At 39.1% G+C, this 70,850-nt stretch overlaps 3 protein-coding genes and 1 pseudogene across 3 annotated transcripts; 1 reads left to right on the forward strand and 3 right to left on the reverse strand.

Annotated features, from left to right (window-relative positions):
- Positions 1-20,288: 20,288 nt before the first annotated feature.
- Positions 20,289-24,073, reverse strand: LOC146713461 (ladderlectin-like; annotated as a pseudogene).
- Positions 24,074-35,706: 11,633 nt separating this feature from the next.
- On the reverse strand, positions 35,707-37,094 carry LOC146713462 (ladderlectin-like). The gene is made up of 5 exons (XM_085438172.1): positions 37,034-37,094; positions 36,573-36,681; positions 36,325-36,457; positions 36,062-36,173; positions 35,707-35,777 (listed from the first exon to the last, which is right to left on the reverse strand). The coding sequence occupies exons 1-5, from the start codon at positions 37,092-37,094 to the stop codon at positions 35,707-35,709; spliced, it is 486 nt and encodes a 161-aa protein (XP_085294298.1).
- Positions 37,095-47,497: 10,403 nt separating this feature from the next.
- tlr2 (toll-like receptor 2) lies at positions 47,498-60,721 on the forward strand. Its single transcript, XM_085448257.1, has 12 exons — positions 47,498-47,555; positions 50,832-51,112; positions 51,956-52,112; positions 52,241-52,390; positions 52,944-53,150; positions 53,243-53,365; positions 53,491-53,641; positions 57,923-58,087; positions 58,196-58,375; positions 58,453-58,593; positions 58,670-59,178; positions 59,782-60,721. Exons 2-12 carry the CDS (start codon positions 50,833-50,835, stop codon positions 60,182-60,184), a joined length of 2,466 nt encoding a protein of 821 aa, XP_085304383.1. The 5' UTR covers positions 47,498-47,555; position 50,832; the 3' UTR covers positions 60,185-60,721.
- Positions 60,722-66,841: 6,120 nt separating this feature from the next.
- On the reverse strand, positions 66,842-69,144 carry LOC146713464 (uncharacterized). The gene is made up of 3 exons (XM_085452672.1): positions 68,996-69,144; positions 68,376-68,410; positions 66,842-67,761 (listed from the first exon to the last, which is right to left on the reverse strand). Exons 2-3 carry the CDS (start codon positions 68,379-68,381, stop codon positions 67,012-67,014), a joined length of 756 nt encoding a protein of 251 aa, XP_085308798.1. The 5' UTR covers positions 68,382-68,410; positions 68,996-69,144; the 3' UTR covers positions 66,842-67,011.
- Between the last annotated feature and the right edge of the window lie 1,706 nt (positions 69,145-70,850).

The following is a 70,850-nucleotide window of genomic DNA, read 5'->3' on the forward strand; positions in this document are numbered from 1 at the left end:
CCTTTCCATTGACTTAACATGTAAACCTGATACTCTGGCCGCCTCTATCGCGTTCGGTGTGAACACACCGTAAGCCTGTAAAACCTGCAGATAGAGACAAAATACTGTTAATCTGACTATCATCCATTCTGCAATTCCTCTCATGTAAACAATAACGTGGCGCACAGCTGAGTTAAAAAAAGGCACATACCTTTAACGTTGCATGACGAACTCTGTATTCCTCGTCCACACGTAAAAGCAAAAAATGAGTTTTAAAAAATCTCAGTTTTCGGTGATCCGAAATGCCGTTTACGTGTAGACGAAACAGCTGCGTTTTCAAAAATACCCGTGTAGGTGCGGATGTAGCGTAAAAGAGTTAGTAGTTTACTTTCGTACTACCTGCAATTTATTGCAGATTACTTGTATTTGCTTAATTGTTTACTAAATGTTTGAGGTGTGAAATAAACTGCAATTGATCAAAATATGGGTGTGTGTGGTTGGAGGATGTGTTAGTGCGTGCGTGTGTGCACGCGAGGGTGTGCGGGGGGCGGCGCGTACATTTTTCTAAAACAAAGGGGGGCCCAGCGAAAAAAGTTTGGGAACCACTGCATTAGAGAAAGGATAACATAGATTTTATAGTAGACCTCTTGTAGAATTTCTTATCAGCACCGACTGGTAGCTTCAGCCTTCCAGTGAAAAGGTGCTGAACAGCTCTATGGTCGATGCTTATATACTGTTTCTTTGAAGCTTCAAAATTAGGAACTAACACTGAAAAAGTGACATGTGTAACATGTGATTCATGCTGGACATACTTTCACTGCACCTGATTCTTTCTCAACTAAAATAATGACACATTGACTAGTCCACAAAGAAGGTCCACAGAGTACAACCACAAAATATTTGATGTATTTATCCTTGTGGCACCCATAAAATTTACATCTGCTCTTTACCCTCGGGACCCAAACGGGTCCCAAGTCAACAGGTGATAGAGCAATATCATATATGAATTAATTTTTCTTTTTTTCACATCAGATCTTTTTAACAACTTCAGACCTAACCATAGATATAAAGTTTTTCATTATTTTTTAAATAATTTTTATGTTACTATGGCTTTATTGTTATAAAGACCCGTGTTTATTTTGGGGGTGGGAACCCATAATCTGCAATATTTTCCAAAAATTAATTGCAAAATATAATATTTGGCAAAAGGCTATTAGAGCTTTGAATAAGTCAATAATTGATAACAACATTGATTTGGATGCATTATTATTTTTGGAACAATGAAAATTTATTGCAAAAACAAACTGAACTGAGCTGAACAAACAAAACAAAACAACAAACTGAACAAAGATGTAATTTACATCTTATAACATGAACCACAAGGCATTTTGCAATGGACTTTGCAGACCGGTGCACCATATTTGCAGCAGCTAGTTTGGAATTCTTCTGCGCTGTTTACACGATGTGCACTGGTTTCGCATTGTGGAACGCTCCTCCTCCTGCTCCTGCTGCTGCTCTTTGCCCTGGGCCTGTAAGACCAGGCTGGCTGCAAACGGTGTTCTAGGCAGGTGGGTTCTCTTCATCATGGTCGAGGTGATAAGGGCTCTGCCAACCTGCTCTATGAACAGACGCCGCTTGTAGTGTTTTCGTCTGTTCCACTCTGGGTCCACAGCAGTGAAGAGGACAAAAGCATTGTAGCAGCTTACATCAATCATGTGATCGAGCAGACACATGGGCCACCTGCGCGTCTGCCGACGGCAGGAGTGGGTGCCACGAACCTGCAAAACAAAAAGAAATGATCAGATGACATAAATAGATTTATACAGCCATAGAAAATTGATTCTTTCTGCCTATGGGCATCAAACTAGACCCCCCCACCCCTTTCTGTAACTATCAAAACTATCATAATCACATGATCTGACTTTATCAGTTATAATAATGAGAAACCGTAAGCAATTTGGCAAATAATTGATGTATAATTGTGTTTACCTGGTCCAGATAATCCACAGCCCCTTTGCACTTGTTATAATCCAGGATGATCTGGAGCTTTTTCTTGCCAGAGTCCTGGACTTGTGGCTCATGGTGCCTGGTGCTCAACATGACAACATTTTTTCTTTTCTTTGGGATGTAGGATACCACAGCCCTGTTGCGGCAAGGCAAAGACAGAGGACAGAACTTCTCTGTGTTGAACGTTCAGCAGCTGTGGGGGCAACTCAGTCAACTGCAGAGTGCCCACCAGGGCCATCCTCCTCTTCCTCAATTCCTCTGCAAGAGGAAATGATGTACAAAAAATTGTCGGTTGTGACTGTGTGGCCCTGCAGCCCCTCTGTCAACTCAAGCACTACCTGCATGCCTTGGTTAACCTCCCTGTTTGCTGATGAGAACTTTCCTGTATACACTTAAAGCCTCCAGGCATAGGAGGTCTGCACATCACATAGGGCCCAGATCTTCAGCCCATATTTAGCAGGTTTGGAGGGCATATATTGTTTGAATGAACAGTGGCCCTTAAAAGGGATCAGCTGTTCATCCACACATATATCTCTCCCTGGATTGAAAGGTTTGGGCAGGCGGTCGCTCCATTTGCTCCATAAATCTTTTATAGGAGTCAGCTTGTCCCCCCTGTAGCGACCTGGACGGGAAAGACAATCATCAAATCTTACTGCCAGATTAATTTGCGCGAATCTTTTTTTTGACATTGTGGCATGAAAAAGAACACGTCCTGTCACCCCATCCCACAGGCTCGTTGTTGCTTCATGTTGAGACCTGTACAGGCCATCCAGGATCAGAAGCCCCATGTAAGCCTGCAGCTCCTCCTCATCTATGTTCTTCCAGTCTTTTACTGACCGCTTGCCCTGCAGGTTGGTAAAATGCAGGATTAGCTGCATAATGTCCTCCGCAAAAAAAATATTGAAAGTGCTCCCAGGGCTGCTGATTCTAACAATTGCATAATGGGTTGGTCCTGGGGTTAAAATGGGAGGAGGAAAAAATGGCAGGACCTCTTCATGTGTGGGTTGCCACATGATTTCTCCATTTTTAGATCTCCACTGATGGTCATCCTCCAGTCTTGTCTCTTCCTCCTCCTCCTCAGATGAGCTGCAAAGCTTCTCGGTGCCTGGCAAAAATTCCTCCCCTTCTTCGCCTTCTTCGCTGTCAGAAATATCTCCACTGCTCGTGATATCTTTTTCACTTTCTGAAGTAGTGATGGGATTTCCGGCTCTTTTTAGAGAACCGGCTCTTTTGGTTCGGCTCACTAAAAAGAGCCGGGTCTTTTGGCTCCGAACCAGCTCTTTTGGCTCCGAACCGGCTCTTTTGGCTCCGAACCGGCTCTTCGGGTTGTTTTGTTGCTTTCATTAATTTATTATTAACAATAATATAAAATTATGCACAAAAGGAATTACTAATGTAAAAAAAAGTGGTTTTATTTATATATGTTTATATATAAATATATGTGGTGGCCCCTAGAGACAAAACACGTAAAAACTCCAAAAAACATTTCTAGCATGAACTGAACTTCCAAAACAGAGCTAACCAGATGACTTAAATTACACAATTGAAAGCATGAAAGCACATGTGTATTGTTTGTGTATTTATACACAAGCATTCATATATATTCAAATAATTTTAAAAAAGTGTTCATTTACCTGTTACTACCACACACCAAATCCGGTCGTTGGTACTTGCTGGCTTGTAACAAAAGCTCAACACTGCACCTAGCATCCTGGAGCACTTCTGTTGTCTTTTGTACGTGTTTTGGAGTTTTTTACGTGTTTTGGAGTTTTTTACGTGTTTTGGAGTTTGTATGTGCTTCAGGGTTTGTACGTGCTTCAGAGTTCGTACGTGATTTGAAGTTTGTATGTGCTTTGTCTGTAGGGGCCACCGTAAATATACTTTTATTTATTCACTCCACATAAAATGTAATAAATAAATCATATTATACAAAAATCAACTATTCACATTTCAACTTTTAACTATTTAAATTTTCAGCTTTTTCCTTTTACAAATTTAAAGTGAAACAACACAAAACACTGCAAACCACAACACAATTAAATATAAATTAAAATATGAAAACAAAAAGAAGATGCATATTCTCTGTCATATGGGCCTGCATGAATAAACTTTCTGAATCCTTTATCATCTGCAACTGAAAATAGTTGTGGATGATTACTATACCTTTCTAATGTGACGTTGTTGTTCCTGGCTCTTTCTCTGTCTCCCCCTCCCAGTGTTGCCAACTTAGCGACTTTGTCGCTATATTTAGCGAGTTTTCAGACCCCTTAGCGACTTTTTCTCTAAAAAAAAGTCGCTAAAAAAAGACATGAAAGCGCGTATTGCTTTTACTCTCAACAAGCAGCGGGCGCTATAATGCAGTCAGTTCTTCTTTTACTCTTTTACTCTTATGCTGTTTTGTGGATCACAAGGTTTAAAACTACTTATAAACACACACAAATTAACTCCACCAGAGTGCCTATTTCGGGTCACTTTTGCCGGTCCAAGCCCGGGTAAAGGAGCAGGGTTGGAATTGTGACATTAAAAAAAAACAATAATTGCTAAAAGAAATTTAATTTGTAGTTCTAAATAAACTAAATGCATTTAGGACGTTTTTTACTCACTTTATGTCTCTTCCATGATGTTATTTCTCTCTCCAACAACATAGGTTACAGTAACATTAGCATGACCAATTATGCAAATTAGGCGATGACGTCATTCAGCACTGCCCCCTCCTGCCCTGTCCGCCCCTCCCCCCTCATCCCAACGCAAAAGAGAGGGTGAGAGAAAGGAAAAAAAAAAACAAAAAAAAAACCCACGGCTTGCGATATGGAGCCGGCTCGCGTCGTCAGTGTTGGGAAGGTTACTTTTAAAATGTATTCCATTACAGATTACAGAATACATGCCCCAAAATGTATTCTGTAACGTATTCCGTTACGTTACTCAATGACAGTAACGTATTCTGAATACTTTGGATTACTTAATATATTATCATGCTTTTTACAACTACGTGAATGTACTATTGCTGTGTGATTTATTACTATTACTGAAGGTCCGCGACTCCGAACTGTAGTAAAGGGACCTCTGACTAATACGGCGGGGTCCGTGTCGGCTCGTATCCGAAAAATAGCTTTACTTTGTTGTGTGGGTCAATTTTTCTTGCGAGAGACAGAGAGAGGCGTTGAAAGGCTGCTCCAACGGAACTTATTGTTTTCGGAGGAAAACACGAACACTGTGTACAGTCGAGTCTTAATAGCTTACTTACAACTGGGCTCGTCAGGCACTCTTCTTGGCTGCAGTGGTTATTATTATATTTACATGCTTCTAGCTCCCGTTTTTGCTCGATGACTGCTAGTACTTTTCCACTATCCTTTTTCTCCCTCCTCTTGCTCACAGACACATAACGGGTATGGCAGTCCATTCTCCCTGCAACACTGACTACACTGCCCATGATGCTACATTCTTTAGAGCTATGCTTGTAGCATTCTGCCTGTTAGCTTAGCACAATAACAACAAAAAGGCGCTCTCTCACCCAGGAAACACACAGTTGCAGAGAGAGAGAGAGAGAGCGTTGCCCTGTAACCATGGCAACCGTAACGCTGCCGCCTGGAGCAACAGAACGTAGCTGTCAAAGAAAACCCAAACTCCTGACCATTGACTGTTTTCTACAGTCAATGGTCCTGACCCGCCACAATATGAAACAGGAAAGTACCGCAGTGTAATCCATTTATTGCTTGTTTACATTATTGTATTTTGCACAACTCTGTTGCTTGTGAAGCTCGCACACAAGAATTTCACTCACATGTGCTGTACCAATGTACCTGCACATGTGATGTGACAATAAAAGTGATTTGATTTGATTATTTCAACAAAGTAACTGTATTCTAAATACCACCTTTTTAAACGGTAACTGTAACGGAATACAGTTACTCATATTTTGTATTTTAAATACGTAACGGCGGTACATGTATTCCGTTACTCCCCAACACTGCGCATCGTTCACGTCAAAGATCCGGTTCTAAGAGCCATTTCGTTCGCGACTGACACATCACTATTATATAGCATTTTTCAATTCTCCCAGATTACTCAAAGTATACAACATGCCACATTCACCCAACCACACACATTTTCTCTTAACTGAGTGCTTCCTAACTACATTCATACTCATGACATGCAGACTGGAGAAGAGAGGGATTTAACCACTAACCTTCCGATCAATAGGTGACCTGCTCTACCGCCTGAACTATATCCATCCACTCGCGCAGATGAGTAAACACTCACTAGGTTTTGGATAAAGTGTAAACTCACAAACCTGTTAAACCCGCATTTGAAATGTTGGCTACCATAGCAGTATAGTATTACAACATGGCATTAGGGTCTTCTAACTAAAATAGAAACATACAGTAAATCGTGCAACAATGCCATATCTGGCCTGCATCTGGTTGACATACACTCTGCCATCGCTTGATGCCAGATCTGGACCAGGCCTGTTTTCTTTTAGCCTGGGCAACATAAACCAAACCACAATTGGGCCAGATGTGGCATGCCATCACATAGACAGTGCCACCTATGCCAGGCCTGGCCCATATCTGGATGACATACGTCTTATCATGCCAGAAGTCAGCCAGAAGTGCCAGCTTTATACCAGATCCGGGCCAGACCTGCTTGCTATGTGGGATGTTAGGGGAAAAAAAAAAATCAAACATCCAGTTAAAGCAGGGGTGTCAAACTCCAGTCCCGAGGGCTGGTGTCCTAAAACTTTTAAATGTGTCCCTGCTGCAACACAACTTAATACATTTATTAGGTCATTAGCAGTGATGGGAATAAAAGCCAGTAACTAGTAATCTAACTAATTACTATTTTTATCATTACAACCCCGTTACTGAAGCTGTCTTCAGCTAACTGGGAGCTGGGGGGTGAGAAAGAAAAGCAGTCATGTCATATCAATCTCATTTAATTTAATTTAAGATGACATAGGTTGCTATGCTAAGTCTCCATTTTTGTGTTAAAAGCAGGGACTTCAAACTATATACCAGTTTTTATGATAAATAATATACTATTATTTATATACTAATATAATCACGTTTACTGTCTAAGGACAAAGATAGCGAGCACTCTCTGCTTACAACCAAAAAGAAAAGAAAAAACACCCCTTTCCCATTGCTGGCAAACTGTACCATGTCGATTAATAAAACAGTTATATGGCAACCTTTGGGCATTTGGTTGTTTAAGAAGAGGTCGAACTTTTAGGAGTGATGGTGATGAGCGAGAGAGCATAAGAAAGAGAGTGAGCGAATTTTGAGACGTGATGTTTACCGTGTTTGGAGTGTGTAGTTAGTGTGTAGTGTAGATGATGAGTTTTGTTTTGTGTGTCAGAACAGTGAGGCAACAGCTGAATCTCAGATGTGCTGCCAAAAAGCCACCAAAGACAGACTGCAGTGTAAACGCTGTCTCCAAGTGGAAAACAGGAGACGTGATAAACCTCCTGCTGTCAGGCCTGCATTTATCAGGCTTGTGATGTGCGGATCGATCCTGAAATATCGATTCCTCCGATACCAATCATTTATGTTCTAGAATCGATTCTCACATTAAAATATCGATATTTTAGTAATTTAGAGTAAATTTGTAGTTTGTCATTAACAAGAGCACAGTGGAAAGAAACTATAACATTCGGATTGTCTACATTCAAAGGAACAACATCAATGGCTGAGCATAATCAGAGTCACGTGCAGACTTATTTTACCTCCACAAACAGCTGAGACGTGCTCCAAGAGTGAGGTGTTGTGGCCATACTAGGGAGACATTCAAAAGGGCTGTTGGGGGGGGAGGTGTAAATACATTTTACAGTGTTTATTTATTGGATAAAATACGTTAAATGTCACCGTTATTATTGGCTGGCCCGGAAGCAGCGGGGGTGTCCAAATTCAGAGGCTGCTTCCACCTGAGGAACCGTCATTGTTGGAAACTGGAATTGGCTGGGCCCGCGCTATGAATTCTGCGATTTGTTTTTTTTTTAAATTTTGTTGTCTGGGTGGATAATTGGGAGAAATTTGGGAGAATCGTGGCTCCGGGAGATTTTCGGGAGGGGCACTAAAATTCGGTATTCTCCCGGAAAAATCGGGAGGGTTGGCATGTATGGTTGTGGCAACATCACTAACCTTGTCAAACACCTCAGAGTAAATCATATCACAGAATATGACGAGCATATGTTGAGGCGAACTGAAGAGGAGGAGAGGGACAGGTGCTGCTAGGGCGAGACAGACGTCTCTCACGGAGTCCTTTAGTGCTGCAGGCAGGCAAGGTGTTTAGATAGTGCACAACTTCAGTTTCTATATGATGAACCCTGCATTATTAAGTGATAAGAACAAGTAATCTGATGTCCTGTAATCATTATGATGCTATAATTGAGATAGAATAAATAAAATACGCTTTTGTACAAAGTATCGGTATCGGATCAGTATCGTCGATACCACCCTGAATATTACTTGGTATCGGATCGGAAAGGAAATCAGTGGTATCGCACATCACTACTCCTCTGTCTTATAGTGAATAGAAGTTATTTTTTGGAGTGGCACAAATAATTTTTGTGCTATCTTTTTTTATGTAGAACACCTGATTGTTCTGTAAATAGCTCAAAATAGTTATAAGAAATGCGTTGGCTGCATTTTTAGGTAAAGAGCTGCATATAACATCGTTGTTTGCAAAACTTGAGCATAGGTCTTTAAAATTTAAAGCTTACAATATTTGCATTTCAAGTTATGAAAATCCTGCATTAAACATGAATTTGTGGTTGTTACAGTAAAAAATTAACCATACTCTGATTTTATGTTTTTAGTCCTATTTTAGATCAGTGTGTTAATACAGTATGGCAAAATGAAAAAATAATAGTCAATTCAGACGTGAGGTTGTGCTGAAAAGAATGATACGAAACAAGGCAAGGTAAATAGTTTTTCATTGGGAAATGCAAAGTTAAAATCATAAGTATTCAAAAACAGCCAACTATACCCTGACCCGCAGTGACTAAACGTTTTTTTAAAGTAACGCACAAGTTACTTTTCCTAGTAATTAGTTACTTTTATAATATTGTAACTCAGTTACTTTTTTGAAGAAGTAACTAGTAACTATAACTTTTTACTTTTTCAAAGTAACTTCCCTAACACTGGTCATTAGCTAGACTATACTTGACTGCATGCTGCGGTGGCAATTCAGCCAGCTGATTCATGTTATAGCAGCTCATGAGCAGAGATGGGCAGTAGTGAGTTACTAGTAAAGCGTTACTGTAATCTGATTATCTCTATCTGTTCATTGTTGTGCAATCCCTCATGACTGTGTGAAGCCTGGCTCTGTGTATTCCTGTTCTGAGTTTCACTGTATTAAATATTTACTAGTGTTTTGCAGTGTTTTGGTAGCCTTGTTCATTATTCTGTTCAGTGTGACAGAAATGTAACTATCTGGGGGGGGGAAGCCTGAAAATGTTAACCAAGGTGGTTTAACTGATCCCTCTGACCCATCCTTGTCCCTTCATCTGGAAGATTAAAACATTAAATGTTAGCTTGGATAATAAATTATTCATTTCCTGTATTCATATACAAGATGTATATTGTATTTTTTTGCATAGGTATACACATAAATACACTATGTATATTATACTGCAATATTTACATGCAGCAGTGATCAGAGCCATCATTGCAAAAAGAAGTGCAGACACAGTCAGCAGCAAACAGAAGACCCAAAGCGAATGGCAGTTCATTGAAGAAAGGACAGAAGAATCTGAGTTTGCAGTAAATTGTAGAATATTTTGTCTTTTTTCTTTTCAACACCAGGGAGTACTTTCAGCCTTTGAGTGAGAAGGTGCTGAACAGCTCCACGTTCTGTATATAGTGTTTCTTTGTAGTCGCAAAATCAGGAACTGATAAAGAAAATAAAACATGCCAGCCAGGCTTTCCCTGTACTTCTTTCAAAATAATTGTCTTCTTCTCCTTTCGTTTACTCATTTAATTTTATAGATTCAGTACTCCAGAAAGAGGCTCCACAGAATGTAACCACAGAATGTTTAATTAAGATTTATTGTGTTTTTCAAAAAAGCATCATTAAATCTTGCAAAGTCTTAATTTCACAATAGAACACAGAATTAATAACAAATTAACTACTTTTTAAAGTGAAGAATTTTACTATTACTAAATAATCTTAATTTTGAATCAGATACCAGCATCACATTTGAAAAAGTTGTGGGCATGTGACAACAAAAAGCGTTATAAAGTAAGTGGTACTAAAAAGTTTAAAAATTGCATCAATCATTATTGCAGAGTAATTTCAGAATTTGTTCCTTAATGTAAAATTATGATGACTTAATTTTACTTATCATCAGCACCTGACCTATGAATCATCCAGCCATGAAAAAGCACCTAACTCAAATGGGTTGTCTGACCCTTCAGTTGATTCATCTGCAGTTCACTGAGGCTTCAGCAGAAATGGTGTCAGTGGAAGGGTGACCATTACGAGGCCATTCTCTACTAATGGAGCCAGGGAGTATGCCAAATTACACATGAACTGGACGGAAATCAGTTGTATCAGGTGTGAAGGAGTAATTAATCAAGATTTGAGATTTTTGCCAGAAGAAAAAAGTCGACAGGGAGGCACAGTGAGTGTCTACCCATACGGAAAAGAAATAGTAAAAACTTATATGTGATTACTCATGAAAGTGGCCACTTTCATGAGTAAATCATATAAGGCTTACATGATTTACTCATGAAAGTGGCCACTTTTGCATTACTTTCATACATTGTTTTAGTAAAACATACAAGTTTCATTATATAATTTTTCAAGGGATCTTATATCTGTTTTCACACTTATATGCTTTTCATACAAGTTTCACACAAGACAGATACAAACTTTATAAGATTTATATATATCTTTTCCATATGGGTATAGCCATATGTAAAACATGGTGTAGCCTCTGTCGTAGTTAGAGGCTGCATTTCAACCAAAGATGTTGAGGATCTTGTCAAAATGAATGGAATTCTAATATTATAAGCACCACCAGATTTTGATCCACCATGCAATACCATCTGGAAGTCACTGCAAATATTTCTAATTTTCTAATTTTTCCCAGCAAAGTCTAACATACTAAATGTATCTTTCTTGTAGAGCAGGAATGCTGCTATTGGAAGTTTCTTGGCATGGATGAGGCACAAAACAAAGTCACAGCTCACAAACATTTCTGTCGATACAGTTTACATTTAAAAATATTTTGGTAGCTATGAATCCATCTGTTGTGACACAACTTCAGAGTTAAAGGATGTTTTGAAAGCGGCTGCTTCTTCAGAATGTTATCAAGATGGTTGGCTAACCGATCATGCCACAATTATGGTCGGTTCACTTTAACGATCATATTAAAGCACAACAATATTATCAAATTTCAACCTTATTCGGGTGTCAGGTTGGCTTGTGCTTGGCTGGTTTATAGGACTCATAAAGCAGGCTGTGACTCAGTGAGGCCATGGAAAAAGACAGAAAAGTTAGAAGCTTTGTTTTTTTAATACTTCCTCTATGAGAATGACTTTCTAGGTCTGATATGCACACTTTATCATCCATTTCACCTCTGCGACTAGTTTTAGTACCCCTTTGTCTTCATGTTGAAATAAAAACTATACAATCACAAATCAATTTGGCTTTATATGGCATGAAGTACCCAGTGATCCAGAAGTTCAAATGCCTTCATGGATGAATGTATTATTCAGCAGAGATAACAAATGAAGTATTTTGTCCACATGGTGGAAACAGTACTTGTTCATCACTGAGCAATTTGTTAATATGTGTTTCGAGCCAAATGACAGCGAGAGAGAGACGTGAGATATCGCGGATAACAGTCTTGAGTACCTGCTGATCTTTGAAGCTCTGGATTCTGGGACTGTTGTATAACATTTTCATTAAAAACCTTTTTACTGTTTTGTTTTTGTTACTCATCATTGTAGCTTGTTGTTAATGCTGTGCTAACAGTAGCGATTAGCTGTGTTAGATACTTTAGCTGTTGACGTTAATGCAATTTAGTATCGGTATACAGAACTGTTCTCTTAAAAGAAAAAACCACTGTTATAATTAAGTGAAGATGCTCCCAACTAATTTTAACCTTTGGCTTCTAAAATATGTGGTTCAATTGCGTGCTGCGTACATAACGTAATGCCAGCTAGACCGATATTAAAATTTATAATATTGTTAAAGTCACTAAAATGGCGCCCGAAGCCTGTTGTGACGTGAGCTCTGTGTCTGCTCTAGAAACTCAGAAATTCAGTAGAGCTGAGCCGTACATTAATACTCACATGAACCTGTACTTTGAATTCTGTAAGAGCTGTATAAAATACAGCTATGCATAAGAGTTTTGAATGAATAGAAATGTGACATGAGAAGGTGTCTTTGACTGTTCCTGTATAACTTATTTTCGGACTAGTTGACAAGTTATGCTCCGATCATTTGATCTTACCAAGATAATGTCCTTTTGTAATATAGTTAAATTTTCTTTGTACATTTCATTTATCGACCATCATACATTAAGCCAAGAAGACGCTGTTAGATTTGTATTGTTGATTGTCATTTATGCTTAGAGATATTTAACCATATATGCTTAGAGGTGTATAATCAATTGTGTAGTGATAGGATGTGTGATCCTTAGGAGCCTGCAGTGACTTAGGAGTCTGCAAAGACTTCGTGTGCATTCCAGAGAGTTCTGGCATTCACACTCACAATCTTAGGGTCATGGGAAGAGGTCGTATCTTTTCTTGCTGATATATGGTATAGCAAACACATCTATATCTGTTTTACTCCAAGTGCCTTTTGTTTAGAATGAACTGCTGGATTTCCAGACCAGCAGGTTTAGGGAAGTCATGTATGGGGTCACACTCTGACCACACACACACACACACACACACACATGCTTACACAACGCACAGGCAAGGTACTCTTTGTATGTAGACGTCATATGTTAATGAACCTATGTATATTCATGTAACCTCAATAAAAGAGCAGTGTTACGAGGGAGCGGACGAGAGCGACTGGGGTCAAGCGAAGGAACAACGTTTGTCCAGTTGGTCTCCCTCGTATACGAAAATCATAAAGAGCTCTGCTTGGTGTCAATGCTTTTTGCTGTGTAACTGAATTGTCTTGAACGTTCCAGCGAATAGGTTTAAGCTACAAACCTATCAGACGCCATACTAACAAGAGGTATCAACACTGGCCCATAGTTCAGCACGTGGTTAAAGTTTGTAATCCAGCCAGGGTGTAAATATCACTCAGCAGCCAGAGCTGAAGCAGGTAGCATCAACACATAAATCTACTCTACCCGGCTTAAATCACAAGAGCACCTCTGACCAAAAAGCTGTAGATTTTTCTTGTTTGCACAAATTAATTCAGATTCACAGTAATTCTGTTCACAGCTCCAACAAAATGAGAAAGAGGAGGGAGAAACACAATTAGACTGAATTACAATTGAGTACAAGGAGAAGGAAGTTTAGGATGAGGAGGAAGAAAAGCAGCAGGAGCATCTTTAGGGATCTCTATGATGTCATTGAGGTTTGTTTCATTAATATGGTCCTCTCACAAATAAAGATGACCTGTTTTAGTTCACTTACTTCCTGTATTAAATAGTTTGCAAAACGTTGTGGAAAACCACGGAGCAGGCACATTTATGGCATCTGCAGGTAAATGAACATCAAATCTCTCAGACTAAAATCTGTATTATACTTTTAGTCTTAAGAACATATGTTGTATATTTATCACCGTTATGATAAAACCCATGTCAGCCATTGGTTTATGGACTTATTAGGATGAGGGATCAGAATCTGGAGTCGTGCACACTACTGTTTCATTTAGCGTGTATCCATAAGATTTGTACAGCAGATCCAAGTTGTGCCTTCAAAACAGGAAAGTCGTCTGCATAGAGGAGAACTTTAATAGCAGGCTTGTACAAAGTGAGGCTTTGTGCTCACATTTGCTGCAAACACTCGTTTTAATTCTGTCACCCTGTTTTGATGCAGAATTCAGTTGAAATCAGGCAAGAACTGAACTTGTTTTTTATAATGTGTTCTTGTGAATTGATTGTGTATCGCATACATTTGATATGACTTTCTGCGAGACAACAGTCGTCCGGTGGCCAAAAAGTTTTCCAAATACCTCCACGTGATCAAGAATGGATTTAGAAAAGAATAGCAAAAACAATCTGCACCTCCTGCTTCAGATGCAATTTGTGTTTGTGTGTTCAGAGGCTACGGCAAGAGGGGAGACCTCGGCTCATCCAGCTGGAGAGCCTGACCAGGAGGAGTCGAACAGTAACTCTGCTCTTCCAGGGCACCCTGCAGACTCGGCTGCTGGCATTGGCTAGGGAGTGCAGCCGCCGCTGGGATGGCGTGAACGCCAAACTGGAGTCCATCACAGGTCAACTGCAGGTATGCAAGTCAGACCTTCTGAGGAGGGTTTCACTTTTCTCTCTTCTTTATAATTGACCCTTGTTTTCTCTCTCTCAGCTCCTTGTCTCAGAGTGGGAGGGATTTGAAGGGAGGAACTTGTACGGTGTACATTTTAGGACAGCGTCAGGTCTTGGGAAAAAAGATGTCAGGTGTCAGTCTCAGACGAAAAAAATGTCAGGTCTCAGACTCAGACGAAAAAATGTCAGGTTTTACTTTACTTTAAATGAAGCTTAAAGTAAATCTATAGGTAAAGATGTCTTTCATAAATGTGCATTATTTTATTCCCTTGTGTTATCTTTAATTTCATTACCCAAACTGGACTTGCAAATAAAATTTGAATAAACTCGTGTTGGTTAAATGTAATTTTGGTCATAAAACATAAACACTGCCTTGGTAAAACTTAATATTTGACCACGACTGATGTTACTACAGTAAGTCAAAGCTAAAAGAACCTTAAATGTTTGCAAGAAAAAGTTAATTACCTTAACAGAATCCAGTCCAAACCTGTTCCCTCGTGTCCTTTGATTAAAGCAGTGAGATAATGGACAGAGCTACGGTGGCCCCTAGAGACAAAGCACATACAAAATCCAAAACACTATGGAAGTGCTCCAGGACGCTAGGGGCAGTGTTGAGCTCGATTTGCAAAATAAACAGCAAGTTTGTCTGTATGGGACAGTCTAGTCTCCGTCGCGCTTCCCAGGTTGCCTAGCAACCATGATACTAACCGCTGGAAACGTGTCATACAACTTTTTTTGACAAAAATGAAGGAGAACAAATTTTTTTTGTTGATTTGTTTGTTTGTTTCTACAAGAGCTTTGTGTGATTTGATAAGTATCTGAGGCTGAGACCACAGGACAGTAAAACATAATTTTTGGGCTTCATTTCTGTACTGAACAGTTATTTAAGATTAGTTAGTAAATAACAATTAGCTGATGTTGTTCATGAGACTAAAGTCATATCAATTTGGTAATGTAAATATAATATGGCCAATATTATAGTTATTATATTAATCATTATTAGCTATTACAGCAGTGAACATGAACTCTGTGTCAAATACTGAGCTTCAGTACAGATTCAAGTTGCAGTTATTTATGTCTTATCACCTTAAATCTTCACTCAAAGAAAAGTATCTTTGACAGTGTATACATAGGTGTATCATATATAAGAGACAAATTGTCATGTTTCGACTGTGTACAGGCAGGAGAAGGACCAAAACGCAAAACTCACGACAACAAAATTAAACTCAAAAAGCTGCTTTAGAATAGAATAGAATAGAATAGCCTTTATTGTCATTGTACAGAGTACAACGAAATTGGAGTGCCACTCCCTTGGTGCAAGATAAATAATAAATATAAATGTAAAATATAAAAAGTACAATAAAATAATCGCAAGTACTCAAACAATAGTAAGTACGATATATACAGGATAGCAGCATTAATATAATGACAGTATGAATAGCAGCATAATATAATGGCAGTGACAGTATGGTATAGCTAAGCAGGTTCAATTGTTTTTGTGCTTATTTACTACGGTGATAGCTCTGGGAAAGAAGCTATCCCTGAATCTGTTTGTCCTGGTTTTATGTGACCTGTACCGTCGGCCTGACGGTAATAGTTCAAACAGTTGGTTGCTGGGGTGAGAGTGGTCCTTGATGATATTGCCAGCTCTGCTGAGGTACTGAGAGTTTGCAGTGACCTCCAGGCTGGGCAGAGAGCAGCCAGTGATCTTCTGGGCTGTGTTGATGACCCTCTGCAGTACTTTCCTGTCTGCAGCTGAGCACCCTGCATACCATGTTGTTATGCCGTACGTTAGGATGCTCTCTATGGTGGCTCTGTAAAATGTCACCAGCAGCCTCTCCTCCAGGTTGTTCCTCCTGAGCACTCTCAGAAAGTGGAGACGCTGCTGGGCCTTTTTAACCACCGCTGTAGTATTTGCAGTCCAGGAGAGGTCATCAGATATCTGCACGCCCAGAAACCTCATGGAGCGTACCCTCTCCACACAGCTCCCGTGAATGTAAAGTGGGACCGGGTCTGCTCTGCCCCTCCTGAAGTCCAAGATAAGTTCTTTAGTTTTTGTGGTCTTCAGTTGGAGGTTGTTAACTGAACACCACTCAGTCAGTCTGTTGACCTCATCTCTGTAGTCCGACTCATCCCCCCTTGAGATGAGTCCAACCACTGTGGTGTCATCCGCGAACTTTATGATGGTGTTTGAGAGATGGGTAGGGGAGCAGTCGGATGTGTAGAGCGTAAACAGGAGGGGACTCAAAACACATCCTTGTGGAGACCCGGTGCTGAGTGTGATGGTGCTGGACAGGTGGGGGCCGAGTCTGACAGACTGTGGTCAACGTGGACATAACAACGCCAGAGGGAAAGAGTAAAACAAAACACAGAACCTCTTAGAGAATAAAATAGGAAACATAATGAAACGCAGACATGACTACATGAACTTGACAACATAACAGACATCTAACACATGAAGGGCAAGGGAGTCTTAACAGAGGTTGGAAGACACAAGGGGAAACTAATAACAAATGAACTAGAAAACCTAATGAGCTTAATCATATAAACATCCAAATAAACTAAACTCAAAACACTGGGTCATAAGACCCAGGATCGTGACACAAATGTTGTTCCTTCAGTATGTTGGCATTACTAAATTTGGCTCATTGCTTACATATATGTATAAAAAGAAAATGTACGAGCTGTGATAACTGTTTCTGATAGAATGAAGAGTAGACTGATATATGAAATATTCCTTTATTGGGTGAGAAACTCAGACCATGTCATCACTGCTTTAAGTCATACAGAATAGATATCAGAGCCTTAAACAGGCTGACTTCTGCTAAATGGGTCAAACTGGGCAGAAAGTATACAAACACATAACATCCTTATAGAATATGATGTAACACTATAGATCAACTTACCTCAGAATATATAAAGCATATAAACAATTACAGCAATATGATGCAACAAACACAGCAGTGCTACTAATCCAAAATACTCAAAGCTTCATAGAACTGGAACAAACATTTATTTTTAGGTCCATTCTGCTGCTGATACATACTTTATTATTCTGAACATTAAACTTGTTGCTGCCTTTCATAGTGTGTAACTTGAAGGCCCTGAGTACTTTCTCCCACACTGCAAACACTGGGATGATCAAATTATTTGAACATTACCTAATAAGACTGATTCAGGACAGACAATTAGTTATGTTAAACTTTCCTAGCAGTCCTTCACAAACAGGGAACAGTCCGTCTATTCTCTCCATCTGTCAGCTGCTGCTGGCTCTTCCTCCTCCTCTTCCTCACACACTGCTGAGTTTGTCCTGGTGGATCATCAGGGGTGCAAAGCCTCACAGATGATGTGAAGTAGTGAGTCCCTCAGTCTGTCCTCACTCTGGACACTTGCAGTTGTCACACATGGAAATCAAATGTGTGATAAGGTGCAGGATTCAAACACAAGTGTAACTTATAAACACATGTTCATACTTTTATTACACAATCAGAGAGAAAGAAAAAGAGAGAGAGTGCAGGACAGACAGACAGGTGACAGTCTCAGCTGTATACACTGCTACAAAACAGCACCAGAGAAGGAGGATTTAGTGTTTGTGTTATTACGAAACAAGAAGAGTTCCCAGATGGTACAGTGGACACATGTGTGACTCATGTGATTAAAGCATCTTTCTTTCGGCTTAACGAGTGAACCGTCAGCTCATTCAAACACACGTTAAAGTCCGTTTGGCTCGACACCAAAGTAAGGTCAGTACTTCCACGCTTTAAACGCTGCATGCTCATACTCTCTCCGCACTCAATATATTATACATTGTTGATCTGCACACAGCTGTTGTCACGAACGTCGCACTCGCTTACGTCACTGTCATGAGACATTCTCGCAAAAAAATCATGGTTTTAGTAACGCAGTAATGCAGCGTTCCTACGGGAAAGTAACGGTAATCTAATTACCGTTTTTGCAATAGTAATCCCTTACTTTACTCGTTACCTGACAAAAGTAATCAGATTACAGTAACGCGTTACTGCCCAGCTCTGGTGCTAATACATTATTTCACTTTTTAATATAAACTTGACTATGGAACACCAAAGTGTTAAAACGTGTCATTTAATTTTTATTTTACATTGTGTATTTTTATAATATTTAATTAAATATTTATTTCACTACGATTCTTTTTTGTAACAATAGAAACATTTTGAGACACTTTAATTTTAAGCACCTGTTTAAGCAGCAGCCAATGAGCGTTCAGGTCCCACCCACTGACCCTGATTGCCGGAATAAGAAATTCAGTTGTTAAATGACCTTCTGAAATAAATACACCATTATGAAAAACCCCATTATGAAACAAAAACGGACTTTGGGAAAAAGAGATTTTTGGAATATAAACTCATTGAATTTAATAAAATGTCTCAAAAAATGTTCTATAATTCATAAAAAAAAAATTAATGCTACTTTAGCTTCAAGTGACAACAGATTAAAACAGTCCTCTGGACAAATGCTTATATTGATCAAGATTTTGCCATTCTTATTGGACAGTGTTGTAGAGAAAAATCCCTTTATCCAGTTTATTTTGATTTAATTGAAATTGTTAAAATACTTTTTGCCCCAGTTGCGTCTTTACAAACTGTGTCCAAACTAAACAAATGATAGAAGATTACATGCTGCATCTTCCCTCTCAGATTATTGCCCTGGGACCTGTAATTTGTCATACGTGTATGAAATTTGAGTCTAAACACTGTTTGTTTGTTTTTTTTAAAACAATGGTCAGCCAAATTAAACTTTAAGGATGTGTGCAAGTCTCTTGTAAAGCACAATCAGCTGCTGGAGTGTTGTCAAAGTGAAGCAGGAACTGAGCATCCAATATCTGTAAATGAGAAAGGACTAGGTCCTGTATCAGAGGTTGCTAATATGGAGTTTTTGGTGATTGAAGATGCTATACATCATGCCGTTAGAGTAAAGTGGCTTATTTTACATGGTAACAAATACATCTGTGACAGGTCTCAGGTATAAATATACCTTCCAATGATTGACTTTCTTATTTCAAGGAAAAAGGTGAATGTTTCTTATTTTAAGATAATTTTTTGTTTTACACTCTATCTAAAAGCTATTTTTGCTTGAAATAAATGTGAAATGGTTCATTTTTGGATTTACAGACTAAATGAGAAAAAAAGCAATATATACTTGAAACAAGTCTAATCATCTAACACATGAGACTGGAAACTAGCTTGTAATGTTCAAAACAAGATGGACAAGATAATCTGGCTAAATTTAAGACAATAAATCTTGTTAAGCTACAAGAAATTTGCAGTGTGGCACCAAAAAAGGTTCTTCTATGGCATCAGTCTAAAGAATCACTTTTGGTTCCAGTTGGCACCTTTATTTTTCTGAGTGTATATGAAGCTAAAATTTCACAGCAATCATTATGCATGTTCACATTTTCTACCATAAAGCTTTCATGCACATAAGACGCAGATGAGCAGAGCCGAAGACGTGATTGCTCTTAAATGGAATGATGGAGGTGGATGTCTCAGACTTTAGTTATTAGACCCCAAAATATGTGAGATGTGGAACACACGCACAGACCAGTTGGATTCAATGCTTGAGATTTTAATCATGAAGACGAAAAAGAAAAGTTCATTCTGGAGAATAAAGATTTACTAAAAGCATTCTTTCCATTGCACATTCAGTTTGCTCCTGTTGAAAGAGAAAACCACTTTATGTCACTTGTCGTGTCGTTCCTTATATAGCGTTACAGCAAAGAAAAAGAAGTAAAGATGTAAAATGGGATTTTTCAAGGGGGATATATGAGATCATTTGCTTCTTTGTCCAGTGAACCATACCATCATGCCAGGAATTATCTTCTTTTCCAGACGCAGACATATGGGTATCGGTAGTGACAGTAGATATCGTTCATGCACTTGTGTCCTTTAAGCACCAAAAACCAACATTAAGTGAAATCATGATAACATGAACACATACTTATTTGTACTGAGGATAAGATTTCGTTTTTTATGACAGCAAACCACCTTTTGACTATAGTTTCACAACATATATAAATACATAAATATATAGATATCATTTGATATATACATATATATTCATATTTAATGAAATACCACAATGTTTTGTTATGTAATATTAACTGAAAGATACTGTTATTTTGAACTGAAACAACCAGTATAAGTATTTGACACACCAAACAAGTCTGGATACCCCCAACATCAGCATTACACTTTATTCATATACTTACTTGACCAGTTCATGTGCATGCAGTGCTCACTGCGGCGAGCATTGTTAGGCTCTCCGCGGCGAGCATTGTTAGGCTCTCTGCGACACCAGTACGTAAAACTGAAAGGAGTTCCATCGATCCAAAATCAATGATGCTCCTATAAAACAGAACAAAATGGACAATAATGCATTTAAAACTATGTACATAAATAGAAAATTATCAAAGTAAAATGCTTGATATGCAAGCCTTTGTTTCATGATCAGTAATATACCTTCTGAGCATCAGAGCCTCCAAGCCATGTAATTGGGTAACTGTGAGTGGCACGATATATGACCCTTTGAATCACCCGGTACTCTCTGAGGTTGCGTACAGATGCCAGGTTTGCATGCATAGACTGACAGTGTCTCTGTAGTGCAGATCAACAGACACCAGAAATTTCAAAGAAAAAAAAAGCGATTTAACCAAGCTGGACTTTATAAAATATTAAAGGGAATTAACAGAGATGGGACAAATGAAAAAATCCAAATCACTGTTTTTACCTGAGCATGAGCCCAATCCAAACGATAGGGAAAATAGCGGTAGTATCTGTTGCCATACTTATACCAACCCCGATACTTGTACCAATACCATCTCTTCTCAACAAGATGTTCTTCTGATGACAAGGAAATAATACTTGAGTAAAAGTAATTAAGGATTTTAAAGTGTACATATTTGTTGGTGTATTTTAACATATTGGTTATATGTAACATTTCTGGAAATATTTTCTCTCCAGGGCCTCAAAACAACTTTGTGCTGAAGATTTAACTGCACATAAGCAGGATATTGATGTGATGCTCTTCTGTTCAGCGTCACAGAAATGGGATTAATTTCAGTGAAAATCCCGAAAATGTTGACCAACCTGATGGCTTTGCCTCTGTCCCACCATCTTCTGGAAGAGCAGGACAAAGTAAAACATTTAACCGTCAAAGTTGACAATTATATTCATACTGTTATTTGTATGATTAGTTCACACATACAGTGGGGCAAAAAAGTATTTAGTCAGTCACCGATTGTGCAAGTTCCCCCACTTAAAATGATGACAGAGGTCAGTAATTTGCACCAGAGGTACACTTCAACTGTGAGAGACAGAATGTGAAAAAAAAATCCATGAATCCACATGGTAGGATTTGTAAAGAATTTATTCGTAAATCAGGGTGGAAAATAAGTATTTGGTCACCTCAAACAAGGAAAATCTCTGGCTCTCACAGATCTGTAACGTCTTCTGTAAGAAGCTTTTCTGTCCCCCACTCGTTACCTGTATGAATGGCACCTGTTTGAACTCATCATCTGTATAAAAGACACCTGTCCACAGCCTCAAACAGTCAGACTCCAAACCAGAGGCGGAGCCAGACATTTGAAACACCCGGGGCTTAGCCCTAAAGGGTAGTATGCATGTGGAATTATTATTTTAGAAATGACTGAAAGATTAATAGGCTCTGTTTTGAGTTTTGTTCAAAAAAAGAATGACTTCATATAGGAAAAAATATATCACATATGCAGGACACCATCAACTAGTTTTTTAATTAAGCAGCAAGGCAGAACAAAATCGGGGCTGTATCAAGACACGAGGACTAAACCCCAATTCAACCAGACCCAGAACTGATCTGGAATTAAAACAGGACTACAACAGTTCAAAATCAGGACTACTGAGGACTTAACCAAGACAGAACCAGAATCAGAACTAGATGATAGCACTAAAAATCATCATAGACCTGCACTACACTTATTTTTTAATTCTACCAAAGTACACTATTTAGATTGAGAAAAGTTTATATAACTATTTGGCCTTGTTGTGCAAACAAGCCTGCATAACTTAATAAATATAGAATTTGAAAAATAACAAACCTAAAAAGAAACACTAGGTACAAGATACATGAGTACCTATGATACGGTGATACTTTTGGTAAACGACCATTTGACTAACATGTGTGTCTCACCTGCTCTTGTTCCACCTCTGTTCTGTCCTCATTCTCCTCTCTCTCCCTCTCTGTTCCTCTCTCTCACCCTCTCTGTTCCTCTCTCTCCCTCTTTGTGCTGACAATCATCAAATATACAGATATTTACAAACTCTTCAGATAAAAACACAAACACTTTTTTAATTGTAACATCAAATCAGACTAAATGTTTATTTTTTTTAGATTGATAAATATAAAAAACACATTTGTTAACTTTAAGAGTAAAGAGAGAAACTATCTGTATTTCTTAATTGCAAATGGCACCAAATTGTATTCAAAATTGAGCCACACTTATGGAGCTCCACAGTTCTTTTCCTGGTGTTTTGGTTGACATCTCTTGATTTTCCCATGTCAAAGAAACAGGCTCTGTGTTTTGCCTTATATGCATCCACAGCTGTGCCACCAGTTTACTCACATGGACTCTACTAACCTATCAGAAGCTTCTTCAGCTCAGAATGGAATCGTCTGGAGTTTCTTATTAATTAACAATAAACTTAGTGTATATGTACTCCTACATTTGATGAAAGTGATAATAAATAGGCAGGTCTGTCTCTCTTTATTCTGACATTTAACTAATTCAAAATATATTTCAATATTTATCCAAAACAAAACAAGTTTACTCTAAATTGATGTTGTACAGTAAAAATGTTTTATGTTTTCTCCCTAAAGTGTATGTAAATATCTGGTTACAAATGTGAATATCCTGCTGTGTACTGAAATCCCTCTTGTTTTTCATAGAAATATACTGAACAACATACAAAGCATAATATATAAAATAACATTTACCTGAGTTTTTTCTTTGAAAGAGCCCTCTAATGTCCATTCTTATATTTCAGTACATAACTGAAACGGATTTAGTCGGGGAGGGTAAGAACTGAAAATATGAAATAAACACACGTAAGATAAGACTCTATAAAAAAAAAAAAAAAGCATTTGTTCAGCTTTTCATTTCGCCATTTGTTGATTCACTTGAAGAGCGAGTAACGTAATATGGGTCAAGTGATCAGTTTCATATCAATCTTTCGTGATAAACCGTCATATTTACATTATTTGTACGGTACGAATGATTTGCTTTGGTACCTGCTCAAACTTAAGCTCTCCTTAGTATGGCTGGCTCCGTTTCTCCAACAGCGCACTCACAGGCAGCAGCTGCCCCGCCCTCTCGCTCAGTCGCTTAGTGCCTGAGCTCAGATCATACCAATATCAGGGGGGATTCACGCACAGTCGTAAATTCCCACAGTGTGCACTATGTGCTTCGAATATTGTGTGTACTTTTTGTTTTATACAGTTGTCAGCCAGGCATCTAACTATGAAAAAAAATTACACTCCAAAAGACCCCGGGCTTCTGACAAAACAACCCGGGCTTAAGCCCAGTAAGCCACCCCCAGGCTCCGCCCCTGCTCCAAACTCCGCCATGGCCAAGACCAAAGAGCTTTCGAAGGACACCAGGAAAAGTATTGTAGACCTGCACCAGACTGGGAAGAGTGAATCTACAATAGGCAAGCAGCTTGGTGTGAAAAAATCAACTATGGGAGCAATCATCAGAAAATGGAAGACATACAAGACCACTGATAATCTCCCTCGATCTGGGGCTCCACGCAAGATCTCATCCCGTGGGGTCAAAATGATCATGAGAACGGTGAGCAAAGATCCCAGTACCACACGGGGGGACCTGGTGAATGACCTGCAGAGAGCTGGGACCAAAGTAACAAAGGTCACCATCAGTAACACACTACAACGGCAGGGAATCAAATCCCGCAGTGCCAGACGTGTTCCGCTGCTGAAGCCAGTGCATGTCCAGGCCCGTCTGAAGTTTGCCAGAGAGCACATGGATGATACAGCAGAGGATTGGGAGAATGTCATGTGGTCAGATGAAACCAAAGTAGAACTTTTTGGTATAAACTCAACTCGTCGTGTTTGGAGGAAGAAGAATACTGAGTTGCATCCCAAGAACACCATACCTACTGTGAAGCATGGGGGTGGAAACATCATGCTATGGGGCTGTTTTTCTGCCAAGGGGACAGGACGACTGATCCGTGTTAAGGACAGAATGAATGGGGCCATGTATCGTGAGATTTTGAGCCAAAACCTCCTTCCATCAGTGAGAACTTTGAAGATGAAACGAGGCTGGGTCTTCCAACATGACAATGATCCAAAACACACCGCCCGGGCAACAAAGGAGTGGCTCCGTAAGAAGCATTTGAAAGTCCTGGAGTGGCCTAGCCAGTCTCCAGACCTCAACCCCATAGAAAATCTGTGGCGGGAGTTGAAAGTCCGTGTTGCTCGGCGACAGCCCCAAAACATCAGTGCTCTCGAGAAGATCTGCATGGAGGAATGGGCCAAAATACCAGCTACTGTGTGTGCAAACCTGGTAAAGACCTATAGTAAACGTTTGACCTCTGTTATTGCCAACAAAGGTTATGTTACAAAGTATTGAGTTGTATTTTTGTTATTGACCGAATACTTATTTTCCACCCTGATTTACGAATAAATTCTTTACAAATCCTACCATGTGGATTCATGGATTTTTTTTTCACATTCTGTCTCTCACAGTTGAAGTGTACCTCTGGTGCAAATTACTGACCTCTGTCATCATTTTAGGTGGAGGAACTTGCACAATCGGTGGCTGACTAAATACTTTTTTGCCCCACTGTATGTTACATGTTGGGAATGGGAATGCTCCGGTCTTTCAGATTTGGGTCCACAATAATCAGCTCCCACAGCAACACTTGACAGATACTTGTTCATCAGTGTTATTTTCAGTCTTTCTTTAAGTTTTACTTTTATTTAAAAATAAACTCCATCAATACTTTGTACCTCAAGTTCTTATGAGAGAAATGTCATTAAATTTATTGCAGTATGAGACAGTTTTCTAACTAATGTAATTTAATTTAATTGGTTTATTTTTTTTAAAGCTGTACAATTATGTTTTTCATTTTTGCAGGGTTTTAACGATGAAGGAGAAATTAAAGTTAAATAATGATCAGGAATTCAAAAATATTGCACATGGTAGACACAATTGGGCATACTGGGTTAGGCAGTAAACCATACATCTTGTGAAATAATGTTTGAACTTCAGTTCTGAAAGATTTTCCTTCTTCAGAATATGAGTAAGGCTGTTGGCTAATTGATGATACCATGATAATATCTTTATCTGCCAGTCACAGGCTTAGATGTGCACTTTTTTTTTCAACCTAGTTTGACTTTTGAGAACAGTAAATACTTTAAATATAACCTGTTTACACAAAAGTTGATTACATATCCTTACGTGACCAAACTGTACACAAAACAACATGTTCTAAAAGAAAAAATGACCTTTAAATATTTTTAAATTTGATGCTTTCATAAATGTGTATGTATGTGTTTCATTTTATTTTTCTTTATTTATTTTCCCTTAGGTCTGGAAATGTAAGTATAGTTTGGTGCTTGTGTTTTCCTACATGAAATAGTTTGGGGATTTTGACCTAAAGGTCAAATGGAAGAAGAGCTGTAGAACGGTTTGAACAGAACCAGGAAATATTTATGTTTTAGCAAGGTTAGTGAGGTTTTAACAAACACTGATGTGTTTTGAAATTCACAAGGCTTGTGAAATAATCAGTGTTGGGACTAACGCGTTATTAAGTAACGCGTTACAGTAACTACGTTATTATTGTGGTAACGAGCACGGTAACTAGTTATTATGCCAAAATCAGGAACACGTTAGTCGTTACTGGGATTTAGATAGGGTCGTTACTCGTTACTTCGTGTGGTGGCTATCGCGGAGCTTCCACAGATTCAGTAACATTAGCAAGTGGTGGAGGCCAGCAGGTGGAGGAGGGAGGAGAGACCCGAGGCGGCCCCCGGTCCGAGTGTGAACTGAACTTCAGGTAAGAAGTTATGACCTGCAGTCTCTCTGGGTCAGATATGAACCAAGTTTAGGTGGAGTTTATTTTCGTTATTCTGACTTTTTCCGTACTGCGTGCTAGCTAGCATGACGGAGTTTCTATACAGCTGGGTGGTGCTATGAAGTTAATGATGTTGAACTTTATTTTGTTCATAAGTTATTAGAGTTGCCAACCGTCCCGTCTGGTATTCAGAGAAAATATTACGCGTTTCTTATTGAGGTGAAAAGGAACAGTTTGTCCCGTAATTCAGCTACAATGAAAAAGGCACAAAGCTGGAGTTATTCTGTGTCTTTGCTGCACAGCTGCCTCTTCTTCTCTCATTCTCCCCTCCCTCTCCCGTTTCTGCTTCAATCATGAAAACTGATCAATGATCAGCTGATCGGCTCTCTTGTTTGTTTATCGCTCACTTTGCGCCGAAAGAGGAAACCAGCTGGTGTCGCGCTAGACAACAGCAGCACGTTTAAGCTCGATCAGCTGTTGTTAGAATTTATTTAATATTAATTTCTAGTATCAGCTGATGTTTGCTGGAGCCACAGCTGTAAAGCTGCTGGTCATGATATGGTTTGGTTATCTGGTGAGAGGGAAACATGAAGATGAAACCAGGAGATGTCCTTACTGAATCATCAGAACTGAACAGGTGATGGAGAAACAGGTTTACCTTTTAGGTGACATGAATGAGTTGAAGTTATGAACTGTTTCTGAGAGACAAATAACACCAGGATCCTTTTTTAGGTAGCTGACAGCTGGTAACTGTGCAGGGGTGGAAGGAAAGGAAATGTTTTGTTGGTTTCAGGCTTTTAAGGATGAAGGACAAAGTAAAGTTCAGGGGCGATCGTGGTTCAAGAGTTGGGAGTTCACCTTGTAATCGGAAGGTTGCCGGTTCGAGCCCCGGCTTGGGCAGTCTCGGTTGTTGTGTCCTTGGGCAAGACACTTCACCCGTTGCCTACTGGTGGTGGTCGGAGGGCCCGGTGGCGCCAGTGTTCGGCAGCCTCGCCTCTGTCAGTGCGCCCCAGGGTGGCTGTGGCTACAATGTAGCTTGCCATCACCAGTGTGTGAATGGGTGGATGACTGGATATGTAAAGCGCTTTGGGGTCCTTAGGGACTAGTAAAGTGCTATATAAATACAGGCCGTTTACCATTTTAAAGTTCAGTGCTGATCAGGCACTCACATATGTTCACGTGGTGGACACAATTGAATATAGTGAGTTAAAGATTAAATTATACGTCTTGTGAAATAATGTTTGAACTTTATCTTTGAAAGACGTTCCTTCTTCAGAATTCTACTAAGGCTGCCGGCTAATTGATAATAGCATGATAAAGAGTTTATGTGCAGGTCACAGACTTAAATATGCTCTTCTAGTAAAAATACCTTAAATATAATTCTTTTCAATGAAATTATGTATCCTGACCCCAAAGTGACCCCAAATATACAAAATAATCAATATGGTCTAAAAAACAAAGCAAGGTTATTGAGGTTTTAGTAAACATTGATATGTCTTGAAATTCAGATAAAGCGAAATAATGTCTGAACTTCAAACACTGTTTCAAAAGCTGTGACTTCTGTAACAGCTAGGGCTGATGATTAATACTGATAATAACCGTGATAATGAGTTTATCTACAATTTAGACTTGGACATCCTCTTCTTGGTTATCTGTTTTCGTTGTATGGTTAAGAAAACATAAGACAAATGAAAGATCCACCAAGCATCAGACATTCATGGTCATTGTTTTCTGAACTGAAACAGGTGGTCCAGTCTTAAAAGATTACTTAAATGCCTATATGACCCATGTAGGATTTACTGATAGGGGACCACTCATAAGTAGCTGATTTTTACTGATCATCTCTGAATCTTGTTTTATTATTGTTTTTATTTCCAATACAACACTAAAAAAGAGACAGGACTGGCATATTAGGAATATTGTTGGTGGATACCCACATAGTGAGAGAGTTGAAGAGTGAGTTGTTTGGGACTATTGTCTATGGCATTAACTGCCCTACACTGAAAAAAAGGGATTGGCCAGCTCTTGGATTTACATAAGCATCTTGCGTGTATTTAACACAATTGCCTCATGCTTTAAAGTTAAGTGTAACTATATAGTGTAGAAACTACATGATATGCAGAGAGGGTAGATTAAATTGTTCATATCATGTTCAAGTGAAGTAAGTCAATAATATAGCAATGTTAAATCCTGCGACACTGCACGGGTTTCAGACTCGCGCTCTTTAGATCGTGGTTTCAGGAAGGCATCCATCTCAGTCAAGTCGAGCAGCCACCTCTACTTTTTTTGGTATACCAAAAAAAGTAAATTGGGTGGTTGTTACATTAAAAAAGTCTAACTTGTAATTTGAACACAATAATTTCATGTTTCTATGAACGTAATTAAATCATGTAGGATTTGCATGGAATTCAAACACTTAATTTGTTCTTGTTGAGACGACCTGATACAATCTAGTAAGAGTGGTTAGTTGCTGAACTCATGAAATTCACAAGATCGCACAAGATTTCAAACTGCAGGAATATCAGTGGAGTTATGAGAGGCAGAGAACTACACACGCACCACGTGCATGCTATTGCTATTTATTGTGGATTAACCTGTCAAGGACAAAAACAAAACAATTCTGCATCAAATACAGGAAATCTTAGTTTTCCTGTGTTTCCTAGATTGTTGGCATGGTGGTTAGTGCTGTTGCTTCACAGTAAGAAGGTCCTGGGTTCAAATCCACATTCTGGCTAGTTTGCAGCAGCTTCTCTCTGGGTATTCTGGTTTCCTCCCACAGTTAAAAGTCATGCAGTTATTAGAGTTAGGGTTAACTGGTGATTCTAAATTACCTGTGAATGTAAGTGTAAATGGTTGTTTGTTTCTATGTGATAGACTGGTGAGGTGTCCAGGGTGTACCCTGCCTCGTAACCTGTTATTTCCCAGCCCTCCTGAAACCCGGAGGATGGTAGTCATTGTAAATCCATTCAATTTTTATGGTAACAAGGATCTAGACTTTGTTGAACATTATGTAATATGAAGACAACATGTAGTATTTAAGTGAGCAAGTAGTATTGGGGTAAAAGTTATTGAATAGTGTTGAAATAAAATGACAAAATTGTGAAGGATTAAAATATTCCAAGAGCTCAACTTACTTCATCTGAACATGTTTCAATCGCATTTTAGGAACACAAAATGCACAGGTTTATTGAATATGAAAAAGTTGTGTTGATTTAACTCAGTTGTTTAATTTTCTGCCAAAGCAAAACATTTGTGTGCAACAAATGTCCATTATTGAATCAAGTAAATCCAACATGGCCTTTTTTTCAGTGTATTACAATACCTTCTCAATAAACCGTGGTAAGAGCAAAACGTCTGGCACTTAAGAGTCTATGCGAATCTTACACTGGTGTCAGATTTTTAAAAAAGCGAGAGAGCTATTGCTAGTGACATTACTTGCTGGTTGGAGACACAAGACCCAATGATGTTGCCGGACACGATTAAGAGAGAGGGTTCAGGAGACAGTCAGCCACGTTCACCTGCATAGAATGAAGGAAATGGTCTCTGAATTCTCTCCAGCTTTAACTAGATGTTAGAACTTCCAGCGGGATGGAGTTGATGTCACGTGGTACCCCGTCACATGGTACCCCGTCACGTGATGTAAACAAACATGGCAGTGCACTGGGCAGCTTGCTGTCCCGGTGACTGTCCTGGTAACTAGACCGGGACGTAACGCACACCGCCTGGTGGAGAGGTTTAATAGGACACTGGCCAAGCAGCTAGCCATCCTTACCTCAGAACACCAGTGGGGCTTCCATCTTTCCCTCACCCTCATGGCCTACAGGTCAGCAGTCTAAGACTCCACCAAATGCACACCTGCCCTGTTTAGGGAGAGAGCTGAGTATCCCTGCCAGGCTGGCTTTCGTCAAGCCCCCTGACACACTGGAGGCACCACCAGGCCTGGACTACTCGAGGAAGCTGCAGCTGGCAAAGGCAGGACTGCGCCAAAATAGAAATTCCAACAACACTACTAAGGGGAGGCCCTTCCATGATGGAGAGCTGGTGTGCGTCCAAAGAGAGGAAAAGGATGTTTTTTTTTTAAACTGGATAGCCACTCAATGGGGCCCTGCAGTGTCCTGGAATGAGTTGGGGAAGTGGTTTACAGGGTGCAGTTGCCTTCTAGAGGTGGAAAGTGGTGTTGCACAGAGACCGAATGGCCCCTTATAGAGGACATTCTCTTCCTCCTTTCCTTGAAGCATTTGTGCAAAGCCCCCATACCCCTCTACAGATGGACTTCCAGCAGGTGCTGCCTTCCCCTCCTTCAGGTTTTCCCCTCTAATCCATATAGCTATTTCTACCTCTCAGAGATTTAGGAGACCTAAGAGCCAACGCAGACTACACCCCCAGCTCAGAGAGTGTGTTTTCACTCGAGGACAAGAACTTATTGTTGGCGAGGCAGTGTAATGATCCTTAAGGTGATTTTATTGTGATGTGTTCACTATTTCTGTTGCACTGTCTCCACTGCATGAAAAAACATTGAGTTCATATATAGTTGTATATATGAACTTTGGCTGCTTATGTTTATAGGACCACCTTGTGTCTTCCTCTTATATATTATATTTTCCCTTGCTGTAAGAGCTCTGTAACACCGAAATTTCTCATCCATGGGATAATAAAGGATTATTCTATTCTATTCTAATGATAAAAACTCTTATGATGATTTGGAGAAAAAAAAACTGATATTGGCCTAAATTAATCTTAAACTGCTAAAACCCAAAGGTAACTTTTTAGAAAATAAACTTGGTGATCAGTCCTTCAGCAATCCAAAGGAAACATCCACTGACAAATGTGAACGGTTTAACTATTTCTTGAAAGCGGAAAAATGGAAGAAATACAAAAAAAAGAACGACAAATTCCTTTACCTGTACTGAACCCTGAGCTGTCTGTTTTTTGTTGTTTTTTTCAATTTTTATTTTAAGAGATCACAGTTAAAGAATTACACAAGATAACATACCACCTGAATTCCTCCACCTGTCAAATCAACACCACTTCCACTGATTTGTGAAAGATGTACCTCTGATTGTTGGTCTACAGTTACTGTAAAATTTTCATTGCCTACTGCCTCTGTCTCAGTGTTTTAAAAATGCAATACTTAAACCTTTTCTAAAGAAAACTGCACTGGTGTCAGATTTTATGATTGATATACTATTAGGGACCCTAAAGCTCCCCTAAAATAGGGTGAAATATATTTTTCCCCCAAAATTAAAAAGTCATGCAACATCAACGGCCCCATCATGTGCCCAAATACTGATACTGCAAGTTAGCATGCAGGTAAAGTAACAAACTATATATCTTCTACTTAATGGAACAGAAATCTAAGTGAAAATAATGTAGTAGAAATAGTGTTGCCAATGAGGCAATCAAACAGTTCATACTGTCTTGAACCTGCCTATGTAGTTGCAGACATGTCTATTCATTGTGATAGGTAAATATGCAGTTAAGCATTAAGCCAAATGCTTAATGCTTACTAATTTATTTCATAATTTGAATTAACACTAATTGGCCTTACTTCAGTCCTCTTTTGGGAGGACCCAGAAATAGTCATTATGTTGCCAGTCTAGATAGGAGCCAGGAACTGGAGCCATGATATTACATGTGCCTGGATAGTTAAAATATATATTTCAGAAACAGGAGCTCACAAGGAGCTGTATTGTACTATACTGGTATTTGGGATGAAAAAATGCCCCTGCAACATTTCAGGGGTTAATGACCACTGTCCTTGGTAATGTTCCAAACAGTAACACCAAACTGTACCTTAGGAAAGAGTCTTGTTGTGGCCAAGTTCGTCCAATTGATGCTTAGGTCTTTGAAAACATTGAGGACAGATGTGTGTGGAAAACCTAAGAGAAAATTAAAGAAATTAAAGTTCATTATAGTTACATAAATTCCAAGATTGCAAATTTATCTAAATGTGTTCAAATCTGAGGTTGAACTGTTTTATCGCTGTGGTGTATAAAAACCAATTGTTTATCTTAAACAAAGTTACTGTGACTCTCTGCATGGCCTGTAGGTAAACTTTAAATAAAAAACTGCAAATATCTGGTCAGGAGCCTTTTTGTCGGTTCCTGCTGCCAACATTTTGGCACTCAGCACCCTCCATACTATGACTCCAACATGATTTATTTTTAACTCTGTTACATAGCAGTACTTTTTTCCTGTGTTTGCAAAATATATTCAATATCATTTTTTTTTCAGTTTCCCCTCACCCAGTTATTTTTAGCACAAACAGACAACTACATGCAGATCATTTTATTATTCAGAATATATTTTCGTATTCATCATATTAGTTAGACTGATATACGAATTAAAGTATTGAGTGTGATTAGTATTATTATTACACATCATATTTAATTATACTTTTGATTAAAATCAGAGATAATTTAATTATGAGCAAAAACACATGTAGATAAACTCTGTTTTAACACTCAGCATCACATTACCCATAAAAAGTATGGATGGCATACTTTAATTTCATTTTTAGATAAAGATGAGTTAGGGCAGTGGTTCCCAAACTTTTTTTGCTAGGCCCCCTTTGTTTTACAAAGAAAAATGTCCGCCCCACCCCCCCCCCCCCCTCCCTCCCCCCAACGCGTGTCCAAGCGTTTTTTTGTTTTTTTTTTACCCTTTTCATACCGCGCCCCCCCCCCCCTGCAATAGCTGTGCTTCTCTAATTTAAAGTAAAGTAATTCAAAATAATACCACAGTTGTGGTACTAGGAGGATGAGGGGTAGCACTGGCAGCCGCCAGTATTTTTTATTGACTAGGGAGTTTAGAGAAATAGGGATTTTATATTGGTTGTTCTCTGTGTGCAGAGTAATTACTCAATATCATCCCCCATGCTAACGCTAACCTCAGAACTGTGGGATGATTCTTTATGTCCTCATGGGTAAAACCTTAGAATTGAAATAAGGAGTACATTCTGTTTCACATGATCGTATGGAAGGAATGGAGTCACCTTAGACAAGCTTACTTGCTTCTAGTCGCCACTATTTTATGCGCAGAATTAGAGTAAAATCCTTTATTCCCTCGACTATTGTTTCTTGATCTGTGCTTTGACAGGCAGCAGTGTTTTTGATTGGTGTTTAAAAATTGCAGGTTGTATAAGTTACCCCCTCTAACTGCATGTTTGTGAACTTTGGGAGGAAGCTGGAGTACCCAGACAGAACATGCAAACACCACACACGTTATCTGTGTCAGGTGGTGGATTTGAAAGTGGTGAGGCAACAGTGCCAAGCACTGCACCACCATAGTTAGTGAGATCAGGTTGATTGGTTAGTATCACATTCAATTCAAAATCCTGCTGCTCACCTTCCGAATTATTAACAATATATCTCCAAGCTACCTCATTGAGCTACTTATTAGAGGGAGTGCAGAATTATTAGGCAAGTTGTATTTTTGAGGAATGATTTTATTATTGAACAACAACCATGTTCTCAATGAATCCAAAAAACTCATTAATATCAAAGCTGAATGTTTTTGGAAGTAGTTTTTAGTTTGTTTTTAGTTTTAGCTATTTTAGGGGGATATCTGTGTGTGCAGGTGACTATTACTGTGCATAATTATTAGGCAACTTAACAAAAAACGAATATATACCCATTTCAATTATTTATTTTTACCAGTGAAACCAATATAACATCTCCACATTCACAAATATCCATTTCTGACATTCAAAAACAAAACAAAAACAAATCAGCGACCAATATAGCCACCTTTCTTTGCAAGGACACTCAAAAGCCTGCCATCCATGGATTCTGTCAGTGTTTTGATCTGTTCACCATCAACATTGCGTGCAGCAGCAACCACAGCCTCCCAGACACTGTTCAGAGAGGTGTACTGTTTTCCCTCCTTTAAATCTCACATTTGATGATGGACCACAGGTTCTCAATGGGGTTCAGATCAGGTGAACAAGGAGGCCATGTCATTAGTTTTTCTTCTTTTATACCCTTTCTTGCCAGCAGCGCTGTGGAGTACTTGGACGCGTGTGATGGAGCATTGTCCTGCATGGAAATCATGTTTTTCTTGAAGGATGCAGACTTCTTCCTGTACCACTGCTTGAAGATGGTGTCTTCCAGAAACTGGCAGTAGGACTGGGAGTTCAGCTTGACTCCATCCTCAACCCGAAAAGGCCCCACAAGCTCATCTTTGATGATACCAGCCCAAACCAGTACTCGAGCCTATACAGCTTGGAGTAAGACAACATGCATGAAGAGGATGATGTGGACAAAATACTCATTTGCCTAATAATTCTGCACTCCCTGTATACACCCCTACTAGAGCACTAAGATCATCTTCCCAGTCACTTTTGTTCTGTCTTTTTAATGCCATCTAACATGCTAGTATGTTGGTACTTTGCCATAGCCCTCATCCTTCCCTGCTACTTCATCTCACCCTGTTGTATGTTAAGCACTTTTGTACACCACTGGTTTTAAATGTGTTATATAAATAAAGTTTGTTGGTGGTGGAGATACTAAATTGCCAATAGGTGTGAATGTGAGTGTGAATGGTAGTCTGTCTCTATCCTTGCGTCAGACTAGCAATCTATCCAGGGTGTACCCTGCCTCTGGTAGTTGGGATAGGCTTCAGGCCACCCATGCTCCTGATAAGGATAGCTAATAAGAGAACAGACGGAAATAGGTTTTGTGTTGTTTGATTGTGTAAATAGGTTGCAAGCTGTAAGCTGCAAAGAAAGTCACCTAAATCTGAAAAAGGGGTGAATGTTGTTCCATTTAATGAAATATGCACATAAAAATATGCATTTATTTGAAAATCGGGATGTTTACGCATGGATTTCTTTCATGTTTAGCAGTAGACCAATGAAAATATAACATACAACAACGACTCACAGACCAATTTGATTCAATGCTTAAGAGTTTAATAATGGAGGCGAGAAAGAAGAGTTCATGCAGTCGAATGAAGTTTTGCTAAAAGCATTCTTTCCATTACACATTCATTTTGATGCTATTAAAAGAGACAATCCAGCTCCAGGTTACGGCGTTTGCCGATTCATTCCTTATGTAGCATTACAGCAAAATAAAAGGAGTAAAGATATAAAAAAGATTCTTCCGGGGTAATTGAGATTATTTGCTTCTTTGTTTGGTGAACTATAGCTTCACGTCAGACAAGGAGTTATCTTCTTTTCTTGATGCAGACAAATGGGTATCGATAGTTACAGGATTTGTCATTCATACACTTCAGTCCTGCAAGCAGCAAACATTGACATTAATTGAAACCATAATCATTTACACATATACAAATCTATACTAAAAGAAATTAAAATAAAAACATTAAATTTGTGGAAAACACAACACTGTGTAATTGTTGTTTAAAAAACAAGTTTGATTTGATAAAAAAAAAAAAAATACAACAGCTGTCTTGTTACTAGTTGTCATGCCAAATAAATGAGAATTATTTGGGAAATCGTGGATACTTTGACAACATTTTCCCCTCAATATTCATAGAATACTTTCATTTGAGGATTCACCTGTCCAGTTCATGTGTAGGCAGTGCTCTCTGCCCCCAATGTTGTTAGGCTCTCCACGACACCAGTATGCGTATGTAAAAGGAGTTCCATCAATCCAAAACCAATAACGCTCCTAGAAAAAGCAATAAAACCGACAATAAAACATTATTGAATATTCATAGCATGTAGCTTGTTTTTAGAGAGACTGTTTTTCAAAGCCCAATTCTCTATGGCTAGAGTAATCTTTCTAACTGTCAGACCATGCATAATTATGAGTAGTATACCTGTTGAGCATCAGAGCCTCCAATCCATGTAACTGGGTAACTGTGAGTGGAACGATATATGACCCTCTGAATCTTGCGGTACTCTCCAAGGCTGTGTACAGATGCCAGGTTTACATGCATGGACTGACAGTGTCTCTGTAGTGGAGATAAACAGACACCAGAAATTTCAAGATTTGCAATTTAACAAAGCAAGACTTCAGAAAACAAATTAGCAAACAGAGAAAGAGTAAATAGTGAATCCAAATAACTGTTTACCTGAGCTTCTATAGTGAAAGGGAAAGTAGCGGAAGTATCTGTTTCCGTACCTACTCCAACCAAAATACCAGTGCCGAAATCTCTTGATGACAAGATGCTGTCCTGAAGACGAGCAAAGAATACTTTAGTAAAAGCAATTTGTGTTTTTCTTGGGTTTTTTTTTTTTTTTTGTATAAATGTATTTATATGTACATGAAACTAATTTTATGAATGACTAACTCTTAAAAAAAAAAAACCACACTCTTTCTCCTACAAATGTAGCTAAAAAATATATATATAATATTGACATATCATTCTCCTCTTTAGCATGGCAGAAATGAGACAAGTTTGGGGGAAAATCAGTAATATTCTGACTGACGTGACTGAATTGATCCCTCTGCATTTTCCATCTGGAAAAGCAGGGCAGATTAAAACAGCAGAGGATGACTTTAATAAATAATACTGCAATTCTCACCAGCAACAGTGGTCACAACCATCACTGCACAAAGAAGTGCAGACACAGTCAGCAGCTTCATGTTGATATTCAGAATCTCTTTAAAAAACAGAAGACCCAAAGTGATTGACAGTTTATTAAAGAAAAGAAGATAAACTGTTTTTGCAGCAAACCTTTTGTTGAATGTCTTGTCTTATTTCTTGACAGCACCACCCAGTAGCTTCAGGTTTCCAGTGAGAAGATGCTTAACAGCTTTGACATCAGGGCTTTTATACTGTTCCCTTAGTTTAAATCAGGAACTACTTTTATCTGCTCCCTCGCCACAAGGTGTCGCCACAACGGGTAGCTCTGCAAGTGCATTTCATAATTTTTAACATGTACGTCATGTGACTCATTGCACTTCTTTGTTTCCTCACCAAAACCAAAATAACTGCCTCATGCTGACTTAATTTTACATTGACTGGTTAACTGATGATACCACGATAATGAGTTAATCTGTCGGTCACAGACTTGTCTCACATACAGCTTCTTGATTAGTTATGTGCGATGCATATTAAATAAAACAAAAACGGAGTTAAAATGCACGAGCAATGTGTAAAAAAAAAACAAAACAAAATGCACCCTTACTACTTAGAATAGAATGGCCCTTTATTGTCAATGTATATGTACAACAAAATTCTGAAAATTATTAAACATGTGCACTTGGTTAATTGATCACTAGCAACATTGGTATGGCCCACACCTGGGCCAGCACAAGGCCAGGTAGACACGCTTGTGGTCCTGTGAAAAAAGCTGAGGTTTTCTTGGTTGGATGGTCTAGAGCAGGGGTCTCAAACTCGCGGCCCGCGGGCCACTTGCGGCCCACATCACCTCTACTTGCGGCTCACATATTGACATGAAGAAATATTTTTTTTAATTATTATTCAAAAAATGATTTCATATGAAGGCAATAGGCAGAGTGTTACAGGCATAGCCCTAAAGAATGTAGCCTCATAGGCAGTGTAGTCTGTGCTGCAGGGAGAATGGATTCCCATACCCGTTATGTGTCTGTGAGCGCAAGGGAGGGAGAAAAACGAGAGTCGAAAAGTACAAGCTGTCACCAACCAGAAATGGGAGCTGGAAGCATGTAAATATAATAATAACCACTGCAGCCAAGAAGAGTGTCTGAAGAGCCCAGTTGTAAGTAAGCTATTAAGACTCGACTGTACACTGTGTTCATGTTTTCCTCCAAAACAATAAGTTCAGTTGGAGCAGCCTTTCAACGCCTCTCTCTGTCTCTCGCTAGCAAAGTTGACCCAGACAGTAAAGCTAGTTTTCGGCTATGAGCCTGACACGTAACCCAACATATTAGCCAGAGGTCCTTTTACTACGGTTCGGAGCCGCGGACCTGGCCGAGGTAACAAGAGAGTATAAACAAAAAGAAAACAATTTTCACTAACAGTCAAAAACGAATGTGTACACTTATGTCTGCATTTTTATTTAATTAAATACAAACAATCATAGCAGAAGTGCTGCCAGGTGTCTGGCCAGAAAGAGAGGACCAATTTGTTTATTTGGCAGTTCAATGAAAGGCTTCAGTTGGTTAAGAGTGAGAAAGAAAATTGCGTTAACATTTGCAGTTTTGTCTTGTTATTGTCATATGAAGGCTGTGTGCAGGCAGGGGTGGTGGACCCAAAGTGCAGACTCACGGAAACAAAAGGAGAACTTAAATACAGCTTTAATGCTGGATGGCAAAACTGAAAACTGGTTGCATAACAATACAAAACTAACCTAATCAGGCAGGCTAGCAGACAGACAGAACACACAGTAAAAGATGATGGTAGATCGTGACACTGACGCAGAGAAACACAGGGCTAAAATACACAGAGGGAGCAATCAGGGAATGGGTAACAGGAGGGAAACACAGCTGGCCTAACAAAAATCAGGCCTAACCAGATGGGGGAAGCAAAACCAAATACATTAACATAAAACAGGAAACATAACACAGAGACACAGACTTGACACGGGGATACAGCAGACAGGGGAGACAGTAACTATGGATCACAGTCAGAAAACCAGAACACTAAAACTCAAACAAAACCCACACAGAGAACCTAAACTAAGAATAATCCTATAACCCATAAGACAAAGCTAGAATATAATGAAATAAACAAAATCAAAGAACCAAAAACCCAAAACAGGGTCAACGACCCAGGCACCCTAACAATATTTGAAATTTGAAAAAGCAAACAAAACTGATTTTAGGAAATATTAGTGGGTGTTTTGTTTTTTTTCTGTACTACTTGAACACTAAAGTGGCCCTCCAATGAGATGACGGTGCCAGCAGTGGCCAGTGGCTCATTTTGAGTTTGAGACCCCTGGTCTAGAGCATCCAGGAGTGAAAGACATGAGCAATGATTTTAGAGAAGCAGCTTTGCTGCTCATCAATCGGGGGACAGTTTTAAGGCTATTTCCAAACAACCTAAAGTACAGAATTCTAAACTGAGAAATAAAAAATTGAAGATAGCGTGGACATCCCAAAAAATTCATCCAATATGAGACTGTGCAAAGATCAGAGACACTTCAAAAACGAACAAAACAAATAACTTGAAAGCTTCATCTTCGACACTGCAGGCCTCAGTTGGCAAATACACTGAATGGATTGTTTGGCAGAGTTGGCAGGAGAACAGTCCCTCTCTACAAAGGCTATAGCATCATGCCTTAGATTTGCAAAGTTGTATCTAAACGAACAATAAGATTTCTGGAACAATGTCCATTGGACAGAAAAGAAAAATAATTGCGGGTGTCTGGCCATACTGCACAGCATGGTTGGTGAAACCAGCTCCAGGTCTGGGCAACAGCTTTCAGTCTGTAGATCAGATGGAAGAAACTTAAAAAAAAAGAAAAAAAGAAAATGGAATAATTATGTTTTCTGTTGTTAATTTTACAGGAAAATAGTACATAACAGTAACAACTTCTGTTTAATCACCTGGCAAAATATTTATTACATTTACAGATCAAACGGGACCCACAACAATTCAGAAGAGCAATTACATAAAGTAGGCAGGCGATGTAAATGTTCTTTTATGTCTTTAAGCTTAACCTAGAATTTACTTACAGGTGCATCCTCATTGAGAATACTGTATTAAAAACATGGTTAGTGACAAGACTGACATATATTCAAATAATGTTTGTGGAAATGCACAAAACAGTAATAAAGTAAGTCCAAAATCTTGTCGCATACACTCTTAATCTGGCATATCACATCCAGAGCTTTGTGAACTGTGTGCTGGTTGAAGCCAGAAGCCTTGGCAGAACACAGGGACACAGGGAAGTGGTGAGCCTTCACTTCCACTTCCTCCTTAAGAATGACTTGGTGACTTTCTATATCTGACATGTGGCTCTAGTCTCAGCTGCAATGCATTTAAGCATCGCAGCTAATTTTGGGATGCTTTTGCATTTATGTTGAAAAAGGATCAACAACAAGAAATCAATTTTTCAAGTGTTATATGACATAAAGCAGCCATATCATACTTTCAAATATTGCCCAACTAAGTACTTTGGGTCTACCTAAAGTAAGGTTCTTTAATGTCCTCCGGAGAGGTTTTAGTTCTTTTCAAAGATTTGGTTCTTTTTGGTCTGCTCCCTTTGAAGAGCCAGCTGGCACAGCTCTCAAATGGCTCTTCATTTAGTATCTCTCAGCGCCTTCAAATACAAAGGATGCATGTGTGACATGTTTATTCAGTATTTTCATAAATGTCTTACTTTTTGCATTTGCTACTGCTGGTAAGAATAGATATGGTGTTTAAAGATTGGACAAATGTTGTTAGCCATTTTCCATTTTGGAGGAGTAATTGGCTCCTTACCCAGTTTCTCATTAACACTTATCCGTTTGCCTTGGGTCATTTGTTTTGGAATAAATGCACCCATTTTCCTAAATGTACAATTATTGAATTGCTGAAGGCCAGTGTATACCTGCAGTTTTCGGCAAGACAATGGATACTATAGAAGTACTCAAAATGGGAAACTGCTCTAGGGTCAGTGGCTGGAGGAAAAGGGCAGATCTCCTCCAGCTGTATGGACGAGTGAGTGTATATGTTTATTGTTGACCCTGCTCTGATTGATATTTTCAGTTTGTACATTTTGCACTCAGTTTTGCAGTCTTTTTCCTTTCTGCAACAACAGAAGGACAATGTTTTTGAATTGCAGCCAGTTGTTCCTACTTTCTATTCTCTTAACTTTCTCCTAACGTGGCTGAATTTAAATCCAGGTCCCCAGCTCTGTGCTTATCTGGCCTCTACCACTACACTACCTGCATGGATTCTCCACAGAGCTGGCTCACCTCAACGGGAGTCGGCTCTTCTCACACGCTGCAACAACAGAATGGCACATCACTATTTTATGAACCCACATTGAACTTGAACTTGAAGTAAAGAAGTGGGGAGAAAAAATAAGAAGAAAAAGTGGGAGCAACTGACACAGGCTGCATTCTGGTTGATGCACAAGCACTTACCAGAAAAGAAGAAAAGAAGACAGAGAAATGACACAATATTGGAAAGCACCAGAGTTTAAGAATAACTAATCATGGTAAGCCCATCAGCAGCCTATAGTAGCATAACTAAGGGTTGAACTATGATCCCACAATCAAACCTCCAACTGTAAGTTTTACCAAAACTTTGTATTTCAGACTTTGATTTTAAAATACCTTTCCTCGCATACATTGTTGGGTTTTGGATGGCAGGTAATATGGGAAAAATATTATGTCATTCTTTTGTTCCTGTTAACACGATGTTGTGGCTTTTTAGGGAGCTTTTAGTGACCTAATAATAATAATGACTTATAACAATCAAGCCTAGAAGTAATGAGTGCATGAAGTAGCTCTTTAGCATCACTGTAAGACAGGGGTGGTCCAGGCCTCAAGGGCCGATGTCCTGCAGGCTTCAAATATCACTCTGGGTCAAGACACCTGAATCAAATGAGTAGTTCATTACCAGGCCTCTGGAGAACATCAAGACATGGTGAGGAGGTAATTTAGTCATTTAAATCAGCTGTGTTGGATGAAAGACATCTAAAACCTGCAGGACACCGGCCCTCGAGGCCTGGAGTTCCCCCACCCCTGCTCTAAGATATTTCAGGATGTGTCTACTATTACTGATATTTCTCAAACGAAGCAGTCCTACATATTTAATGTGTGTGTTGAAGAACATATATTGGCCAGAAATGACTTCAGGACTTTTCACCCTGTTACTGAAAACCATGGTACTGTTATGTGTATGCAGCTAGATACCATTGCCTCTTTTTCACTCGTACCTACCCAGCTCGACTCGACTCTAATCAGTCATTATAGCAATGCGGCTGAAAGTCCTGTAACATCATTTGTGCGTGACACAAACACAACACAACCACAATGGACATTGACAATAAGTCCTAGAGTGAGCAGCAGGTACTATTGCGTCAGAGTTGTAACCACGATGTTTAAGAGGCACAAAAAGAGACACATATGAGTCATCATCTTATCATGGTGGAGGGGTTGAGTGTCCCAGTGATTCCGGGGTTATGTTGTCAGGGACGCTCGCCCTGGTCTCCCGAGGTGGATTTGTCCTGGGTGAGGAGTCAGAGTGATTCAGCTGACCTCTATTAGTCCAAGGGGCCTAGCCAAGTGCAGCCGTAAGATAAGGCACGGGCCTGCCCTCCTGAAGGTCAACCACCTGCAAAAGTACACACATCACATTTAGAATAAAATTATTAAAATAAAAAATTAATAAATGAAGCTTAAAGCCAACTCTCATCCTGTAGCAAATGAAAAGAGGTGGGTTTTAAGAAGTGACTTAAAGTGGACAGTTAGGAAGCCTGTGTAATATGCAGCTGCAGCAAATTCCCCAACTTAGGTGCTGCCACAGCAAAACCTCTGTCCCCTCTGAGCTTTTGTTGTGTCCTCGGCAAATTCAGGAGCAGCTGTTCAGTTGACCTGAAGGACTGGGAAAGTACATGCAAATGTAAGTGCTCAGAGAGATGGGATCGGGCAAGACATTTTAAAGACTTAAAAACAAAATAATTATAAATGAACTATAAAATGAACGGGCCAGGCCAGTGAGGCCAAAACAGAAGAAAACAGGCCAAAACTCTCTTCTGTGTATCAGTTAAAAGTACAGCTGCATTTTTGCACCAGCTGGAGACAAGACAGGGAAAATTGGGAGACACCAAAATAGAGCACAGAGGCACTAATCATGGCAGCACAGGAACAAACTGAGCACAAGCTCCATAGAGGCAATGATAATGACAAATTTCTGAACAATTTTGGTTAATCAGTCATGAAAAACACATGGTTGGAAAGACAAAGGATATTGCAGCTTCCTTAGCACCTCTGCAAACATTTGATAAACTTAACGTTGTGTGAGCCTTATAAAGAAAACCCAACAACAACAAATAAAAATTTCACCTTTCACACTCTGGAAGTGTTTTTACAAACATCTATTTCCTGTGGTTGAATCTTTTAAAGATGATATGTTAGACATGAAGCCACAACTCTTGTGACATAATGTTCGTACTTCAATTTTGAAGGATATTTCTTAAGAATACAACCGCAGCTGTTGGCTAATTGACAATACTATGATAGTGAGGTTATTTGCAAGTAAAAGACTTACATGCTTTCCTTGGGTATTTGTATGAATTTTACACGAACCCTGGCGTATAACACAGGCAGACCTCTAGATGCATTTTAGTGAACTATAGTTACAGTGGTTAGCATGATGCAAATCAACTGTACCAGCCAGCCTTCCCCAGCACTGATCCCTCAACCTACTGCTCCACCCCTCCCCTTCGGCTGAGCCACAAACCACAACCCGTCACATTCAACTTTTACATACGTGTTAAATGATATTTGACCCGTTTCATATTTTGATAGCATAAAAAATTACCATAATTATGATTACAGTATTTTACCATGAAATGTGATGCCTTTTCCTGAATTGACCCAAACTCCACCATGATAAGCATTTTTTGTAGCTGGTCACCAGGTCTGCACACATGTCGTGAGGCATTTTGGCTCAGTCCTCTTTACAGAAACTCTCTAAATCTTTTAGGTTTCTCGGCTGCTGCTTGGAAACTCCAAGCTTCAGCTCCCTCAACAGAAGTTCTACCAAGTCGAAAGATTAGCTATTCCACTCTATGAGCTTAATGTGGTTCATTTTTAGCTACTGCTTACCTTGCCAGTATGTTTTGAGTCATTTTTGTGCTGTTAAGCTGTTTCCATCTCTGTGTGACTGTGGGGATGGTCTTCTTTGGGTCACAGTCCACATTATGTTCCCTCCAAAGCTGTTTGGTATGAATTCAACCTGCATTTTTGTCTTCTTCTGACCACAGCATTTTTGATATTCTGTGTCTATCTTAAAATAAGAGAGAGAAATGAATCTACCATAAAATTAGAGACCATAATTATTTCCTCCATTTTAAGGAACTGGATTTTTGTTCATATTCTGGTTCTATCTTAAAAAGAGAGAGAGAGAGAACTGAAACTACCATAAAATTAGAGAGTTGAATTATTTTCCCCACTGTGAGGAACAGTGGTTACACACATTAGGAACAATTTACTGTCTGCTACCTGAGAGCTAACTGAGATTAAAACAATACTCAGAAGTGGGATTTGGTTGTGGTTGTTGTTTTGGTGGTGTTGCTGGTTTTCTACTATAGGTCTCGTCCCAAAAGCACACACATTCATGCAGCGCTTTTATCTATGTCTGAGTGCAATCTAGCATTCACACATGCTCTGATGTATGCATCAGAGGCGACTTTGGGTTCAGTAACTTGCCTGTGGATACGTAAAGCGTCATCCACCAACTTTCCAGTTGGCAGATGACCTGCTCTACCACCTTAGCCACAGCTGATCCAATTTTTTTTGGCCCAAATGTTTGCTGGTTGACCAAAAATTCTTTATTGTTAATGCGATAACATTTTATTTGTTTGTTTGTTTTCTATCATCTATATGTCTTAGAGTGGACAAAAACTTTTATTTTGGAGTGGCACAAATAATTTGTGTGCCTTCTGATATGATGCAGCACACCTGATTGTTCTGTAAATAGTTTTAAATGGTTATATAAAAAACGGCTGCATTTTATGCTCTGAGTCAATAAACTTAGCTAGCAAAGGGAGGCATCCACACTTAAGCCAAATCTGGTAGGAAGTGCCCTCACCTCTACTAAACCCTTAGCTGTCAGTGGGTTTCTTTTTTTGTTTGTTTTCCAAATAAGATCAAAACTCAAGAATGAAAATCTTTCATCTTGATTTTGCACCCTGGCAACTGGCAACGACTGCTAGCCGACATAAAGCTGTAGGTAGGCTTTAGGTTTTAAGTGAAACTGGTAATTGCTTTGCTTTGGTCACTAGATTGTTGCAGTTACTTGTTGTTTATTAAATATGTCCACTGACTTGAAAACACTGCAACTACAACCACGAGATCCAGCATTAGAGAAACTGTGAGGCAAACCAGGCTACAGTCCCATCATGTGGTAAGATACCTGTATTGCAAACTACCATGCAGGTATAGTCACAATTTGGATTTTTTAGGAAAATTTAGGGGCGTGTGTCATGGTTCCTCAAATGTTGATTCTGTGTCTGTCTCAATGTTGTTTCCTGTTTTATTCTTTATGTACTTTGTAGTGAATTTAAATTTCGTTGTGTTGTTATTTCTGATGTGTTCCCATTGCATTTCCCACCTTTTCCCTCTGCCCTCATTACCTGGTGTATATTTATTGCCTCCACTTGTCCTTTGTTGCAGTCTCCTTCAGTTCTGTGTGCTCCATTGCTCTGTTTCCCTGGATTCTTAGTTTTGTATTATGAAAGACTCCAGCATGAAAGCTGCTTTGAGTTCATTTTTTGACTCATGAGTCCTGGTCCTAATCCTCCCTGCCACACAGTTGTTTCATGGCATTGTGATTGACACGTGCTGATATGGGCAACTGTAGCTGGTCCTCACCTCCAGTAATTGGAGTTACTGTACTGGAATTGTGCCTTTTTATTGTCTTGTGATTTTTCATTTAAATGTGTTAAGCGACCATTTACATCACTCTGGTTAAAAAAAACAGGTTGTTTCCTGTAATTTTGCAAAACAACATGGAGGATTTCACCAAAATCATGCCAACAAAAAAGAAAGTTTTGAACCCAATCTTAAAAGTAGAGAGGGTGTCTGTCTCAAACTGGGAGCTGGTTGAAAGCAGACATGAAAACTGAAGGCTCTGCCTCCCATTCTACTTTTAAATACACTAGGAACAACAAGTAAGCGCCTGCAGTCTGAGAGGGAAGTGCTCTAATAGGGTGATATGGTACTAAAAGGTCATTAAGGATGACCTTATATTACCTGTTTATTCAAGAGGAGAAGGAGTATACATTCATCTCTGGATTTAGCAGGGAGCCAGAGAAGAAAAGCCAATATAGGAGACTAACAGGGACTAAATACATATTAGTCCCTGTTAGTATTCTTGCTGCAGCAAATTGGATCAACTGAAGTCTTTTACAGTAGTTCAGCCAAGAAGTAATAAATGCATCCCGAGCCATAAGAGAAAAAAAAATGATATAAATAAATGGTGAATGACCCTGTGTACTGTCATCATCAGTCTCTCAAATTTTTTGAGAAACTGATGATCCCCCACCCGACATGGACTGGTGTCAGTTTGAAACGTTGAAACAGATCGCTATGTCTGTTTCCCTACAAGTATGACACAGTACCCTAGGTTATTTATTAATAAGTAAGCCAAAATGCAGAAGAAGTCTGCGTGAAAAACTAAGTACACCCTTACTGCTGACTGATGATGATGTACAACAGAGCCGCCTGTATCCCGTTTTTCAGTTTTAGTCAGTTTAACTATCATCAGCACTGTGTGAAATCAAAAAATATTTATGCTCGTCTGGCCATTTTAGCAGCGAGCGGTTCGGGTTGAGGGGAGGAAGACAGGACACTGTACACTATAAATATAAAATTTTATTTATTATTTATATGATTACAATTAACTTTATCCAGTAACATCATATTAAAACATAGACAAGTGCAATTTTAATGTATATATAAATACATATGCTCGCCTACAAACTCGGCATGGTAGTTGTTTATGTGTGCCAAAAGGAAACAGGAAATCATTGTGGTCATGGTACTGTGCACACAGCGGTTGAAGCATGTTCTGGAACTGAAACCATGTGCATGATAATAATTTTATAATACTGGTTCTTCTCCAGCCAGTTTTTTTTTCCTGATAACAAATAGTATATGTGATTAAATTTAACAAAGTGTAACACAGTTTATTTTTCTCTGGATATAACTTAGCCTAATATAATTTTCAAATTTTAGTTTAGAAAGTCTGAAAATAGTTAAATAGTACATTTGAAATATATTTTTAAACTTTTGCACTCACAAGGTTTCCTCCCAAAGTTCACGTCACGCTCACTACCTCTTTTCACACTTGGTTCCAGCTGTCACCCCTGAGATTTATACTTCCTCTTTATGAAGTCATAAAACACTTCAACTCATCCTGTTGTCTTTAACGAGTTTCAGCAGTCAGCTCGGCAAAAATATAAGGTAAGACTTTGACAAACTTCTGACAGAATCCTAAAACAAACCATGAAAAAAACTTTATGCTGTAAAGTTTTGCTGATTTTTACAAGATTGTTTCAGTTTTTATTTTTAATTTTGCAGCAGCAGTGATGATACACTGATTAGCTCTGTCACAGATAGAGAAAAAAGGAGAAGAACTTGGGCTGAGTGCTGTAAAAGGCTCAGTAAAAGCTGTTTGCACACCAAACTAAGGATTGCTTAATGTCCATCCACCACCTTCCACCAAAAGATAAATATTAAAAATAGTTTTATGGTGACATACTGCAGAGTAGCTGCATTTAATGTGAAAGTTGAGGTTCCGAAAGTGCATTTCTATCACCGGGATTGAAAAAGAATAAGAATAATAAAAAATTAGAAATTAATTAGGACTTTATTGTCAATATTCAATCCTATACAATGGTTTCTGAGTCACCTCATTTTAAAAAAACAAGAAGAAAAAAAGAAGAAGAAACAGGTTCAGGGAAGAAATACTGTATATAATCACTTCTGTTTGTGTGTCTGTCTGTCTGTTTTTTAGCAGTCTAGCATCCACAGTTTTCAAGATATCGCTCACAAATTTAGTGTGGTAGATACCAACAACAGCTCAAGCTAACTGAACTTTGGTGAAAATTGGATAAAGATCACACCAAATGTGAAAATAAGTTTAAACGTTATAATACCCACAACATTTTATGGATCGTCTTCAAAGTTCACAAGCACATGTTTAGTCCTAGGGGACACGAGTCCCTGGGTTGACTAAGCATTTGACCATAACCTTCATTTATAGCGCCCAAAGTCAGAGTTAAACTTGAAAAAAAATAGAGAAATACATCATGTGTAGGGGCATGGGGAGATCTGTATAACACACCTTTTTATTTTCTCAATACGATCCCCTATGACATCACAATGATGCCATAAAGTTTCTCAGTTAAAGTTATTTATAAATATATCCTAAAATCCCAAGTTTTTACAGCTTAGGGTCACTTGAATTAGAAAAAAATTATTTTCCAACTTTAAGCTGTTTTAATCTGTTTTAAAGAGCTCTTTTTTAAGTTCTTTAAAACATTATCTTTAAAGACAAAATTATATGACTTTACAATGAAAAACAAAGATGAATAAACTAGAGTAGATTTCCATATTAGCAATGCTGACATTAGCATAAAGCTGTTCTATGTTTCCCCTTCAGGGGGAGTTATGGACTACCTGAGTGCTCTTGTTGAAATGTTCAAATACAACTGGAAATACAGTATATTAGGCAAAGAAGTTTTTAAAAAAAACCTTAAAAATTAGTATTTGGCATGACCTTTTCACAGTGTCAAAAACAGGAAAAAGTTCCCTGTGATGGTCATTTTTAAAGTCTGCAAGTGAAATCAATTGAGAGCGCTGCAAGTCCTTCTGTGATGAACTCCATGAAGACGGGGCAGATGAGGAGAATGCTTTTTGTCTGAGCTCTGTATGAACAGGTGAATCTAATAAAGTCCTGAGTCATGACTAAACTGTTTCTGTAACATGTAATCTGACAAATAAGAGGGGAGTAAACCAGAAACAGATTAATATATGAAGATATAAATGAACCATCCTGAATAAGGACAGTGGGGACAAGTCAACAGTGGTGTGTTAAAGGTTTACATCTGGTTATAGATTTTAATGCCCCATTATAAACACAATCCAACAGATGGAGAGAATAAGATATATGTAAATTATATCACCATAATCCAGAAGGGGTAAAAAGTTGGCAGCAACAAGCCTTTGACTTGCAGTGAAAGATTTCATAAAAAGAACTTCAACTTAAGCCTCAATTTGTTTATCAGGGGTCAATATGTAGCTTTAAGGAAAAACTATTATCAATCACAATACTGTAAGTATTTGTATGAAGCCACAGTTTCAACACAAATTGTCTTGAGCAAATACAAGAGAGGTAAGTACTGCAGGTATGCTGTTTCTATTTGAGAACAACATGATCTTGGTTTTTTTCAGCAATTAAAATCAGTCTGAGCTGACACAGCTGTGACTGTATAAAATCAAAAGCCAGCTGTAATTCTTTAAAAACCATCTTGATGTTTTGAGCACAATAAATAATTGTATCATCTGCATAGAAATGTACAAATGCATTAAAATTATGTCACAAGCTATTAACATAAATAGTAAATAATTCCAGCCCCGGGACAAAATTCAAAGAAACCTCGAATTCCTGCAAAAATCCCCGGATATGGTATTTGTTTTGCTGCGATGAAACATGACCTTCACTGCAGGATGTGAAACAGATTTTTGCCATATTTATGTACATCTGTTCAGATCACATTCAGCCCCGGTTTCCTGTCCACAGCTTCATATCTGTGCTCATCCGTGAATGCAACATCTTGACACAAATCATATACCTTACAGGCCTTTCTTTAGGACCTCACCTTTATGTTTAAGCTAGCTTTTAAGCTTGGCGAAGGTGTTGATCCCTGTTTGTGTGTGTCCGCGTTAATTTGCAGAACAAAAATTTGATCCTAATGGGATATGCAGCCTGGTTTAAAATTTGCAGTGGTGTATTTGGCTTTTTGGACCCACCTTTACATCAGTTTCCACATCAGTTACTACATATTTCTATTTTAACATTTGGAAAATTCCGTATGGAAAAATAACTTTAAAAAACAATTATAAATATCTGTGTTATATTTTATACAATTTACATTTTACATTACATTTTACATAATATGTAAAAATGTATGAATCGAGTTGTGATTAATGTATGAAAAATGCACAAATATTAGACAAGCATTTGCTATTTCTGGAGTGAAAGGTGCAAAGGTTCTTTCATTTATTTTTCCCATGGGATGAACTGCTCTATAAATGTATAAATATAAAATGCTGACAAGTCAATGCTTTGAGATGATATTTGTTGCTTCCTGCTCTGATTTCAATGCACTGGCTTTGTTCAAAGAAGATCAATACCCTGGAGCCATAAGAATGGAGGCTGTTATTTGCGACATGACTGAAAACTTCATGTGCTTATGCTTTAACAGATGGAACCATTAGGTGTAGGGTGTGTGAGAAGCTGAAGACATCTCTGTTTTCTGATAACACCTTTCACTTTTGCAGAATTGTGTTGTGAATGAAACTTTTTAGGCTTCCTCTTTGAAATTGTGCTTCTTCCCTGTTGTTCTTTCACTTCTGTGTGTGGGTCCTCTGCAGTCTGAGAAGTATGACTCACTTTCTCCCTGATTTATAAATCATCTCAAACACTACTTCATGTTCTTCACTGATTTCATGCAGCATGAGACGTCCAACCAGCTGCTCCTCTGCTCTCTCCTTCATCCTCGTCCTCCTCTTCCTCTCTGAGAGCTGGGGCCAGAGGTTGAACACAGACAACAAGAAGCCATCCTGCGACCACTGCAACCAGCAGCTCTTCTGTAACTGCTCCCACAGTGGATTCACCAGTGTTCCCACTGTAACAGGCAGTGCCTTGAGTCTTGATCTTTCCTTTAATAAAATAACAGCTGTGACGAATGATGACCTGACGGGCCACATGCAACTGAAGGTTCTTGATCTCCACGGTAACACATAAAGTATTGATTGAGTGGGTGTTGGTGGAGGGGCAAGCTGTGGTGATGGAAAAAAATGAGAAGAATACCAACAGCTAACTATAAAAAATATTCTTTTGACAACATTTTATTTTGAAAAGTGAGACTATTTCAGCCTTTTTATCTGCTTTTTCTGTAACTAGTAGGATCATCAGCATATCCCAATGGACAAAATACTGGTTTTGTCTACTCACTCTGTATTGTGCAGGTGTTGTTGCAAGTTAAAATTTGACAAAAATCTTTTTTTTTTCTTTTTAAATAATGGGAGTCATTTGGATTTGTGGTTGCATGTTTTAGTCATAAGGGATGTAATTTGAAGCCAGAAGTCATGTTGTAGTGATAGTCCGACTGGGTGAAAGTCTACCAAAGTCTATACATTTGGATGTGTAAATTATGCACGTCAAGGGACACGATGGCCATGAAACCTTGTCCTGAAATGTACTTTAAAACATTGAAAAGGTGATTTCAGGTTAAGTGCATGGCATCATCACACTCTCACTTGAAGACTCTGGGGGGAGGCAGTCATGCATAAAATGTGAACTATGATTGTGAAAAACTTGATCCAAAGTCTTGTTATATATTTAAATATTTACTTTACAACAAAGTGTGCCATGAACAAGGGCTCCCAATGACATTATGATGTTTTGTAACAAGTCATTACAAATCCTTTATCTGCTACAGTTACTTTTTACTTGTTTGTTTTCCAGTTGCTACAAAAAAGACTTGGCAGAGCTCTGGGATTTCAATTCAGTGTTTGATTTTCATCAATAAAATGTGTTTACAATTTGTTTTAAGATAGATGTTACTATCCTCCAGGCAATGGCTTAGCTGAGATCCATCCATCAGCTTTTGACTCTCTGTGGAGCCTGGAACAGCTGGATCTCTCTTACAACCAGCTGACTATGCTCAACCACAAATGGTTCAGCAAGCTGGAAGCTCTGCAGCAGCTCAACCTACTCAACAACCCATACAGGTAATAAGCTAAAGGTACCAAAATTGTGACAAGACAAAAAAAAAAAACAAAAAAACGTAAGTTATTATTATTATTATTATTATTATTATTACATTATGGTTATTTTCTTTTCCTGTGCTCTCATCTAGTTACCTCGGTTCTCCTCCAGTATTTGGGGCCCTAGTCAGACTAAGGAAGCTGGCCCTTGGAGGTCCTTCTCTGAAGGAGCTCCGGAGAGGAGATCTGTCTGGAGTCACCCAGCTGGAGGAGTTAACTGTTCATGCAAACAACCTGACCAGGTTTGCACGGGTTTTGGTAGTGGTGTTAAGTTACTGTCTTTATTAGTGGTGGTAGCTTCAAATTAGTGTCCTTTATTCTAACTGCCTTGAGTCTTTTGTTTATGGTTAACTGTAGTGAGGCTATGAATACATTTTTATAGGTGGCTATAGATGGCTAAAAGTAAGTTACTTAGTAGGTTAATGAATCAACACGCTTTATGAATTTTCTTTGCTATTGCAAAATGTAACCGTTTCCATCTCAACTTCAGAAATGTGTGTCAAAATAATGAAGAATAACTAAGAGACATCTTTAAAGACTCATATTTATGGCATAACTCTTTTATATATAATTTCAGTTATATATAAAAGTTACTTTTTTAAAAAAGTTCTTTAAAATGTGTTGGTTATGGTCTATTTTTATAGATTCTTTATACTTATTTGGGCTAACAAACCAACACTTCTCTATGTGCTTTTACTAAATATACAAATCAATATCTGATGCTTTTATTATTGTGTATACTGTCTTCCTTTTCACATATCCTCAACTTTTAGCTTCTGTATCTTGCTTCTGCAGCTATGACGCTGGTACATTAGCACACATTTGGCCGCTAGGTCATGTCACCTTGAGTCTCCATGGTCCTTTTCTAACAAATGTGACCTTGGCTGGGTCTATGATTGATGATGTGTCATATCCTGAGACACCCATCATTCTGAAAGACATCAATTTGAATGGAGTTCAGTCTGTTCAGCCCTTTAGTAAGGCAGCCAAAAGGAGGATCAGGTATGGACATCACTTCTACTTGGGTAAAACTAATATTCTAACAAACTGGGAAACAAACAAACCTATTCTTCCTCTGTGTTGTAACTCTTCAGGTATTTGACCCTACATAATGTTTCTGTGTCTGACGAGGCTATTGTTGACTTCCTGGTGGTATTAGATGGAGTTCCACTGACCAAACTTACCATAGAAGATGTCACACTGATGGGCGAAGGCTGGTAGGAAAGAAGCACATTATCTTTTTGGCATATGTCCCAGTTAGCAACTTTGGTTCAAAAGAAACGTTTGTGTATTATACAGGAAATTGAAAACAACAAACTTGTCTTTTTTTGGTTGGGGTTAGGTGGGGGAAAGCTAGCCAAACTGATCACAGAAGCATAGATGAGTTCTACATCCGTAACCTTGTAATTCTGGATGTCTACAAATTTACCTCACTTCTACAATTGGGTTTTCTGCTGGAGTATCCAAGAAGGGTGTCTGTCATAAACGCCAAGGTAAAAATAATTTTCTCAGTATGTTCCTAACTGTGGAAACAGACAGCTTAAATCTCTGAGACAGCTTTCTGTATCCTTCCCCTTCTGTATCCTTCCCATGATGGTGAACAGTCTTTGTCTTCAGGTCATTTGAGAGTTTTTTGAGACCCACATGTTGCTACTCTTCAGAGAAAATTTAAAGAGGAGGGAAACTTACGATTGACAATGTTCCCTCTGCTGGCACGGTCTCTGCGCACTGAAAGTCTGCGTTGCACACAAAGAAAAAATCTAACCTGAATTGAAATTAAAATTAAAACTTCAACAATTCCGTTTTGCAGTGTTAGTCAGTGAGTGACTGGCTGCTCCCGTATGGGATTAGAACGATGACACCTTATCCCATAGTCCAGCCAATGATGTGATTCACATTCGTATATACGGAGCTAATCAACGTTGTTGACAGGCTATGACAGCGTCCTAATGTGCCCACACCAGTGTTTTAGCTAGCAAAGTGGCGTGGCTGATGTGGAGTGAAGCCACGTTAATGACAACGTGTACAACCCCTGGAGATGTCGACCAATCAAAAAATGATATGGCAAGTTGTTAAGAAACGGGGGAAGTTTTAGGAGTGATGGCGGTGTTTTGAGATGTGAGAGATTTGTGACGTTTAGCGCAAATCTTGTGTAGTTAGTGTGTAGTGTAGTCAATAGTTTTGTGTGTGTCAGAACAATGAGGCGACTGCTGAATATTACAGGTGTTACAGCAGTGATACATCTGCTGCTGTCAGGACTGCAGGTATCAGGCTGTTGTTCTCCTTTATTTCATAGTAGACAGAAATTATTTTTGGAGTGGCACAAATAATTTGTGTGGCATCAAATTTGATGCAGAACAGCTGATTGTGCTGTAAATATTTTGAAATGTTTATTTTAAAAAAATGCTATTAAAATGCCAGTCTCTAAAGTGACCAGCTCTGTAATGTATGCTGCTTGTGTAACATTTTCAAAATCAGAATCAGAATCGTGTTTATTGGCCAAGTATATGTGCAGACACATACAGGGAATTTGGTTCCGGTAGATGGTGGCTCTCAAGCACAGCAATGTAAATCACACACACACACACACACGTGTCTATATATACACATTACACATACATACACAAAGCTGTGTAAACCAACTATAAATAACGAATCTAAACTTATATACATAGAATACAGAAATGAAATGAGGTGAAATGAATACTACAGAATGTACATAAGGTACAGCTGCAGTCTGGCAGTGGCAGTGGGAGCAGTGGGAGCAGTGTGACAGGTCAACTGTTAAGAAGGGAGATGGCGAGGGGAAAGAAACTGTTCCTATGTCGGGTGGTCCTGGTCTGCAGGCTTCTGTACCGTCTGCCAGAGGGCAGCAGATCAAAAAGTCTGTGTGCAGGGTGTGAGGGGTCTGTGATGATTTTCCCTGCCCGTTTCCTGGTTCTTGAGAGGTACAGATCCTGGATGGAGGGCAGGGGGGCGCCGATGATCCTTTCTGCTGTCCGTACAGTCCGCTGCAGTCTGCTCCTGTCCTGTTTAGTGGCTGCTCCATACCAGACTGTGATGGAGGAGCACAGGACAGACTCAATGACCGCAGTGTAGAACTGGATCAGCAGCTCCTGTGGAAGACTGTACTTCCCCAGTTGTCTCAGGAAGTACATCCTCTGCTGGGTCTTTTTGAGGATGGAGTTGATGTTGGTCTCCCACTTCAGGTCCTGGGAGATGGTTGTACCCAGGAACTTGAAGGTCTTCACAGTTGACACAGGGCTGTCTGATATGGTGAGGGGGAGTAGAGTTGAGGGATGTCTCCTGAAGTCCACTGTCATCTCTACAGTCTTAGAAGTGTTCAGCTCCAGATTGTGCTGACTGCACCAGAGTACCAGCCGCTCAACTTCCTGCCGGTATGCAGACTCATCACCATCCTGAATGAGGCCAATGACAGTGGTGTCATCTGCAAACTTTAGGAGTTTGACAGCCGAGTTCTTGGAGGTGCAGTCGTTAGTGTAGAGGGAGAACAGTAGTGGTGAGAGGACACATCCTTGAGGGGCACCAATACTGAGGGACCGGGTTTCAGAGGTGATCTCCCCCAGCCAAACTTGTTGCTTTCTGTCTGTCAGGAAGCTGGTGATCCACTGACAGGTAGCTGGTGACACACTGAGCTGGGAGAGTTTGGAGGAAAGAAGTTCAGGCACAATGGTGTTAAAAGCCGAACTAAAGTCACAAACAGGATCCTGGCATAAGTTCCAGGATCCTGTCAAGGTGTTGCAGGATGTAATGCAGCCCCATGTTCACTGCATCATCCACCGACCTGTTTGCCCGGTAGGCAAACTGCAGAGGGTCCAGCTGGTGGCCAGTAATGTCTTTCAGATGGGCTAACACCAGTCGTTCGAAGGATTTCATGACCACAGACGTCAAGGCGACAGGTCTGTAGTCATTCAAGTCCTGTGATGGTGGGTTTCTTGGGAACAGGGATGATGGTGGAGTGTTTGAAGCAGGAGGGAACTTCACACAGCTCCAGGGATCTGTTGAAGATGTGAGTAAAGATGGGAGCCAGCTGTTCAGCACAGGTTTTGAGGCAGGAGGGTGAGACGCCGTCTGGTCCGGGGGCTTTCCTGGGCTTCTGTTTCTGGAATAGTCGGCTCACATCCTGAGTGTGTATTCTGAGTTTCAGGGAGGAGGAAAGGGGGGTGGAGGTCGTTGAGTCTGGATTGGGGAGGGTGGTGGTGGTCGTTGAGTCTGGATTGGGGAGGGTGGGGGTGGTCGTTGAGTCTTGATTGGGGAGGGGCAGGGTGAAGGGGGGAGAGGTGGAAGGTGTGTTGGGGGTCAATGTCTGAAGCAATGTCCCTGGGGAGGGGAGGGTGGGGCGTGGGAGTCTGTCCGTCTCAAACCTGCAATAGAAAGTGTTTAACTCGTTGGCCAGGTCTTTGTTTGCTTCACCAGCGCGACTCCCCCGTCGCTCTCTGTGGCTTCTCCAGGAGCCACAGAGAGCTGCTGCGCCTCCAACTAAAATCTCCAAAAAACTTTCCGGGTTTGTGAAAAATGGATAAGAACTATAGTGAGATGACTGCCTGATGTTTAGCAGTTGTTCTCTGGAGAAAGTGATGTAGTCTGAGTGACCAAAAGCGCAGAAAATGAACAGAAACAAGAAAAGTGCGAGAGAGCGCAGTACCGAGGCTGCCATCTGCGGCGCCATCTTGGATGGATGATGGAGAACAAATCTATGGAAAATACTGATTAGTTTACTCTCTAGAGACATTTTTTCAGGATATCCATACAGTGATCAACTATGATTTTGAAAGCCTTGAGTTCACTGTTTTCAGTTGAAGATGGATTTTTTTAAGCTGACAAAAAAAAATTAGTAAGATGAAATTAAAACAAATCTTTTCTACCGGAACATAAACAGACACCTAGATGGTCTGTTTATTTTTTTACTTATCTTCAGGTCATCTGTGAGTTTGGCTTTTGTGGAGTTTGTGTGAAGATGTGGATAATTTTCAGATCAGCATGTATTCAAGAGAAAGGTTTTAGCTTATAAGTTTTACTTGTATATACTGTTTATACATACCATAGATGAAGATGGCCATTTCATCTAAAAACTCTTGTTTTTATTTTCTCTGACCCTAGTGCAGATGAAAGCAAAGCCAGAGATTTGTTGAACTATTTACTGATATTATAGATTGTATCAACACATCCCTTTCAGTTTAAGTTTTCCTTACAGAGTTAACCTCTTCAGGAGACATAAAATCAAACTAAGGATACTTGCAAACATGTTTATAATGCCCTGCAGGGTAGTTGGATGTTCTTTCAAGTTTCTACATGAAACTTTTTTACCTGATAGTTGCTACAATATACTTTGTTCATACTGTTTTCTGCATTGTACATGGAAATGGAAATGATTGCCAAAAAGGCCCCTGTTTCCTGTGCATGCAATATTTACAGCTGTCCACCATTTTTCTTTAATTTGGCTAATCCAGGGTCATGCAGGGGCCCGGAGACTATCCCACCTTATAGGGTAGCAGGGTACACCTCGGACAGGTATCCAGTCTGTTGCAAGACTAACAAAGAGAGACAGATAACTATTCGTTTTCACAATCAGACCTGTGGCCAAATAAGAATCAACGGTTTACCTAACATGTCTGTCTTGTGGACGGATGTTGGAGTTATAATGCAAACTGAAGGAAAATACTAGGGGAGACACTAATGGAACTAGTGTCTCCCCTTACCTTACAGCTTCCCACTTTGCAGTCATATTGACGAGTTTTGGTTCTTTCCTTTAGGTGTTTGTGATGCCTTGTCTTACGTCCCATCTGCTGAAGAACCTGCAGTATCTGGACCTGTCCGACAACCTTCTGACGGACCTGACTCTGGAGGAGACGCTTTGTGGTACAACACAAACTTTGAAGGACATTCGAGTTTTAAACTTCAGTGGAAATGCTCTGAAGGTGAAGTATGAAACTTTAATAAAATCTGCGTTACCTACAAGTATTCAAGAATTCTGAGGATTGATGACGACAAGTACTTTCCATCTTTCATTCCCCATTTCTGTCCAGTCTTTGTCCACCGTGAGCCGACTGGTCACAAAGTTCTCTAAACTGACACACCTGGATATTAGTAGGACCGGTTACAGCTTCATGCCCTCAAGCTGTCCTTGGCCTTCCACCCTGCGATTCCTAAACATCTCCGGGGCAAAGTTCACAGCCATTACCCCCTGTCTACCCCAAACCCTGGAGGTATGAAGACCATGTATTGACCTGGCAGATTGACCTGGCAACCTATTTTTTTTTCCCTTATGCTTTATTCTTTACAGGTGCTGGATTTGAGCAACAACAACCTTAAAGATTTCACTCTACTTCTGCCTGTACTCAGGGAACTGTATCTCTCTGGCAACAAGTTTCTGAGGTTGCCCTCTGGGCTATCCTTCCCCAATCTACAAACCCTGACCATCCAGGTAATAAGTCAGATCATATGTTTATGCTTCTGATCCTCGTAGTGTTTCCATTATGATACACATTTTATTTCCACAGTCAAATACCCTGAACATGTTTGGCAAAACAGACCTCCAGTCATACCAGCGACTCGATAACCTCCAGGCTGGTCAGAATAAGTTTGTCTGCTCCTGTGACTTTGTCAGCTTTGTCCAGTTGGAACTCCGAGAAGGTGGAGGTATACAACTGACAGATGGAGTGGACAGCTACATCTGTGACTACCCTTTCTATCTACATGGACAGCCAGTGGATCAAGTCCGACTCTCAGTTGTCATGTGCCATCAGGTTTTGTTTGTGTCAGTGAGCTGTGGCTTGGCGTTGTTTGTAGCCACTCTGCTGTCTGTGGTGCTGTGGCGCATCCATGCCTTTTGGTACCTCAAGATGATCTGGGCATGGCTCAAGACCAAGCGTAATTCTCGACAACGGCAGCAACGCAGAGATAAGGCAGACACAGAAGCCCTGATATCCTTTGATGCCTTTGTTTCCTACAGTGAAAGAGATGCTGGCTGGGTGGAAAATTTTTTGGTACCTGAGCTAGAGGAGCCAAGGTAAGTTCATCAGTTTTTGTGATATTATTTGACATAATTTCAGCCAAAGTGTCCATATTGTCATTACTGTGTTCATCAGTAATAAAGGTTTCAGTGTAGTTTTTCTGAACAAATACAGCTATCTGGCATTTTTTAAAAGGGTAGTTCTGACATCCGACAATGAAACTGCTCTCTGTGTAAATGCTGCATGATATAGGTAACTAGAGCTTTTGGCTACTGTTAATGACGGTTAAGAAGACAAAATTGGGTTTCAAACATAGTTTAACCTAAATAAACTGAAACACTTCCAAACTGGGTATATCAACCTCTTTAAAAAGCTTCCATTTTTTAATAACCTAAATTTTGGGGTGATGTAGAACACTTGACATGGAAGATCTTTGATCAAGATCTGAGTCCAAACAATGTGTTATCAAAGCAAGTTTAATAGAGTTTTTAAAATTCTTGCATTAACCATTTTTTAAATCATACAGATTTAAACTCATGAAATGATTGCAAAACTTAAAGTATATTAATTATTTTGATTGTGCAGTCTCTGGCTTATACGCTGTATACCAAATTAGAAAGTAGAAAGGCTGAAAGCTGCTTTTTTCTTCACTTCAACAGTGAAAGCAGCTCTGGGACTAGGTCAACATCCCACCGGCCCTTGACTCTCTGCCTTCACAAGCGGGATTTCCTTCCTGGACAATGGATTGTGGACAACATCATGAATGCTATCGAACGCAGTCGGAGAACTGTCTTCATCCTCTCCGAGAATTTTGTGCAGTCTGACTGGTGCCGCTATGAGCTTGACTTCTCTCACTTCTGGCTTTTTGATGGTCAAGCCACTGGTGAGGCAGCCATTTTGATCCTACTAGAGCCATTGTCGAAGGATGATGTCCCCAAACGCTTCTACAAACTGCGCAAACTGATGAGTTCCACCACCTACCTAGAGTGGCCACAGGAGGAAGAGAAGAGGGAGGAGTTCTGGAGGAGTCTGCGCAATGCTTTGAGAGGAAACGATAACTAAAAGAGCAGAATATAATAAAGAATGAGAAGAAAAAGAAAGAGTTGGACAATAAGGGATACAAGAGAGGGATAAATAAAGTCAAAGTAAAGCTGTAGCATCTTAATTCACTGATATCCAAGTCATCATTACTGAAAATCACAATCCTAGCCCCAAACCCCAAATTTATTCCTGTGTTTTGGAGAAAAGCAAAAAGGGTTGTGGTTGTTACCAGTTTCTGTCAGTCCAAGGAGGTGGCCTCCTCCACCAACTAGGACATCATTGTCACTAGGGATGGGAATTGATAACAATTTAGTAATCCCAGTTCTTGTTTCACTTATCAATCTCATTGTCTCCAATGTGAGAGTCACCACCATCTCTAAGCAGCAAATCAAAGACATCAAAATCATGCTAATTAATTACATGCTGTATGCTCAAATGTTTGTACATGTCAGAGCCTCTTTGTTGTGATCAGTTTTGGGATCATTACTCGAAAAAAGTAATTATTGCACATATTGCAAAGAACGCTTTTCTTTAAAGTAATGCAGTACATTACTTCATTACAAACAGGATAAAGATGTTTGTTATACTACTCATTACTTTAATTTTACTATTTAAAATTATCTGAAAAACACGTTCACATTATTACCGTTCACAATATAAACCTGAGGCTACAGCCCTAAACACCAACACAAATCCCTATCCTGATGACCAGAGATGGGCAGTAACGCGTTACTGTAATCTGATTACTTTTTTCAAGTAACGAGTAAAGTAAGGGATTACTATTGCAAAAACGGTAATTAGATTACTGTTACTTTCCCGTAGGAACGCTGCGTTACTGCGTTACTAAAACCGTGATTTTTTTTGCAAGAATGTCTCATGACATTGACGTAAGCGAGTGCGACGTTGGTGACAACAGCTGTCTGCAGATCAACAATGGATCATATATCGAGTGCAGGAGAGAGTATGAGCGTGCAGCGTTTAAAGCGTGGAAGTACTGACCTTACTTCGAGTTTGATTCCATAAAAAGTGACAAAAACATTAGTGTCCGTTGTGCGTGGGAAGAAAACTTCTTTTTACAGCGAAAACCCCCCCTAAACTTCCAAGCAAGCACCAGGAGTGCACTACCACGTAATAGGGCTTTGGAGTCACGCCTCAATGCATTGTGGGAGCGCGGCACCATTTTCGGGGTCTACGAATCAAAACAAACACACTGTGTTGGAACGACGACTACAAGATGCTTAAAAGCAGCTCAAAAGAGAATGGACTGTATAGACACTGATTTCGTTCAGAGGCAAAGCGGCGGTACTTGCAGAAAATAGCGTGCATTGGAAATGTGACCCGTATGAAATACGGCCGTGGAGTAGAAACCCTGTAGACTTAGTGCTATTGACGTAGCCTGACATATTCTCGTACCATGTCTGTGGAGTCAGCGCGTACAAGTCGTCATTCAAACAAAGGTAAGTCAGCTTGAGTACTGCGAGTGAAATGCGTTTGATTTCCCTGCAAACATTCACATTAGTGCAGCATAAATTCATTCATGAGGAAGAAATTACAGTGAGAACATGTGGAGGCTGTTAGAGGGATAACATAGTGAGTTCAGTGCATTGATGTGACATTGTCCTGAAGGATTTAGTTATTCTTTATGGTTAAAGAAATTGCACTAATTTATTCATATTTATTATAAATAATCCTAATTACACATCTTGCTTCCATGTTTGTATCCTGTCACTAAAAATACATTTTATTTTAATTTTATACATTGATTAATGACCTGCAGAATCTCCTTATCATATTAAGTGATTCATAATTGTCACTTTATGCTTTCTCCATCTCTAAAGTGATGACATCCTTGCATTACATACTTTAGGTTCATTTTCTGCAGGCAGGTTTCTGACAGAGAACAGGCAGATTTACACTATAACATGCAGCGTTCTATAGATGGATACATAAAAAAATGAAAAATTACATGTATGTGCTAACTTTCTAAACACTTTGTTACATAAAGTAGATAAAACACATTTATGTTGGCCTTGGCTCATAGTTCTTGTCTTTAAATGAACTTTGTCTGTGTGTGTTTCAGGTCCTGCACTCTCAAAGACTGAATGAACCAGCATTGCAGCCACGGGTCATTGTGAGCATCACAGAGAAGGTTGAAGTCGCCCGCTGCACCTGTAAGGCCGGAGTCGCAGAGACCTGCAGCCATGTCGCTGCTCTTCTGTTTAATGTAGAAGCAACAGTGTTGATCCGTGGCACAAGGACTGTTACAGATGAACCTGCATACTGGGTTTTGCTGGGTAATATGACCAAGATACAGTCAGTGGTTGGCCATAGCATAGACTTCTCCTCTTCAGCTGCCCAAAAAACGGCTCTTGATCAAAACATAAACAGACCATCTGTAGTGACAGGTAAAAGGAGCCGTCCTCAAAAAAGAAAAATCCCACCTGCTACTGTGGAAGAGTTGTCACTGCTATTGGATACTTTGCTGGAACACAGTAAAGCTGTGGGTTGTGGGAATGACCCATAATGTTTTATCTAGGGGTCTAGATTTATGCCTGTAGTGCACTGCCGTGTAACTAATTTGCATTTACTGAATATGTACTGACTGAGTACCACTGTTCAAAAGTTGAATAAAAAAACAAACTAATTTTTGCCTCTTTTTTTTTTTAAATTAAAACCACTTTATAGAACATCACATCAGTTACAGTGTAGAATCCATGTCATTTATAGTTTATAAATGACAAAATGTTTACACCAAATCATGAGCGTTTACCTGACATCACCCACTACTAACATTACTTTATTTACTGTATCTTTTGAAAAAATACCGCTATTTATACAGCAAAAGACTTAAGAATATTTAACAGGAGCAGGTTTCATTCTTCCCTGGTTTTATTATCACACTGTTCAACAAAACGCAGCAAACCTTCACCATCTTATCCAGAAGGGTCACCTCTTCACCCTGACATGGAAGAAGTAATCTGATTGGCATGGTGGTATGTTTGAAGCAGGTCCCTTGTGTAGTGCTGGAACTCCGTCACGATGTTTCATCCATTTCATCAGCTGGTTTGCTGCAATAATGCCAAATAATTAGCAACTCTATAAATAGAAGGTAGTTCTGCAAAATCACTCAGTAGGATGTTTGTTCTAGTTTGCTATGAGCTCAGAGCGCATAGAAAATAAAACTAATAGGCTATAAAGAGTGATATGAACATATTTAGAACTTACCGGAATGAAAATGTCTGGAGCACCAACAGATATTTGGAGATGGAAGAGAACTGCACGTCAGCTCGTCTCACAGCTGCTATCCAGGCTGGACGCCTTCGTTTGGTAACATCAATACACGAGCTGCCTCATGTTGCTTCCAGGTTGGGAAAGAATGAAAAGATAAACCATTTTCAAGCTAATTCTCTTGCCGGTCTTGCAATCGAACATTGCAGCCGACCACACAGCAAGAACGAACCATGGCTGTTGTGTGTGCCTTCCACGCCCACCCCCGTGACATCATGCTCCAAAGCCCTATGGGAAACTCACAGAGAAACTCGCGGAATCTTCAACTAACCGCTGCGGCACACCTGCACCAAAAAAAATTTATGTGCAGGAATGTGCAGAAAATAATTTCTTCCAGTCAGAGAATGTTGCATATAATTAAATTTTTGCTTGATGCATACAGTTAAAAGATTAAAACTAATAAAACAAGTTTTAAAAAGAGACTTTTCCATTTGATTACATTTTGTATCATGGATTATGCAGAAAAAGTAGAATTGGGCTGAAAGCTTTATCACCTCTTCAGGTTGTAAATCGTGTTTTTAAAAAGTAACTAAGTAACTAAGTAATTAATTACTTTTTAAAATAAGTAATCAGTAAAATAACAGGTAATATAGTAATCTATATGTGTACCACGTGTTCCTATTTAAGTCAAGAATCAGCATGGACCTTTTGCTCATGATGTGATGAAATAGACACTTGTGAGAGCCGGTGGTTTATTATAGCCTGATGACTTGCAGATTGCAGCAATAACGTCTGAAGCAAACAAAGAAAAGTGACACACACTGTCTTTATAGTTTTGATTTCATTAGGTTTTTTTTATCATATTATCTTCATTTATGAACCAAGTTTACAGTAATTAAATTCAGGGATGTAATGATAAAAAGATAAAGGTGTCAACAAATATATTTGTTGAATAAACCATTTAGGTCAAATGTCCCAAGTAATCTGTTGTCATTTTTATACAGTACTTTTTTTTTTTTTTTGTGTCCCGTTTGGATCTATAGCCATCAGAATTGTTGTCTTGAGGCCAAGAAAGATGCCAAGCGGATTTATTTTATTAAGTGGATCATCATGGCCTTGCCATATTGGTCCATTTGATTGACCTTTATTATAATTATGAATTTATTTTATTTTCAGTTGCAAACGGGACAGACATAACTGTGGGATAGGACAGGGGGAAAGAATGAAAGAAAGAGGGGGAGAGAAAGAAAGAAAACCAAAGGGGAGAAGAGACGGTGAGAAGGGGGGGAAGAGAGAAAAAAAAAAAAAAACTCCTGGGTCACCTGTATGGAGAAAAAAAAACAGAAGAGACAGCAAACAACAAAGAGCAACATAATAATAAAAAAAGCACCATCACAATAAACTAGCTAGCAGTAGATATCAATAGTTACTAAATAATAAACGATATTGTGCAGCACGCAAGATAGACAGCGCACAGTGTGCTTTGAGGCAGCAGCCAAGAAAGCTGTAGTCCGCGTCTGTGAATACCCATGTGTACACCTGTGTGCATACCTGTGTGGATCAGCATGCTTGCATTCCAAAGGTTTCTCCATGTAATGATCTGCTAGGGAGTGTGGGGAGCCACAGCCCTGTCCTTTATGGTATCAAGCAGGTATGGAGGAGATCAAAACTCCAGACATCCAGAGGCCCCCAGAACACAAGAGACCAAGGAAGACCCACAGAGGGGCAGCTGCGCCACTGTCCCAGTAAGAGCTGAGGAGAGTCCCAGATGAGGGCTCATTCAGCAGCCGCGGAGCAGAAGCCAGGGGGAGTTGCAGTACAACAGTACATTACATTACAGTACTACAGTACATTTTTTAAGGTCCAATTTTTTTTTTTTTACCAAATCAATACTTTCTTCCTCTACCTTTTTCATATGTCTATAAGTATTGTTTTCAATCATTTTTATTCTGAAAAGAAGTTCAAAACATACATATTTGCTCGTGAAGAATGGATTTACTTAGGCAATTGATGCTGTCAACTTAACATTAATTGCATTAATTAACAGCAATTGCTTCCCGCAAAACACATTTTCTTCCTCATTTTAAAACTTAAAGCATGCTTGAGTAAATTTTCTATTAAATTATGATGCTGTCAACTTAACATTAAACACTGAATGAACGTGTGCCTCTGTAATACTTTAATCAACAACAAATTCTAATGAGTCAAAAGCAGGGTGTTTTTTGTTCATCCAGTGCTTAAATTTCAAACTATATCAAATGCTTGGATTGTAGATGTGCAATATTGAAATATTTCATCCAGAAAAACATAAAGTTAAACCTTTTGGAGCTGTAAAGCTTTTAACTGTAGGTGTGTTAACCACGATGCTTTGTCAAACATCACAATAAATTATTTGTAATAAAGACAAATTACAATAAAATGAAACCTATAAAAACATACATCTATTTTCATTATCTTGCTGTCGTTTTTAAAATACACACAAGTACAAGTGACTTTTTATTCGTCATGTTTATTCATCATCTGTACAATAATTTACAAACAGAATATCAATCAAAATATACTTTAGGAAATTTGGCTCTAACACCAAATGAAAGCAACCTTCCTTTATGAAAAAGAGGAAAAGTCACATTAAAAACATATTTTAAAGGAAGCGGGAGTCAAGTCCAAAATGAAACAAGAACTGAGCGTAAAATGTCATATTAAAAACAACAAGAACTAAAAAGAGTCATGTTTTCATGGTCCTGGATCTTGGACCCAGGGTTTATGAGCTTTTAAGATTCTTTTTTATTTAATGTATTTATTTATTCATTTATTCATCTATTTATTTATTTTGCTTTTAGTCATCAGTCGTGTTTCTTTATTCTTCTTTCTTTGGTCCAGTTAGTCCAGTTGGTTGTTGTTTGTTAATTAGATTTAGTTTCTTGTGTTTGCTTCCGTTACCTTTAACCTCTGAGATGTGCTTTGTATAATGTTTAATCTTTAATTTGGTTTATTATCAAGTGTCATGTATTCAGGTTAGTGTTCTTCTCAGGTTGTTTCCTGTTTTACTCTGTAGGTTAGTTTTCTGTGATATCTTGTGTTACTTTACTGCATGTCTGTCACTCACCTGATTGTTTCCAGCTGCTGATAATTAGTCTGAATCTCGTCTCTCACGTGTTGTTGTGTTTACAGCCTTAGTATGTCTCTGTTGTTGTTGTGGCATCTGTCATGCGCCCCTTTTTAAACTTCCTGGAGGAATCTCCTTTTTTTCCTGGATTTTGTTATTAATGAATTTTTACAGAAGTCTGTCTCCTATGGCTGGCATGTGGATGCTGTCAGTTCACAATCTGTATAATATTTAGTCTCTAACTTGAATACATCACAATCAGACTAAGAACATTTTTGAGCATATATTAAACAGCTTTGGTAAGACAAAAAACAACAACAAGATTTTAAGCAGATAAACTTAAATATGGAACAAAAATACAATTTATTTTTTTCAAAGACACAGACTCACAAACTGAGAAGTTCACTATTACAATTTCTTGTGATGACAAAGTTGGTTTGAATAAATCTGTACCAAGGTCGTTATAGCAAACTAAAACTAGGTTTTGGGAACAATTACAATTAAAATTACATCTTTATTGTTGTTGAATATATGTTGAGCTGCTTCTTCCTGTTACAGTTTGGTATGTGGATGGGTATCTGTCGAGAGCCACGTCTTTTAGTGTCCGGACAAAAATGCGGACTTTGTCTTTCAACAGATGGACTTTATCATAAAGACAATTTATGTTTATGGTAGGGTGTTTGGCGAAGTGGACATTGGCCAGCTTCTCACACTCTTTTTCTAGTCTGCTGTTGATCTTGTTGATGGTGTCACAGTGCATGTTTTTCATTGGAAGCAGGGCTGACATGACCACTCTGCTCTCGGGGAAAGTGTTGGAAGCTTTCTCTATAACTCCTTTCAGAGATTCTGACAGTCTGTCCTGCTCTTGCCTCAGCTGACTGGAGCCAGTGTGGATGATGATGTGGGTTGGAGTTCCCAGATGCTCCTCTGCCAGAAGCTCAATGGCTTTTTGAGTGTTTGGACAATCAAATTTAGCCACTTTGTCCCTGGGGAAAAGTTTCTTCTCACGTATAAATCTTCCATTGGAGTCAATGAGGATGACGATGTCATTCTGGGCCCTCTCTTCTGGTTGTGAGGGCTCAGGGTTTGGACCTACGTGTGACATTGCGAGGATCTCTCTCAACACCTGGATCTCTCTATCTTTTTCACAAAGCTGTTCTTGTAAAGCTTCTACAGTTTGTTCCTCTGTTTCGTCTTGGCTTGAGTCTTCCTCAGTCTGGTAAGCATTGCCATTAAATGGAGGGGCAGCTGTGTCTTCACCGCTCTTATAAACAATATACAACAGCATCATTAATATAACATGCAGACTGATAATTACTAATTACTAACACAGTATGTGTGTGCTACAAGGCTGTAGTAAGTAAGGGTCGCTGCAGCACCCCGTGTTGGATTGCAGAGGATTAGCATGGCCACAACTACTTACTATAAAGACTGAATACGAAAAAGCATTTAGTTTTCTTATCTTATTCTGCTATATAAACTATTTTTAGGTCAGGCATGGTTTGCCTTTTGTCCTCTCTCTCTGCTTTCTCCCCTTCCCTCATCACCCACTGGTTGCAGCGATGCCTGCCCCTCCTTAAGCCTACTTATGTGGCACGTGACTGAACACCACCTAAAACTTGATTTATAGTAATGTAATAAACTACATGTTGCTGCTACACAAACCTCAACACCTGTCTAAAGTCTATCTGGCAGTATTATGCTGTTTAATCACAGCCTTTTGGTTAGAAGGAGCTGAATACTGCTGTAATAATCCTCAGTATCTATTTTGCTAAAATAATTGCTATTATTCCTCTTCTGAAGGAAGAATAATATTAAACACTCAACAAAAACCATAAGAAGCTACTAATACATGATTTAGCACATACAGCCACTTACCGCCATCTTGGTGCTTTCCTCTTTTGAGATTTATTCTGAAAGAGAATAATCATGTTAGGAGGACAGATTCTCTGTATCTATGAAGCGCCTTGAGGCGACTTTTGTTGTGATTTGGCGCTATATAAATAAAATTGAATTGACAGCTGGAGATACTCTCTCGTACTAACACAACACAAGTATAAAATATACAGGAGGAGTTATGTTATAGTACAAAAAAATCCTCCTCTTCAGACTCAATTAGCACGTTTCTGATCAAATTTCAGCCCTTTTAGAAACAGACTGTTCACTAGACTGTGGAACCCACCCCACTTATGTTATTAGTCATTTCGATTTAATGTTAGCTCACTTTACCTTCCTGACATAGACAGATGTGGAATAATAGAGAATAAGGTTCAACTTGGCACACAGTAACACAAAAAACAAGTCATACTTTCTGTTAAATGAAAAAAAAAGGGCTGACAACATTTTTAAAATGAAAGTAACTCAAAGAAAAATATAGCTGGAGGGCTTTTTTCTGCGCTGGAGCAAACATTTTTGTTCTATCTTTAGATAACATTTTTGAAGACATTTAGATTCTACACCATCCATTCATTAAAAAAGAAAGAACATGAGCCTCTTACCACAGCTTTACTTGAAGAGATCAGACAGGACAAGGCAACCTCAGCTGACACCACTTGACTGACTTTCAGGTAGTGGTGGTGGATTATTTTACCATTTATCGGCTGATGGCGTGGCCCTGACTTGTTTTGCAGGTTCTTTTGTACTTACCCAAGAATATTTCGTGCGCACATCTTCAACACGTTTTTCAGCATACCAACAATAGTTAAAGTGAACAAATGCATAAAAATGAAACTGAATGTGCATTACAGTCACACAAAGCAAGAACTGAACTAAAAATTGCCTATGGTGGCAACCAGTACATGCCCATGCTACAGTATTGTTTGGCCTGTGATTCCAGTTTATTGCTAGGCAACACGATGATGTCATAATATATAAGACATACAGAAATAAAATTGTCCAGAAAATTGGTCAGTTTAGCAGGCAGATTGCTAAGCAACATGATGATGATGATTTATAAATAATCTGGTTTATAGTGCTCTGCTTTCATTTACATTTGACAAATACTGAAGGTCAAAAGGTCTCTTTTAATGCATGTTATATGTTGATACTCTCTTTAGTCTCAAGTTTACTATTGGCAGAAAATCACTTATGTTGATTTTGAAGTACAAGATTCCTTTACGCCTCTTCTAATTAGCACCTTGGGCAACAACAACCTACATTTGTTTTAACATGTGACAAGGTATAAATAAATAACATTACATGAACCTGACCTAAAGTAAAGCAGATCCAGTGTGGCAGGTTTCACAGCTACACTCACAGCAAAGAAATGAACCACATCCTTATTACAGTAACACCAGTGAATTTCCAGTAAATGCCTGTTGAATACTTACAAAATGTTTAAAGACCAATCCCTTAATAAAATGTATTTTAGTTGTAAGATAAAATAAGATGGCCTTTATTAGTCCCAAAGTTGGGAAATTCACATTATTAGAGCAGCAGAGCGGAAAGAGCACGAATAAATAGACAAAGGATAATATAAGAACTATCATAACTACACATAAGCAACAGAAGAAAAAATTCCAGTAAAGTACCATTTTTCTTTTGTTTTACACTTTCTTATCATCTGTCCTGAGACTCTGCTTTTTTGCAGGTACATTTATTGTAAAAACCAAAAAAAAGGTGATATTTTGTTTTGCAGCCCCTCAGTGGGGTTAATTCTGGGAAAGGGAGTCCAGTTCTATTTGGAAAGGTTATAATGTAACATCGAGGCAATGATTGATGTCCACTTTGCTAAGAAAGTGTTTGAAGAGGGAACTGATTGACCCACCACATAAAGAAAAGCTAAGAATGGTCAAGGGAAAATATTGCAGAATTTCGAATCTCGAGAGTTCACCTGAAACCTTGGCTGATTGTGACCTACACCCGTTTTCACACCTTGGCTCGTGTGATTAGGATCATTAAGGGATCCTTTGTCCCTCTTGGGGGGACACTCCCATAGGCCTTAAATCTAGGACTTTCCACTATTTGATCCTGGAACTGAAGAAGGTTCTCGAATGAGAGGTGAAACGTCTTCAAGCAACTTAAAGAAGTCCAGACACTTTTCTTTCCAAGCTCCTTAGACTATGATGACCTGGATGACTGAGAACCTTCACAGACATATTGTGGAATCTATTCATCTGGACCTGCAGGTTGGTTAAACCTGCAGGTCCAGATGAGACTGAAGTCACCTGGATGTGTGACGGAACGTTTACCCAATACAAATTATTTTTACTATATCAAATATTTTAGAAGTCAGACAAGTATATCAGTATATCTCATTCTATTCTAATCAGCATTAAGTGTAATTAACTATCGGCGAAATCACATATGACTTTATGTTTTATGGCGCCAGATTTTGAGCTTTGTGTGATTCTG

Source organism: Copadichromis virginalis, linkage group LG3 (genome assembly GCF_057382275.1).
Source record: "Copadichromis virginalis isolate Kocher_CV1m ecotype Utaka linkage group LG3, C_Virginalis_male_GT1.1, whole genome shotgun sequence".
Lineage (NCBI taxonomy): Eukaryota > Metazoa > Chordata > Actinopteri > Cichliformes > Cichlidae > Copadichromis > Copadichromis virginalis.

Coding starts and splice junctions, on each gene's coding strand:
- tlr2 (XM_085448257.1), top strand. CDS start 50,833: ATGAGACGTCCAACCAGCTGCTCCTCTGCTCTCTCCTTCATCCTCGTC. Junction 53,366..53,490: donor ACACTGATGGGCGAAGGCTG/GTAGGAAAGAAG, acceptor GGTTGGGGTTAG/GTGGGGGAAAGCTAGCCAAA. Junction 59,179..59,781: donor CCTGAGCTAGAGGAGCCAAG/GTAAGTTCATCA, acceptor TCACTTCAACAG/TGAAAGCAGCTCTGGGACTA.
- LOC146713462 (XM_085438172.1), bottom strand. CDS start 37,094: ATGAAGCTGCTGACTGTGTCTGCACTTCTTTGTGCAGTGATGGTTGTG. Junction 36,682..37,033: donor GGTTGTGACCACTGTTGCTG/GTGAGAATTGCA, acceptor GCTCGTCTTCAG/GACAGCATCTTGTCATCAAG. Junction 35,778..36,061: donor CCTACACATGAACTGGACAG/GTGAATCCTCAA, acceptor TGCTGCTTGCAG/GACTGAAGTGTATGAATGAC.